This window comes from Leuresthes tenuis, unplaced genomic scaffold (genome assembly GCF_036924035.1).
Source record: "Leuresthes tenuis unplaced genomic scaffold, fLeuTen1.0.hap1 SCAF_17, whole genome shotgun sequence".
NCBI lineage: Eukaryota > Metazoa > Chordata > Actinopteri > Atheriniformes > Atherinopsidae > Leuresthes > Leuresthes tenuis.
Window position 1 is genome coordinate 11,688,843 of NW_027325371.1, and position 61,739 is coordinate 11,750,581.

Here is a 61,739-nt window from a genome sequence, read left to right on the forward strand (position 1 = left end):
CAGTCTACGCACAGCTGAGCACCGTCCAATAGTCTGCAGTTTAATCAGTGAGAAACTTAGCCTATTTTACTGCTTACCTATTTACAGGCTGGTTCGCCTGAGAGATGAGGTGTCTTTGTCAATAATGTATTGCACTGACAGCAATAACCTCCAGCTGAGTTACAGCACCTTCTCTTGCGGCATGAACAGCTCTCTGTCTTTACTCCTCTGAGACAAGTTTGGGTCACTCTAAAAACAAATGACAGCCTGCAAAACAAATGTGGCATTACAACTAAGTTTTAAAAGGCTTGACATTTACCAAGGCTCATTTATATGGCTGTTCACACTGAGCTTATTGGCAGTCCCAATTACATTGTTATAGGACCAGGACCTGCTGCATGGGGTACGAGTGAGAAGGCCGCGGCTTGGCTGTGCAAACACAGTGGGGTGTGCCGTTAGGGGCCTGTAGAAGAATGGTCCTGTAGATGAATGAACACCTGGATTAATGGGGTCAGTGAGCACCAAGCTGCTGAGGAAGGAGAATCCTAGCCAAGGCAGCCATTTTATGTTTTACTTTTACTGCATGTCTCATGGACCGTTTTCCTCTGCTGGTTTTAGAGGGGGCAGCAGGAGGGTCCAATGGGAGCACAGGAGAGCAAATAAAGGACATTTTTGTATCTGTGTACTCTATGTAGGACATGAGACGAAAGGCTACTAGTTATACAAATATAATTTCATGAAAACTCGTCTGCTTCAAGGACACAACTATACAGAGAAAATTGTTTTATGCTGATTAAATTTTTTCCCGAAAAATTAAAGCTCAGACTTTGCAAAAGAATGATCTCACTTGAATTTGTAAACTCACATTTCTGATGTACTTTCCCCCTAAAAAGATGCTTTTTCTTACCATTAAGAACAGACTTTTCAGGGGTTACGCAAATGCCTTTTCTCAAATCTAAAACATTTTCACCTGCCACAAGATAGTCTTATCTCTCCCCTGAAAGTGCTTTATAATGCAGGCGAAACAGAGAGGGTGCTGGCCCTTTAAATGTAGCTTTTAGTGCATGGCAGTCTAATAGATGCAGTCCAAAGGTGCTAATGGATGGCAACCTGAAAAATGGTCTTTTCTGAAAAGGTCCAGGACAGTTATAAATTAAATAATCATGCTGGGCACATTAATCCATGTCCATGCCCTGAAAGGGCAGACCTCAGCTCACCATTTGATCTGTGTGAGACTGCATTAGTGAATACATGTGCGCACATGCATGTTTGTTTGTGAGCAACCTCTTTCACTAATTATTTCTTATCAAACTGTTTTACCGTTTTTTTCCCTCTGGTTAGCGTTTATCCACAAAGCCTATCAGGGATATGGCAACACTGAAGAGTGGCGAATGAGAAACTGCACAATAAAAGAGAAATTATACAAAGACAAGAAGATGACCATAAAAGAGAAACACGTAGAAAAAAAATGACATTTATGTCTACGATTTATCATCACCAATGGACCACCAACATTTAAATGGCAGTTATTGCTCATGAGATACTTGGAATGCCAAGCCATCTGGACATGCATGGAGGTAGGGGCATCCAAAGGACAGTTCAAATACTATTTATATCAGCAGAAACTCATGACATCTCACTGACAGTTTCTCCTCACAAAATGCCTCTTTGTTTTGTGCTTTGAAAGAGAAAACAAGAATGGATTAATTACATTTCTGAGAACAAGGTCACTCCTTCATATACATCAAATGAATTTACAGAATTTTGAAAGTTTTCAGTCTTTATGATTTATGTTCAACCGACCAGTCAACTCCTATTTCACAGTGAAACTATTTCAGTGTAACCGAGCTGAACACAGAATCCAAACAATGAAGGAAAACAAACTAGTTACGATCTGCAGACAACACTGCCATCTACTGGAAATTAATCAATTGCACAGCAATGGAGGCGCTGTAGATTCAAAGGCACAACTGCAAGCTAATTGAAAATAGTGATATTTTGTGATGGGTAAAATTGTATTTTGCAACCAAAAGCAATAATTTTGACATTTTATATTTCCCCCTACATATAGGGAATTATTTCATGCTGTATCCAGATTGCCATATTCTGTTATTATTTACAGCAACTGTACAAAAATATGTGACACAATTATTAGTTATCAACACCTTAATTCTCACAGTCTCATTGTGGAAGTGAACAAATGTGTACAAACAGCATTTAAGATCCTAATCAAGAATACCACACAGTTTTATTCTCTGTAAATATTGGGTAATAATCGCAGGCAAGATTATGGTGTCATTTCTTGTAATTTATCTGGCAATGATGCCATCATTAAGTTCTGGTACAAGGCAATGCTGCCACCTACTGGATATAGGTTGAAGATACATGACAAATAATGTACGCCGTGTTTGTGAGTAATGGTTGTGGTAAATGTTAAGGTCTGAAATCTTATTCAAGGCAAAGGAAAATGTGTCAGCGTTCCACAATAATGTAGGGTTGTAAAAATAAGAATTTCCTGCTGTATTTCATTTGTACTGAATATTTCTGCATGTTCAACCATTTCTGTCCGAGAGCCCACAAAGGAAGGGACTAGAAGCTAATGTCATCACAGAAAATTTGCCTGTTTATCTCTGTTTCTTAAATTAATACTGTGTGTCAAGATAACAGCTGCAATCTGTAGTTGAGATCTTTAATTACAGTGCCCAATTTAAACGACAATCAGAATTACCAGCCGATAGCCATATATCTCCTCCAAAAATTTAATTGCAAATTACAACCGTGTCTGTCTAAACAGAAATAATGTGATGCGATCAACTTTTACAGAATTTGATAAGGAGTATTGAGTGTACTGTGGGAAAACAAAACTGTAACCATGTCAGCAGACGAGGCTTCTGGATGTTTCTGCAAAGAAACTACAAATGCTAAAATTTGGATTATGAACATTTTCGACACTGCAGCAATGAATACAGCAAATGATACATTAATACAGTTTCAAGGTGATTACCTAAGATTTGTGCCACCAGTTCAATTTTTAACCCTCACACCCTCCTGAGGTATGCTGTTGAATAAAAACTAGGAAAAGTGTTTTTGCGGCACATTATGAAGCTATTTGAAGATAAATGTTTAGATACGTCATTTTCACTTGTGTGAATTATTTGTAAAAAAAAAGTTAATTTCAGACAATACAATTCAATTCATCCATCTATTTTTGTGGTTCGGCGGCTTACATGTCATGGTGAAGACCCTCACAAATACTGGGGGATTCTGACTCTCTCTGGGGAAGGTATTGGAAAACTTCCATCGAGGTGTTTGGCAGATGAGGAAGAGGTGTTTGGGATCCAGTTAATGACTAAAGTACAGTCGACACCACAATGCTGTGTATTGTATGAGAAAACATTCAAGACATTCAACCATGACTAATTTTCTCTTTGGGAGAATATTGTACATGTATGGACTGTCACAGATGTTGTTTTTAAGTTACTTGAATGATGATTTTGTCAGATGTTGATGCTGCAGTTATGAATTCAGAATTTTATTAAAAGAGAGAGACAGTCTGGAAATGCTTTAAGCGACCACTAGTAGACGTGTTGGTTTAAATTATTGATTTTTTTATTTACACAAATGCATCAAATTGCAGGCCAGCAGAGTTATGGAGACCAACCAAAGATGTTGCACCAGCCATATCTAAATATCCTGGTCAAACACAGCTCAGTTTCTCTTGTTTTCCAGCTGTTTAATGTTTTCATATCACCAGTTGTGTTTGTGAACACTGCCCAATGCACCGCTTAGAGCTGCATCACCATTTTCATTGTGACATCAAGTATAAATTTCAAAGTAATACATTTCAATAGGATGTCCGGTTTGTGCGTCTAGCATGTTTTGTGTGTTCAGCCAAAGGGGCAGGACTTAGTGGCTGGTAATTCAGGAAAAAGATGTTTTGATGGAATACGTTATTACACAGTTTTAATGCGTGCCATGACTTCTTTCCTAACCTTAACCACCTTGTTTTTGCTTTTAAAAGCTAACTTTTACCAAGCACTTTTTGATGCCTAACCATACCCACATAAATGTTCATATCTAACCATAGCCATCCTGTGTGTAGAAAAGCGATGACACAGCATGTGAAAGCACAAAAAACGCAATTGAATACGAAAACAATATTTAAAAGTAAAGTAAATTGAAGGCAGGTCAGGATAGGACTTGATCCCATTTGCTGTGCCGTTCATGAATACTGTTAAACACTGTATATGAGTTGATGTAATTATGTGTGTGTTGTCTATAAACAGTGTCCATTTGATTCACCAACCTTTGCTCCTAGAATTGCATTGCATGCCATCCCCCAATAGTGGACTGGGATCACCATGCTAATCACTCTTAACTGTCAACACTAATATGTGAGACCACCAAACAACCACCCAAGGATATTAAGTACAACTAATAGCATTTGTAGAATTAGTATTAATGAATAACACCCTTTTTTGGAGTTGGTATACAGTGTGCAGTTTTCGTTAGCTTGACTTAAAATCCTTGGGAACTTGTGAAAGGGGGGTAGTAATGCTCTTACAAAGGTTGATCTTCGCGTGTACTGTGACAAAGGTCAAGGTGGGATATGAGTTTCCTCCTTGCCCCTTGCCTATGTTCAACTTTGGAAGAGAATAAAAAATAAGAGTGTAAAGATCAAAGAGAATAAGGTTCAGAATGAGGCAAGGTGAAAGTGGAGAAAATGCAAATTAATCTACATTCAAATCTATGCCATTCAAATTCTTCTTGGCTCACAGGCTTCACAAATACAAATATCTCTTAGAGCTTGAAGCAAATGTGTACCTGCACATAAGTCACTGTTTACCTGCATGGGGCAAACTGGTGTAATAAGTTAACTTCCATAAATAAACAGTTGTACTGGTTTAGCATGCTCCTGAAGCAGTTAATCTCTATATCAAGTTCTAAAACAAAGCATAATGTTTCAATGTGAATATGACATGTTTATCTAAAATACATTGACATAAACTGCCTCACGGAAAGCATGAGTAATCTTGGTTAAAAATTTGTTTGAATCGAAAAGCAGTGGGGTGCAAACAAAAGCACCTTTACTCTCTAAACATTCTGCAATTAGACTGTGGTGTGCCAGCAGATCAAAGCTAGGATTATCCTTGGGCAAGATAGCGTGGCCACAAGTATGTGGACCCGAGAAAGACAACCAATGGAAGGCTAGCAGACAAACGAGCATGTCAGTGTTGGTTACAGTGAAAGGATAACATGAGTAGAAAGAAAAGCAGAAGAGATGCCAGAAAGGGGAAGATGTGGTAAAGATAGGGAATGAAGTCTAGTGGAGAAGGAGAGGGAGGAGGGGAGGTTTGCGGTTGGTACACTGGTATGTGACGTCAGCGGCTTGTTGGATTGAGGTGCTGTGTCCTGCTGATTTTAATCCTAACTCATTAAGGAACCGAGAGCAAATGCCTGTGCAAGCCCTCTGGGGAAGGAGAGAAAGTGACAGGAGAAGGAAGGAACACTCCATCCATAAAGGAGATAAGCAGGGTTGCTTCACAGCTTGAGAGATAGAAAAGGGAAGAAATCTTTTGTTTGAACTTTTCAATCTCATGCCTGCTTTCCCAGATTTCCCTTTTTCTTGTTTGTCCTAAACCTCTCAGATCGCAATCTTAACGTGCAGACTGTTCAAGCATGCCCACAAACGGACTTAGCAGGGCTCTGAAGCTGCAGTTTGGCCTAATCAACTACGAGAACCGCTACCTTACAGCTGAGGCCTTCGGCTTTAAGGTGAACGCCTCAGGCATCAGCATGAAGAAGAAACAAATCTGGACCTTAGAGCAAGATGAGCAAGATGGTCAAGTTGTGTTCCTCCGCAGCCACCTGGGACGCTACCTGGCTTCTGACAAAGATGGAAAGATCATATGTGGGGCAGAGAAGCCTGACCCCGAATGCCGCTTCCTGATAGTGCCCCAGTCTGATGGTCGCTGGGCACTGCAATCAGAGCCTTATCTGCGTTATTTTGGGGGCTCAGCTGACTATCTGTCCTGCTTTGCCCAAGCCATTGGGGAACAAGAGCTATGGGCCGTTCATTTGGCTTTACACCCACAAGCCAGCCTGCTAAGTGTGGCACGTAAACGTTATGCCCATCTGTCTTCCTCCGATGGAGAGATCTCAGTGGACAGCAACATTCCCTGGGGAGTGGACTCTCTGGTCACCTTGGCATACCTGGACGGCAAGTACAGCTTGAAGACCTGCGACAGCCGTTTCCTCAGAAATGATGGTAAACTGGTGAAGGAGAACACCAACACAACAAGTTTCACACTGGAGCTGAAATCTGGAAAGCTGGCCTTTAAGGACTGTGATGGGAAATATCTGACCCCAGTGGGCCCCACAGGTACACTGCGTTCTGGCCGATGTTCAAAGCCTGGAAAAGACGAGCTTTTTGATCTCGAGGAGAGTCATCCACAAGTTGTTTTTCAAGCTGCCAATAAACGATTTGTTTCAGTCAAGCAAGGTAATCCATCAACTTACAATGCTTGTAAATTTTTCATGTAATTACAACTCCTTCTTAAGTATTATTAAGAAACAAGAGTGAGAAATTTACTCAAATAGTTTCATACTGAGCACTGACCGAAAATTGACTCAGCAATAATTAGGGGTAAACAACGATTTGATGACTGTAAAGGGAATTATCTGTAATACACGGACATAACAGACTCAATTTAAAGTGAACATTTTCACTAAATGCTGAACTCTCTGAGTTCACACTAAATAACAACGGAAATTATGAATACAAGTAATTAAACCAAAGTGACAAACAATAATCCTGCAGTCAGTTTGCAGCTGTTGTAAATCCTTGTGCACTTTACTGCAAATGACAGAGAGGCTATTTTTTAAATCCTTCACTGCTAAAAAAAAAAAAAAGGCTATATATATAAGGCTATATTTTCATAAACACACAAAATAGAATTTTGTATTGGCAGGATGTGTGATTCTCACTATTTTTGTTTTATCAACTTGCAGGTTTTGGTGCTGAAGCTAGCTTAGAGTTGGGCCTACTTTAAGGAAAGTAGCCAAACAACATTACATTGAAGCAGAAACTAGTGTATTCTGAAGAGTAGCAGTAAAACTGCAGGGTATTGTTAATACAAATTGAGTTTGAATATCATACCGCTTACAGTCGAGGCCTTGGTTTATTAAATTTAATAGTTACATTCAGTTACATTTAACAGCTAAGGCAGAGAAGTTTGCCATTTTTGTCTACATGTCACAATCATAATGGTTAACAGCCATATTGTGGAGGTCATTGTAGTAATGGGCTTTGTCATTTCCACTGTGCATCCATTGAAGATTAAGCAGGGTCCGAATGACTCCAGATCTTAGCCACAGGGTGTCAATTACTATCAATGGGCTAAAAGCCTTGCAGCAACCCGTTCATTACAATCATCCATCAAGTGAACTTTTTCAAAATTAGGGGAATCTTGTCTGTTGGTGTGACAGGAACGTGGCAGCAGCAACACGTAAGGTCTAACCAGACAGATCAGTTACATAGTCTCTATTTAGCCTGCGTGGTGTGATCATCTCATTTGAGTATAATTATGCTGTGTTGTAGAGTAAGTGAGATAACTTTGCTCTGTTGGAGCTAACATACTTTTAAGATTCAGTTAAAACAATTATTCCAATAAATGTTATGACAGAGCCTCTTCAGTGTAGCTCAATAAGGCATATGCACTAAAGGGGATTCTCGGGCTAACTTTTGTCTAATGATATATTAAGCTGATACATAAATAAAATTCAGTGTTAAAAAGAATACTGAGATGGCAAAATTTCAGCATACAGGCATATCCATCTTTAATAAACAGGACAAAAACGTTTATTTTGAACTCAAGAGTTTAGCCTTGTGGCAGCTCCATGTTTTTTAAGGAACAAGGCACTGAAAGCTGCTTAGTGGGCCCTGCAGCGCAGATTTGCATTTCACCACTCAGGGAATTACAGCATACGAATGAACAGGAAGGGTGGAGGGGTGACTGAGGAGGATTAGGGTTGTAACAGGATTAAGAGAAAGGTTGAAGGATATTTCTGTGGCACCTAATTTGAACTACAGCAGACAACATTGAATTATAGGCTATTTGTCTGTGTACACACCCCCTCCTGACACACCTGACCAGTCAGTTTATACATGAGGATTAAGTAAGCAACACTAGATTGGCTGCAAGTGAAGCATTTGTGTTTATAGAGCAGGAACTAAATCACTGAAAAGCACAGTTGCTTTACCTGTGCGACTGTTTAAGAGTTGATGAAACTGTGTGCTTTAGAGTTAAAGGTCAAAAAGCAAGGAAACGGGACATGGATTGCTTGCAAAGGACTACTTAAACATTTTTTTTCAAACTTGAACTCTATCCAAATCTATTTGTCCTGTCAACTCCTATGAGAAATGAAAGGTGAAACAGACATTGCTGTTTCTTGATAAGGAATCAAGAATAAGATCATCCAAACATCAAATCAGTGCTGTGGCAGAATCAAGTTCTTCAAAGCAACCTGATTGTTTATTCCTATAATCAAGAAAGAAAAAAGCCAGGTGAGAATGAGGGGCATTTATTGGCAGATATGAAGTACAGCATAACATTTCTATAACTATTATTTAAATTTTTAAATAGTATTTTATATCCAGTGACATCACAAATGATCACATTTTCCCCCCTCTGCTGGGCTACTAAAGTAGCCCAGAATGGACAAATCAGAACTCTGGCTTTAATGTGAGTCTTTTAGGTTTTTGGAAGCCACAGCACTCTAGCTTGGGGATAGGTCAGGAGTATTCATTTGGTTAAAATTTGCAAGCTCAAGAAGTAGATCACTACACACCAGTTCACACAGTGGATATCTGATGGATTTAATCTGTAAAACAAAATGTTTTAAAAGAACACCTGAGTTAACATTATATCCACTTATTTTTAGCTTAGGCTACTTTTCACAAACTACCATCTTCTTAGATGCTAAAGATGGTAAAGCACAAAATTAAGATGGACAATAATGCATGAAAGTAACATTAAGAACTGAGTAAAGTATGTCACTGCATTTTAACTGTTACAGAGTTAAGAGGCTAACTGGCTCAGAAGGAGTCTGTAAATAACACAGTGTCAAGGTGCCATACATTAGGGTGGGGCACATTAGGTCTCTTTCAGGTAATGAAATGCAAAAGGATTGCCGACACATTGTAGAAGAATGTAAGAAAAAAAAAAGAATAAAGCAATATGGCAATGACAATAATTCAAGAAAGGGCTCAATAAATTGATAATGTTGCGGTTTTTGTGTAACTAACTACAGTTACTTTTAGTTCACATTCTCATAGCATTTAGACATAATCGGACAAATTAAAGCATTTCAGTTCTTATCCTCTCTGCCACCCATAAGGAAAGAAATCTTGAATTAGTCATTACGGATAGCAAAATATGTGGCGCACAACCATGGCTATAATTAATGTTGGGTCACCATGATGTGCTTATCTCTTTGGCAACACTTGGGATGAGATGCAAATAGCATCCAGGAGGATGCAGTACTGTAGTCCACGAATCTACTAAAAAAAGCACCATTATCATACATGTCTTTTCCTCCTTTATAACCAGGAGTGAGTATTTCAGCCAATCAAGATGTGGAGACAGACATGGAGACCTTTCAGATGGAGATAGATAAGGAGAGCAAAAAGTCTATGTTCAGGACCAATGGTGGATCCTACTGGACATTAGTGAGTCATGGAGAGATCCAGTCCACTGCCACAGAAGTGTAAGTAAGATTGCTTGTTTATTTTGTTAACTACAGGAAGATGGCACCACTCTGGAGACCACATGCTATTCAACTAACTTGCACCATTGTACAATGTATTCTCAGCCCAAACTGCACATATCTATAGTTATATTGTAAGCTTTCATTTTCTGTCTCTACTTGTGTCCATCCATCTTTGTTTATCCCAGTGAGGTCAACACAATGTTTGACATTGAGTGGCTGGGACACAGGGTAGCACTCAAAGCAAGTAATGGAAAGTATGTGTGTACAAAGAAGAATGGGCAGCTCTCAGCGGTCAGCGATACAGTGGGTAAGTGCTTTCAAGCAACTCACTTGAGATTCAGCATTGTTTTTGTTTGAGATTCTTACCGCGGGTATTACTCTGTCAGCCCATACACACAAAATGAGCAGTACGTATCCTTCATTGCAGGTGATGATGAATTATTTCTGATGAAACTCATCAACCGCCCAATGCTGATCCTCCGTGGAGAAAATGGTTTTGTGTGTCACCACAAAAACTCCAACACTCTGGATGCAAATCGATCTGTATATGACATCTTCCCGTTGATCTTCAATAATGGCACCTACTATATAAAAAGTCTGTATTTGTATGCACACGTCAAATTTGAGCTTGACAATCAATATATACTCCCATATTGTTTGAATATATCTCAGTGGAGGATACATCTATCACAATACTTAAGCAAATGACAGAAACACAATCAATTCTTGTTTCTCCTCAGGTGCAAATGGAAAGTTCTGGTACGTCTCAAGCAGTGGGCTAGTGTGCTCAGACGGAGAAAAGTCAGAGGACTTTTTTCTTGAGTTCCCAGAACACGGACGCATCGCCATTAAGGGCTCTAATGGCAAATATCTTCGCGGAGACCAGGGAGGCACACTTATGGGTGACGGCGCATCTGTCGACGCATCTTCTCTCTGGGAGTACTGATCCTTTCAAACCAGATCCTCAAAGAAGGCCTAAGATCCAGGTGCAAGACCCGCTTTGATCAGGTCAACTCAAGCGGACTGACGGCATAACCTGCCTGTTTTTTACTAGGTACTTGATCCCATGTTTTGATGTTCATTTTGCTGTTTTTTAACTGGGAAGAAATGAACACTTTAGGAAGCTGTGTTGGTCTTTTTTTTTTTTGTGAAGGTTAGATGTTTAGTCTTTCAAATGACAACAAATGCCAACATCAAACGACATACACTGTGTGGAAATTTGCAATTTCATAAATGGGTAGAAGTGAATGGAAGCACCAATTATTTCAGAAGCATTTAGTTAGAATGCAGAAAATGGCAACAAAATACTCTAATCAGTCACTGAACAGGGAAACAGGTTCAAATGAAGACGTGATCTTTTTGCTTTTTGGACAGAAAACAATAAAATCCTTAATGAAAAGGTGACTTAAATCGCAATAAGCAACATTTACAGACTAATAATGAGAAAATAAAGAAAGAAGAAAAAAAGATCATCACAATTCAGTGTGGCGTCATTTTTGTGTTTCCTTACAAAAACAAGGTTGGTCATTTATAGACAGAGATTTAACTTCATCTGGTGTAGTTGCTAGACTACTAGGCAGCTAAATGTATCTGCAACTCTATGCGCAACTTGTTGACATATGTTTGAAGCTCATAAATCAATTCTTTACTTTGACATGTTCTGGGAAGAACAGCATGATCATTCAGGAACGTTAGGTGAAGAGAATACACCATTGTCTTGAAAAGTAGCAATTGGCAGTGCGAGTGGTGCTTTACTTTATCTCAATGGATCATTTACAGCTTGCATTAAAGAGCAATATTAAGCTAATGAAGTGGACATGAAGAAATGACTCGTGCATCTCAACAATGCTGAGAATGTGAATCTACAAATGAATTAGGTCAGCCTAACTGCAAATACTGAGATCAAACATAGTGAGAAAAAAAAAAAAACATTACCTGGTGTGAACTCAGAAAGTGCTTCTCTCGTGTTGTCTGGGGGCCTTAGTCCACACTGCCCTCCATATCCCTTTACACTTCATTCTCGTGTTGAGAGGTGGGTAAGATAAGTAAATATAATGGATTTTTCCAACCCAGATATTTTTCCAAAAACACTGCAGAGAGACTGTGCTATGCTTGGCATCATTTTAGGCTTAAAAACAGACTAAATATGAAATCATCATGCTGGATCCGTTTGAAGACAAATTTAGTTTTTTCTATCTCTTTGCTCACAAATAAACGAGAGAACTCTATTGATTGCAACAGTGGAGTGCGCACTTACAATCTCGCATGGCTGGTGGTTAAACACAGCAACACATCTCTAATGTTTCATTAACATTGTTTATCAGACATATTTAGAACTGTTAGAAAACACATTGGTGGAACTGAGTTGTCTTGGATTATGTAAGCCAAAAATATCTAACAGATAGAAATCTTCTTAACTATCTATGGATATGAATGGAAGAGCCATCTTTCACAAAATGGTTCAGCAATCCAACACTTGCAAATGTAATAATTGGCCTCCTGTTGCCCTTAACCAACAGAGGACCTTTGAAGGGAAATCTTCACATTTTGACTCTTCAGTTAAGCTTTAAGCTGATTATTTATTCCTAAGAACCCATCTAATAATGAGGGCTAGAAGCAGCCCAGTCTTTATTTGCACATATGTTGGTGCGCAGGACACAGGACAACCTGAAACTGAATACAATAAATTTAGTGGATTTTTGTTTATTATCTTAGGATGAGTAAAACAATCTGCAGTGATTCATACATAATGTCTAGTCCAGTGGTTTTGTTATGTGTGCAGACTACAAATGATAGACGCAGCAAGTTGCTGCTAAAAATGCTTGGTTAATCCTTCAACCTGTATCGGCCATAGAGAACACTACATGCCATATATTAGAATATAACCAACATATGCATACATTTTTTGTTTTACCATGTTTTCTGATTGACTTTTGAAAATGCTGTTAACAATAAAAACTTGATGATGTATTTGTTGCCTTTGGTACTAGATTGATGGGTCCAAGTTAGAAAAAGTATTCCTGAAATTGTTACAGCTGTGTTTTTTTTTTTTTTTTCTGTAACCAAACAGGTAAAATGTATACTCATAGCAGCTATCTGGCAGGTGATCTGGAAACTTTTAGCTCAGTGTGGTGCTGAAGATTTTTTTTTTCCCATTCAACACACTAGGTGGCAATGTCTACCTCTGTTCTGTTACAGAAGTGACTGTGAAAAACACTATACCCTGCTGATGTCATGATAACCATAGAAACATAAAAAAACACTACAACTGATTTCCTAACATTTGTTACCATTTTTAAGTTTTAATATGTACTCAGCTGTCACTTACAGAACATAATCATATACCCCTATAAATAGGCTTGCCAGGTTACCTTGACATCGTTGTCTCCAGTGGTTATATAGTGATGATAAATATTTAATGCCAACAACAATCTTTTTTTTTTTTTACTTTGTTGAGAATATGGACTGTGTCAAGTAAAATAAAACCCAAATAGACATGCACATCTCCACATTTTCCAACGACCCAACACATTTTCCGCTGGCACTGTGCTTCCACTACTTTAATTCTATAATCACAATCTATAATCACAGAAAACGTCTTCGAGAAGTACGACCTTTTAATTTAAACTACTCTGTGAACTGAAAATGTTCCAAGGGAAATCTCTGCTGTTACATTGACCTTGCCTTTGGCATAAGTATATTAATTGTGCACTGTTGACCTGCTATTAGAATTAAAGTGCGAAAGATCTTAACATTTGAAAGAAAAGCCCCCAAGAATCCTGAAGAACAAGGTTTTCTAGCTCTGAGAAAAGATTGCTAGAGGTGAATATGCATCACTACCATTGTTTTGTAACTCCGTGTGCTTAAACTCCTACTAGATTTGCCTGCAGACAGTGTTGTTCTAGACAAAAATATTATAGTGAAATAAGATTATTTGTACAGCTCTTTCTGTGGGCAGCTATTTTTCCCTAAAACACACAAAACAAACACATATGTGTGTGGGGTTATCTCAAGTAAAATTCAAGAACCGTGATGGTTAAAACACTGACATATACATTTAAAAAAAATATTTAACTAAAAAGATCATTCCAGAAATGTAACATTTCTTATAGCAAGACTCTAAATGAACCGTTACATTACATGAACCTTAACATTACTAATGATTCCATTAGTCTACACTGCAATGTTATTTAATGCACACTTTATGTTGCTCTGAAATAGAGCAATTTCCATCTTTAATTAAACTCCTTTGAAAGAAAGCAACAGTAAAACTCTATAAACTCTTTAAAGCCAATGAGGCAAACCTGAACCATTATCACGCAACAAAAAGGAAAAGATAAAAACAAGTCATTTCAGCTACAGGGCCCATAAAACCTAAAATCAGCCTTTTTAAAGCCCTGGACAGACATAGCAGAGTGGAAGATTATCTGGATTCCATAAACAGCCAGAAACTGAAAAAGACACGAGTGACAACAAGTTGAGAATAGAGACTAGTAACCACAAAAAAAACCTGGCAGAATCATTCAAATAGATTAACTCCAGACAGACAATCTGAGGCAGTAGAGTACAAAGATGGGTATATTGATTTCCGGTGTTACAAGAAAAGAGTGGACTGCAGAGGAAAAAAGGGTGTTTGTGTTATCAGAACCAAGTAACAGTTCATTTTTGTTCTCTACTTTCCCCACTTTTTGTCACTCCCTTGGTGAACCATGCTGCTGTCATCTCTTTTTACTGTCTTCCACAGTTTGAATATTACATGGATGACTCTTTCTCAAACAAATCCTTTTAACGAATCTGTAGAGACGGAAAATCCTTGAAGAGGGCTGCTATTTTCTGGAAAGTCAGCAATGCTAGACTGATTATAGGGTCAGTGCAGGTAGAGCTGTCTGTAGCAAAACATCCAAACAGAAGCAAATAATAATTTCAGCAAGACTTATTTAAAAAAAAGCCACTGGTTCATCTGTTCTGTACACGTGTGTTGGTGAAATGTGTGTGAGTTTTACTCTATGTGCCAATGGATGATGTGGACTGTAAAAGGAAGGTCAAACTCTTGGACACTTGAAAAGGTTTTAACTGGATGATGTAACATCTGACCACCTACCAGACCTATGCCTTGCCTCACACTATGCCAGGGGGCAAATGAAATTGTTCAGCGAATACAAATCGATAGTGTTCTGAACTTCTTGTACAGAGCATGAAGACTTTAAACTAGTACATCCTATCCAAACCTGGTCGCATAACAGAACATATAAGATGTTGATCCACAGTAGTTTCACAAATACAGCCTCTGAAATTCTACCATGGCTACACTTTCCACAACCATTTGACTTCGTCTGTATGGAGACGCAGCTTACATAATGAAGTTTCTGTTCAACATCTACCCATGACCTTGCTAAGACGTGTTGTTCAGCTACTGTTGCTGTTGCTGTACAATGACGATCATAGTTTAAGATTTGTTATCCATGTTGCTACGTCACATCTCACAAGCAACTCATTTTCTACTTTGCTCTTATCTAACCCTAAAAAATCTGAACTCTCAAAGTGAAAATGTTTGTTGAGATTTTAAAAAAAGTAGTTACGGGTATCACATTTTCATACTCATGCATTTCGGTTCCTGGCACTGAATCTGCTCCATACAAACTTACTGATTACTGATCTATTATTATCATCTAAAAAAATTTAAAGCATGAACTGTGTCACTACTAAATTTTAGATGTGTGGATGAATCAATAGATTACACCATTGGGGATAATACTGGGCTGAACAATATTCTGATGATCTCAAGCAGAGATGTTTTTAACAGCATAAAAATCAATAGCAGATATTGGAAATTTGTCATTTAACTTTAATTTAAAATAAAAATTGTGTTGAATTTTTGCTGTGAGCAGGAATGACCTTCTGTAATGTTCTGTGTTGCAGCAAAGCTGAGGGAGCCTCTGATGAACACACATCACTGTTTCATGAGGATGTGTGGTATTCCTCATTATGTTTGGTAACCTTTGCAGCATTTTTCTTTGATTAATCAGTTGCAGAGGCTCCAGAATAGTCCCCAGTTTTAATCAGTTTTTATCAGTTTGTTCAGCTAATCCAACTCTATTTTCTGGAGCTTTTCACCAAACAGTACAGGCTGAACTGAATTAAAATCTCCAGAGAAATTGAAATGATCCTCACAGTGTTTTCTGTGGGCTCACTTAAGCAGGTAGATGATGACATTTTCATCTCTAACTCAAAGACAAAAAGGAAACTGTAATGGGTCTTAAAAGGCATTCACTTGCTTATTGAAGTGAGCCAACAGTTTCTCCAGGACTTTCATGCATGGATGTTAGGTTAGGGCAACTGGTCTGCAGTCATTGAGCAAAGATGGATAAGACAGAAGAGGTCTCATTGTGCTTTGGCGTGCGGGGAGACGTTAGTGAGTCTTTGTTAAGATCCAGGACTGAGATAACATTGACGTGACATTATCGAGATATAGCAGGTAAATCGTATGGGATACATTTTTGTTAAGATAAAATAAGGTAAGCTCTTTTAAATCAGCTTTTCATAAGGTGATGCAAAAGTTTTCAGATCATCTCTGAAAAGTCTGAACGGTACGATGAAAAGCTACAGAGGACCTTAAAGGGACAGAAACACACTGAGTAAACCACAGCCTTTGTTAATTGTGCAGACTAACATTTCAACGCTATGTGTTTGCATCAGATTGTTGCTGAGAGGAACCTAATTCAGCTGCTTATTACTGAATGATGCAACTAGAGCATATCATGACTGCTTCCAACCCAATATAGAATTTGCAAATGACCTCTGTGATTCTTTGTTGCCCTGTGATAGACTGGCAACCTGTCCAGGGTGTTTCCCGCCTCTCACCCACTGACAGCTGGGATAGGCTCCAGGCACCCCCAAAAGACCCTGAGTTGGAAAATGGATGGATGGATGGAAATTACCTCTGCTTAACTGTGCAGTGAGGATGCCAAGCCCACCTATTTTGAACAGTTACATTAATTTGTTTGGAAGTGCACTTGTAGAGCTGCTTTACTGAAACCTGCCTGCCATATAATCAGCGTAGGACATAGTATGTGAAGCAGTTTTGTTCAGATGGTGTCTGCAATATGCTCGAGTTCTAGCAGATGGGTTTGATCGTTAATTAGTTCTACAGTTTAAGGAGGCAAACGGAGGCGTCCAAACTGCACAAAGCATTGGTGCAGAACACAAATTGTCTGCATTTTTTAAATTCTAAATGATCTTTGGTTAATCAACACTAAGCACCAGAAATTATGTTTAATTCAAGTGATCATATTAATAAGATTGTTTTAATTTCTTTTACATAAGATATACGTATTTACTTATTACATATACTAGATATGTAAAATTATTTAAAAAAAATATAAGAATGATTAGAATGTTACAATATAATCTGCATGTCACAGAGAGATTGACTCTACAGAAAGATAAACTAATAGTAGCAGTTTTCACAAGAATAGACAATGGCATTGTTTGCCTCTCACACAAGCATTTGTCTATTTGCTCTAAACTCACAGAAATTTAAATATTTTAGTGCATTATTTATCAATCGGAATGCATACTTCTGATTACCCTACATGTTACAGTGGATGTATTTATTGGTGCAGACTTGAAAGGCAATTCAGCTGCAAACAAGCTGCATAGATTTTGTGCCTATTAAGACCTTCATTCCTCAGCCTATACCTGAAAAATGAATATGTACTCTTCCCTCTTTGCCATCCTCCATACACAGTTCTCTATAAACGCGATATCCATTTCAGGGTGGCAGGGGGATGGGAGCGGGGTAAGCACCCTCAACATGTCACCTGTCCATCACAGGGCTAAAAAGACACAAACAACCACTTTGCTCACACTCATTGGAATTAACACTCATTCATCAATTTTATAGACCGGCTTAATCCAATTCAAGGTTGGGGTGGGGGCAGGAGCTTATCTGAATCAACATTTAACCTGAAATACATATATCTTTGGATTGTAGCAGCAATTGCAGAAAAACCCACACAGGTTCAGGGAAAACATGCCTACTCCCCATAGAAAGGTGCCTGCTGCAGTGCGAACCAAGAAATGTGGTTTGTTGATACATGTGAATACATGATCCTGTTTAAAACTGTGTCATATGAATATATGACCAATACAATTGCCATTTTTTTTAATCATTCACCACTATTTCAAATCCATAAAATTAAAAATGCATAGATTATGCATAAATGGAGCATAGGATGGTGAAAGATGGTGAAATTATTTCAACTATACCATACTGGTGTAAGGAAAATCCTCTACAAGTAGTGTAGATTTCTAAACAACTGCCAGATTGTTCAAGATGGGCCAACTTGATCAATTCAGTCCAGGAACAGATTGCTAAAAGATCTGCAAGTATGCCAAAATGTCCTCAAGGATTTGCAGAAAATTATTTTGCCTGTACAATGAGAAAGACATTGCTTGAATTTGATGTACATAGGCAGCATGCCAGGAAAAAGACTTTTCTGTCCAAAATGAGCATGAGAGCAAACATAATAGATTGACAAAGCTTGAACAGTAACATAGGCTGGACGGATTAGTCAAAGATAGTGTGATTATTTTGTACTTGTATTTTATGGCTCTGATGCTCTCTTTTTAATCGTAGCAGTTGTTTTGTTTTTCTACACGCCTATGGACAGTAGTAAATTCATTTCTAGCTACAACGAAACACAGTTATTAATTTAAGAGAGAAGCCTCATAACAGCTGTGGGGCTTCATGGTGGAAATGTTATGGCTGGTCAAGGATGCTGCAGTCATTGATTCAACCATAAATCCTTCATCATCAAGTGTGCTTGAAAGATAAGGCAATCTGTCCACCAGCTGAAGCTGAACTGGAATGTGGACATTTTATAACAGGAAAAGTGAACATCAGCACAAAAGCAAATCCAAAAAGAAATTGAGGTGAAATTTAGGATCATGGCCAAGCAAGAGCCATAACTGCCTTCCAGTCTTTGAACTAGCATGGCCAAGCAAGATATTTTGATCTTATTCTTGTGAGGGCAATTATGCAAAACAGAAAAGGAGATTTATTAAGTTTCCCCACAGCTGTTATTGAATAAATGACTGAAACCTTGTTTTTCTTTGTGGGTATATTGTAGTATACAACCTTTGATATCATCTTATGTCTTAGAGAGGATCAATTGTTGTTGACGTATGACTATAAAACAGTGAAGCGTGGTAACATTTTAATATAATCTGCATGTATAATCTCTAGAGCTCAATCAGCCAACTAAACCAATCATGTTAAATTAGGACTGATAAGAATCAGTACCACTTGTAACACATGCTGCAGACACTCTAGCTGGTTCTCAGCACTCCTCTGCAGTTGTGAGATTTACTCATTAAAATGACAATAGCTTTATATTGTCCCTCCAGGCATGATGACTTAATAGCTAGTTTCAAACCAGCTCTGAAATAAGCTTTTGCACGTAACCTTTCTGATCAGAATTGTAAATATGTTCACTTGACTCAGTCCCAAACAAAAATTGAAAAACAAAATTCACCCAATAGTGTACAATTACTCTAAACGTCATCATTCAAATGTTAGATATTGATATCTGCAGATTACTGCAGGAATGTACCCATAAAGAATATTGAAAATTACAGCTAGGTTTGCTTTTTAATATAGCGAGGTGTGGGGAAACTGCAGTCTGCGAGAAAACCTACTGAAATATTTATTTTCTGTAAAACAACAGCAGCAACAAAAAGCCATGATCGGAATAGACTTCAAATATCCTGCAGAGGGCATTCCACATTCCAACTGGGAATTGAGACAAGATTTTTAAATTGCATTTTACTCACCTTCCCCACGTAAGTTAACATACCTTTTTACACGTGAGAGTGGGGTGTCCAGTGTGCAAGGCTGACCTACATAGAGAGCACAGGCAGACATGAATAGGTTATTCCTCCTCCTAACCTTTAAGCTAAAAAGATTTGATTGCAATTCTTTTTTTTTTTTCTTTGATTACATTTCACGAGACGTTACAAACCTGTACTGCTGTTCACGAAGCTACCAACATGTCGGAAGTCAGATGGGCTTGATTTTGGACTATTGCTTTCTGAGCTGCACCGGGACCCTCTGGTGTCACATGACGTTACCTGACCTGTGCTTGCTCACTATTTTAAAATACTTTTAATTTACATCGCAGGCAATCAAACCAACACAAGGCAGACATCAAATATTAATGAGCCCACATCCAAGTTTGGTCGTTTCCTCGTAGTCGACAGGCAGTGATTTATTTAGCACTAACAATGCATCTCTCTGCAGATGTAGTCATTGATTGTCTTGAAAAAGTAGGGTAGTGAGGCGGATGTCTTTTATTTTGCTTTAAAAATTAAATACAAATAATCAAGCTCCCTCCCGTCACATTTCCCTTGAAGGGTTTTATTTTGGAAGGGAGTGCTAGAAGTGTAGCATTTTGTTCCCCTAACTTGACTATAAGGATTAGTGTAAGAGCGCCACTGGAACTCAACAGACAAGCAGTTGCCACCTGACAGTGTTATGAGATGTTACCAACCAAGACGCACATCTCTTTTAATTTACAGCTTTATGTCTTTGTCCAATGTTCAGATACTGGGAATAATTGATGGACGGCTTTTGTTTGTTTGTTTGTTTTTAGTTTTTGCGTTATCACTTCCCCCTCCTGAACTGCATTTTAGGATGGAGAACCAGCACTTTGCAGGAAAGGGTCCTGCTGGAGAGCTTTTCTGCATCGCAAATCAAGGAGCTTCTCTACAGATTATAGTGTTGGAGAATATTTAATCGGTTACTGCGCTGTGGACCGTGGGCTAAAATGAAGTACGGACCTGTGGTTCTTGCGGCTGGATTCACCGGTTTGCTCAGCTTCAGTCTCCTCGCTGTGGCAATTGGGACTGATTACTGGTACATAATCGATGTAAATAAACCCAACTACACAGGTCCAGATGACCTGAGTTCACATTCTGGATTGTGGAGAATCATTGAAGGTTTGTCAGTTTGTCTTCACTCTAAATAAACATGAGCTATATACTTATGTAGATTATATACTGTGAGCTAAAATTGCACGCTTTTATTTTTTTCCATAATATCTTTAGCCCTGATTTACTGAAATCGTATAAGGTTAAATTAGGTGCTCATTATTTTCTAATTAACCTTTGCAATTCAGAAACCAATTTCTTCAAGATAGCTGTATAGCTAGAATATTTGTTCAAGGATCTTTTCTCTGCTGTTGCCGATTTATTGTGTTAATTATCAGTCCACAGCAGTCCGTGATTAGATCCTCGTCAGCCTACTGTGAAGAACGCATAAGGTAGATTTTAGAATGAGAATCACGGTAACAGATGCCGATGCTTTTATTTTGGAGAAGTATTTGTCAAATATATGCTGAATTATCTCCTTTTAATTTCAGGTCTTTGTGGGGGGTGGTGGGGGGAAGAGTTCATACAATGAATACAAAGCACCCCCGAGCTTGCAAACATGCCCAATATTAAAGGTTAACTTATTATAGCGGTAAAATTCTACCCTTTAAATCTCTATCAACCTCCGCAGGTGAACATGAACGAGGCATTGTGGCAGACAGATAGATGTTTTGATAGAGTTGTAATGTATACTGCTTATAGACAACATGAGGCTTTTCATCCCACCAGCTGTGTAACATGCAGCAAGACAAAATTCTGCTGCAACACACGCAGACCTGATAATGTGTGTTAAACATAGATTGTTGTTGGATTAGGTGACATTTAAAACAACTAGTCTTTAAATATGAAGTTTTTAGTTTTTTTCTTGCTAGTCCAAGACTGGTAGGGACTGGTATGGTATCTGATAGAATAATTTTTATCCTTTATGCTCACATAATCATAATCATAATCATTTCTACTTCTGTATAACTGCTTTAGCTGCAACTATTGTACTCATGGATCAGAATATTAGCTTCACTCTGAGAGGTCACCACAGTCTGCTGTCAGAAGGGAATGTCCCACAGCCTTGGTGGTATCAGTCTGCTCCGAGAAGACAATATTCCACAGTCTCGGCATAATCAACCCCACTGTCTCCACCCAGAAGGGCACAAAGGAATTTCTCGTGACTTGTTTAAACAAAATGCAAGCCTCCGTCTGTTTACCCTTTAAAAAAGCTTGTTTAGAACTTAGTGTCTTTGAACATGTGCATCACAGCCTCTGTTTGTAGATGTTCCCTTGTTGCAACATGATTAAATGTCCTATGCTTTTGAATTTCGGACCGTATTCCTGAGTATTTTTATTCATTTCCCTATCAGTATCTAAAAGCAATTTTGCAAAGTAGTTGAGCCCAATCGCAGGTCCTGTCATGTGTAACCTTTTCCTTTGACATTTTCAGGAGCAAAAAGCAGATCAGTCATTCCGTCTTTCACAGCAAATATGTCCAGCCTGTCTGAAGCAGAAAGGAACCTTCTTGGTGAGTGGTTTTGGTTTTTCAACTGGCAATCGCCTGAAAATTGAAATGTTTGCAATCGCATCCAAGTGACTAGCAATGAGCCATCTTGAACATTTTGTTAAAGGCTGGTATATATTTGGTATATATTGTGCTTCACATAAGTCGTAGAGACTGTCCAATGGAGTTTCAAGAACAGTCCTTGCTCAGGACTTGGATTATAAGATATAGAAAGAAAGCATTTGCTGAGACACAGGCTATCTCAAGCAGGTCTGCAAGTTGATTGTACTCTGTGAATGAAATCCAATGGCTCCCCAGATGGTAGAAATCAGTTTGGAAATCTCAGTTGCTTTTCGAAATGATTACACTCAGAGGTATTGTGAAACACAGATCATTTGTTGTTCAGACCCTTGAACAAGTTCACAAATGGAATCTGTGAATAAGCATATGCGTATTTGCAGGTTTGCACAAAGTGGTGGTCATCGTGCTTCCCCTCAGCCTGGTTCTGCTGGTGTTGGGCTGGATCTTTGGACTTGTCAGTTCGTTGGCCTGCAGTCCCAAGCTGTTGGATGCAACAGCAACATACTTTCTCCTCTGCAGTAAGTCCATGCACATCTGTTACTGTTTTGCTAAGCCTGTAGTCATGCTGTGTGATTTGCATGAGAGCTGGACTGAAGCAACATTTTTTGTTTGTTAATTTTAGCGTTGACAACAGAACACATGCAGGTGCATTTATGTGTTTGAGGAAACCCTGAAAATTTCATTTCAGCTTCCCATACTCACAACTGCCTCACTTCTGACTAAATATCTAGTGATAATTTGCCTTTGTGGAGGTGAGCAGTAGACGTGAGCAGGCAGATGGCTAACTGGAAGACATTGATTGTAGTTGTGTTAGTCTGCAACAGAATATGGGGGAATATGATTAAATACATTTTTAGTAAATCTGAGCGAACTTGTTTACTGCATAAAAAATACCAATTCGACAAACTGATAAAGCACAAACATTGACTGTCTGACTTTTAAGACAGACTTAGTACAACATTTGTTTGTGTAAGTATATGGTAGACATTTGTCAGTTAGTTAAGTAATTGCAGGTAATTCTATACTGCGTGCACAGACATGTACCCAAATTAGATTAAGATATATGTACAACTGATTAAATCAATAAATATGAATAAACAGAAAACTTGTCTTTCTCAATTAAATTAGCAGATGTTAGATTAGAGATGATTGGCAAATGGTACAGTAGTTTCATACAAGAGTTTATTGTTAAGCTGCTCTGATTTTTCCAGTTTAAAGAGCTGCAAAGAGGAAAAATTGATCACCACATTTGTGCATTAACATCCACTGTTCAGCACAGTAAAGAAAACACAGTTCATGTATATGTTCCGATTGGTATTCATGGTACGTCACTTTTTAGTCATGGTGGCACTTCTGTGATTTATTAACCTGGGGCCTATCCCAGCTATCAATCGGTGAGAGGCAGGATACTCCATATCCAAGATTTGAACGTGGAGCCTTTCTTGAGAGGCGACAATACTTATCACCACATCACCGTGCAACCTCTGGAGATATACATTCAGCCAAAATTCTAAATGAACACAGGTGTGTTGTTTTTTTATATTAGGGAAGGATGGAGCATAAGAAAATATGTCTGGCCTCCTAAGAGTACTTTTACAACCTTAGATAATCTTGGGGACCAATCAGTCCTGAATGGTCCTTTGTCCAGCAGGTCTTCGAGAGCAGCTCTTTATTACATCCATTTGATGCTTTTTAATCTCTCTGATTTTACTCTGTTTTGACAATACCGTGAAGATTAGAGTATCTATGCTCTCGGAATGCTCGGAAGGCACAACACTCCCAAAAGAAAGAGAGGTTCTTGTGTGAAATTATAAATATGTTAATGAAGCTTGTCATTTATCAAACCGCCACGGGTTCTTCTTCAAGTGACTGAATCATGGGGTGAGCAGAGGTTTTGTATTTTGGCTCAGTATTTGTTCAACAGATAATGCCACTGTGTGTGAAATGTTCATGTTGTTCATATGAGGTTGTATTTATCAAATTGTAAGATCTGGTGAGGACCAGATGCTTTTTGCATTCTTTTTAACATGACTGTATATGGCATAACAGTGCGATTGTAGCAGGGATTTACCAACAGGGCATTTTTTTCTTTGCACTTTTCAGATAGATTTTCAGAAAATGGATTGAGATTGCAAGCCTAGTCTTGATGAGCCTGGTCTGTATTTTAGACACAATACCGCCAAACTTTCACAGTATGGATAATCACATAATTGACGCTATTGATAGCAGAATCTTGGCTGATTGCAGATCGCAGTGTAGTGGCACAAAACTTCACAAGAGCTTTGTTGATTGAGGGACTCAGACTTCGCCCTGTAATCACTGATGGGATCTTTCTTATGACATTTAAAATATTTCACTTAAATTTTTTTTGGGAATTTATGTTCTATGTAGGTAAGTCGTAAATAAACATTGCATCAAGATGTCATTGTGATGTCATAGTCCCCTTGAAATAATTTACATACTGATGCTCAGTAAAGTATGAGGTGAATGCTCAACACAACAGAGGCTGTGTCCTCTGAAGAGAAAGACCCTCATACACAGAAAAGATGCTTGATCTGCTGGTTCCTTACATAGCTGTGTAAGAGCATGATTTCACCAGAATACTGTAACAGAGACATAGCTATTTTCCCCCTCTGTGTGAGAGGTTCAACTCTTGAACAATATCAAGCAAGGAATAAATTTGATTGAGTCTGAACTCAATGTAAATGAGTTCAAGGCTCCATTTGATTGAGGGAAAATGTATCAATCTGTCCCAGAAATAGGTCTTTATTTATATTACCAACTCTACAAACACGCGCAACCTCCCATTTCACACAGAGTTGACAGCTAATTTCATGCCTTGCATCAGATGTTCTGCTCACATCTAAATGTCAAAAGATCGGCAAGCACTGAGATCTGCCACTTTCAAAACCATGGTAAACAGAAAAGGGATAATGGATGTCAGTGTTTTGTTCTGCTTTTACCCATCTTCTTTAATGCATTGGTACCTTTTCTCTCTATCTCTCTCTCTCTCTCTCTTTTCAGTTTGATATTGCATGTAGGATCAGAAATTAGAGTTCATGTTTCAGTTTATAATCCCACTCTTAGCCCTCATATCATTGTTTTAATGATTAATCTATCATTTTAAATTTTACACCCATCTCTGTGAGTGTGAGATCTGTCAGAATGGCTTTTGAATCATATTGAATCAATTCCCAGTTTTTGACTTTTTGGCAACTGAAGGTTGTTTCAATAAGATATCTTCAAGCCGCTAAAATATTAGTATTTACAACAGATGTTTCTCTTGTGTGATGTTAGTGAAGAACAATGTAGACAAAAAGTAAAGGTGAAATCTTGGCTTTGGGTAGTAGTGATTTGCCATATAAGAGGCTGCATTTGTGAATATTTGTACATATTAACTGGAGCAGACTACAGTTGCCAGCTGTAATTTCACAAGTATTAGTCTTGATGAAAATTGTGGATTGCAGATTTTAAATGGTCATTAATTAACAAAAGTTAATGGCAGATGAAGATTATGCCGAGTGAAGTGGTTCTGTTTTCCACCGTGCCACACTAAAGGTCAATTTGAATTGCTGGTTTAATGGCTCAATATTTTTGTTGTTTTGATGATGACATTTAATGATGTTCTTGCTGGCCTGCCTCAGACGTAATTGTTAAGCGAGACGTTTCATCTGTCTGACGGGAAACGCAAGAAATAAAGAAATAATTCAAATGCATTAGAAGCTTTACACACTTGGTTCCTCCTGTGGAGTTAATTATCAGATTCAAATTTGGAGGCACCTTACTGTGATAATTTGCATCTGAAAGAGAAAAAGTTAAGATACGGGAAACTGCTTTAGTGTCCATGAATTGCTGTGGTCATTGTGATTTCACATCACAAGGAGTCTTGTTTTGTATGTTTGGCAGCTCATTGCCAGGCATCTTTGTGCCCATCCCTTTTAAATTGTGAAGCAGTTTGTTGTATCGTAGCTTATTTCTGTACACACAGAAAACAGGTCCCAAAGATGAGAGCATCTCATGGATTTTAACTGGACTGGGTGTGATCATGAATTTGTTTCTATCTCTCTGTTTGCTCTCCCTGTCTGTCACACAGTAAATGCTTGGATAGGCTCCAGTTCATCCCAAGCAAAAGCAAAGCAACATTTATGGGTAGCTACATCATAGGGATAACAGTGCGAGATTACGTACAACAGGGGTCAACTGTCTAGAGAATGTGTTACAATTCTACAAGATGGATGCATTTCTGCATCACAGGTGCAAGAGAATGAGTTCAAATGTAAATATTCAAATGGAGCTGTCTTTGTGTTTGTATGTCAACAGGTGTTTTCACCCTGACTGGGGCCAGCATCTATATCAAATACTCCAATCAGGCCATGGAGGAGTTCCAGAGAGTTGTGTCTCCTGAGAATCTCGCCTACGTGCACGTGTCGTTTGGCTGGTCTTTAGCCATGGCATGGCTCTCCTACAGCCTGGAGGTGGCAACTGGCCTGCTGCTTAGTCTGGCAGCCAGAATAACTCAAATGAAGGGACATTATGACTCTGGCGTAGCCATTGCCATGTTATAGTAAAACTAAAAACTCACATTTAGAATTTTGGTTTTTTATCTTAGTTATTATTTACTGATTAAAATGAAACAACTTAAAAAAGGCCAAGCAGGTCAAGAGCCAAGACCACCGAATGTACTGCAAAATGAGACGCAGAGAAGCTGATCAAATTATGTTGCTGAATGTGGGTTTCTTCATTGTTGTCGCTGGTTCACTATAATGCCTGTTGCCTTTTATCTTCTCAGTATTATTTTCTGTTCATTGTCCCTGTTCACAGTAATGTTATACATGTGGTCACACAAACGGTAAATTGGAGCTAAACATTCACAGTGTAATTATTGCAGAGCAGCATTATTTTTTCTATATTTAGTTTTTTGCCATGTTCTTTTTCTCCCTGCCCTGCAATATGAACATGATTTTTGTTGTTTTTTTGCGTGTGTAAGCTCTTAGCCTTGAAGAGGACTCTGGTATATCCTCTACAATGTTATGCTATGTTTGAATATAGCTTGCCTAAATGCTGTATTGAATGTTGTTCAAGTGAAAATGTTGCTGACCCTGCTAGAGAAAACTATCACATAGGATATTAGATTATCAGTGAGAAATGACGTAATTTCTCATGTGTCCCAGGAGAACAGCCGCTACACTGCTGCTCCATGTTCCAGAGGAAATTTGCAATTCACAACTTTTGAAAAGCATTCAGCATTCAATCGATACAGGAACTGAGACAGTGTTGAGCATTTTAGAGCATCTAGTTTGTTTATACTTCTTGCTTGGAAATTCCTGTACCCAAGAAAACCATATTAATCATGAAATAAGAGTGGACGATACAGTAAGTGCACTCTTAGAGATGCTGCAAGCTGTTTCATCAGTACAGAATATGAGCATGTGCTGCATGTCTGCTTTGCCGTTGTTAATGACTCAATATTGTGATATTCTGTGTGCTAGCGATAAGACAGCTTCTCTCACATGCTTCAAGTGAATAGAGTACTACTAACATACATCACTTGAATTAGGATTTGTTATGTTCTTCTGTCGTTGCGTAAGTTTTCATGATGAAATAGCATAATGTTTGATATTACATGTGACAGAAATGCAGTAAATCAATAATAAAGCTGAGTAGGAAAAAACAGGAAGCTCATAATGTGTGATTCTGTACAATGTACTGTATTTTTGGGACACGGACATTCTCTGAAGCATCATATTTACATGCTCTCTCATGTTCCATGTACTTGTTTCCAATCTGTTTACAATACAGATCTTTGGCAACAATTATTATAGTGTACATGTAGTTTTTTCCTTTGTTTAAATTGGGAGTTTGGGAGAAAAATCGGTCTCCGAAGAATTCAGAAATGTTTTATTAATATGTTTCTCTATTGACAAATCCAGTGACTGATTTGTGTGTTCCACTATCTGCTGGCACCACTATTACTGTGGTGGCGATTTGTGGTCACTCGGCATCTGCTGGCACCACTATTACTGTGGTGGCGATTTGTGGTCACTCGGCATCTGCTGCTGGCTAAAATTAAAGGGAAAAGAAAGACATAAGTATTTGGCTAAGGTGACAGAGATGAACTCAACAGGATTAAAATGTGTGCTTTGCCTAAATGAGATTTTCAAGATGATTTAACATGCTTCAGCTAGTTAATCAAAGCCCAAACCTTGAAACATTGTGTCCACTCAGCGGTTTGTGTCTCAGCTACAGTGCCAGGCATCCGGTTTCAGATTGTACAGAGAGGAGAAAGCAATAAAAAAAAAAAAAAGGGAGCAAACGGCAGTGGCTCAATCTCACAGCCCCCCTTTAGAAACTTAGACCTGCTGAAGTCCCATTAAACTTTTATGGAAGATAGTAATTCAATCGGCTCTGGCAGAAGATGGTACTCAGCCATTACTCTGTGTTGGTTTGTGTCCTTGCCCTTGAGTGCAAGAATTTTGACTCCAAGAACCTCCAGGTTCCCTTTAAGAATCTGTTAAGTTTTCTCTCAACTCCTTTCCTTAATCTGAATCTCTTCATGTGAAGATGGTTTTTAAACCTTTGAAATATATGGCCAATTGGCACATTTACAAATCATTCCTTTGCTGTCTGTTATTTTAGTAAATTTTAGTAAATTTAGTCACATTTTAATGCAGATTTGGGAGTAGTGCAGCACATGCTGTGGTCTCTGGTTAACTGCAGGTTCTGTATATCTTGAGTGGACATAAAGCTCACAGAGAGCTCATAATGTTGATGTAACTGTAAATTCTCATTTCTACAACTGAACTGATTAATCTGAGGTAGAAACCATGAGAATACAGATTTTCAGACATTAGGTGTCAACCAAAAAGCTTTATCTATAGATTTTCTGTGCTGTATAAAACAAATGTGTTGCACCTCTAGTCATAGCTTCTGGTAATTGCCTTCCTTCTGCAGTCTATCATTATAATGGACAAGGCAATATTATTTGAGAAAAGTGAATATGTCAATGCCACAAGGGCAAAGATTTTACTTGCTGAATGTAAGAGTGATTAACACATTTCTGAGATGGATTTTGCCTCTGTAAAGAACAATGTTGAGGCATTGCCCTTGAGTCAAAAACAGCACTATGAAAAAGCTACGGTTGAGGTATCAAAATGAATTGGGCCATTCTTGCATCGTCTTGAAATTTGGAGGTAAATATGACTTCATATGTTTTGTTATCACATTGACAAATTTTCAACATGTTGAAAAAAGAAGCTTGTGCTATTTCTTTGTGTTAATAGCAATATATGATAGCATTCAGGTGTCTGAGACAAGAAACATCAAGAAACATCAAACTCAAATGCAGTAGACACTTGGGTAATACATGTGGTGGGAACTGGTCAGGAGGCTTGAGCGCAAAGAAGATGGAGGCAGAAAAAAAAAAATAACCTGCAAAAACAGTTATTAGAAAATTATTGTATGAGGCTCAATGTTACTACTGCAATGGGAGGCAGACCTATCTTAGGTACATTAGGTGATTGCATGATTGAAGTGCAAGGTGTGCCACATCTCCACAAGTACACACAAAGAGAACATAGAGGACCAAACCACAAACATGGGGAGATGGGAAACATGGAGAGAAGAGGGCAAGGTACAGCCAGGGCCATGGCAGACATTATGTGTGTATTTAAAAACTTCTAAAAGTTTTAATTCATGTACAGCCTTTAGTTTTTAATAAATGCTCTCATCAGGTGCACCAAACACTTTGATTATCAGAAAGGTGGAAATTATCCCTCATATCCCTAATTGCGGGCTGCACAGTGGTGTGGTGGTTAGCACCATCACCTCACAGCAAGAGGGTTCCATGTTCAATCGCCACCTGGGGCCTTTCTATGTGGAGTTTGCATGTTCTCCCTGTGTATGCGTGGGTTCTCTCCAGGTACTCCAGCTTCCTCCTACCACCTAAAAACATGCATGTTAGGTTAATTAGTGACTCTAAAATTGTCCTTAGGAGTGAATGTGAGTGAGCATGGTTGTTTGTCTAATTTGTCTCTGTGTCACCCTGTGATGGACTGCCAATCTGTCTAGGGTGTACCCTGCCTCTTGCCTGATGACTGCTGGGATAGGCTCCAGCCAGCCAGCGGCTGCTGCTTTAATCTGTAACCTGTTTGGACACCTCCTTCACTTCACGCTGCTTCATTCTACCACTGCTACGAAGAGGTGTGTAGCGCTGAAGTGTCAAGATTGAGTGGTCTCATAAACCAAGGAGGGACCCTGTCCCTGGAGGAACACGGATGAGATGTGATTTTCCTTACATAGGAACCACTTGAAAAGTTAATTAAACTGCCTTCTTTTGGTAAGCACAAATAGTAATTGCAACGTTCTCTAAACTAATTATGCCATGGATCTAATTTTCTCTTGTTTCTTCTATTACAAATGTACTGTATTCAGGCCAGTTATGAAATAAGGGGGGTATTAACCACTGACAAGGCTGAAGACTATTCTTCAGGAAGTGTGACTGAAGTCAGGGACTTTTTAATTTCAAATCTTGATGCAGTGGAAATGGCATAGCTGTACAGAAATATTATGGCCTTGCCACACATCATCCATGTTACATTATTGATGAATTCAACCAAATTCATTTCGAGTCAAATCATGAAGAGCTGAATGCACAAACTTTTTTATAGTAAGAAGGAATGTCTGAATGATCACTTTAACCACACATTCTTCTTGTTTTGTTGTTTTCTTCCACCTTGTACTTTTAGTGTATTGATAACATTTTATTCACGTTTATTCATTCCTTCTATGAATGTAAAAGGTCTGTAGAGTTACTAATTAGTAAAATATCTAGGCCTAAAGTCCACACCAAATGGATATATTATCTGCAGCTTTAAAAACTAAGTCCAGACTTTCCTCTTTACTTATCAATGTCATATTTGCAATATGCCTGCCAGGTGAATAGTTTAGAACACCCTCAGAGAATGAGCAGCTGCCTCTCAGTCATGTCTTTTTTCACCAAAGCACACTGCCTTTTGAGACAGACACCCTCAGGAGACCAGAGCTGTAACTAAGTATAGCAGATGTCGCAGCAATGCACAGTATGAGAAAAACATGGTAATTTTGAATATCAACGCATGAAAACCCTTTGTCGTAGACCCTCAGAATAAGAGTAGAAACCTGTAGATGTCTATTGTATGGAATCTTTAAGCATAAGCACTCTTTAAGTTTTTGTGACCCCTGAAGCAAAGTCAAACTAAATCATACATAATGAAAGACTCCATAGTTTTTGTGAAGATAGTCTTCTTAACACAAAAGGAGCTAGTTATTAATAATGAATAAGTCTTTTATTAGGAAAGATCAATCATGTTCTTATGGTATGTCAATTTGTAATTCGTCATCTGTATCATTCCTAAATTGTTCTGTAGCTGTGTTTTTATAACACCCTTAATAATTTTATACCATAACTTTGCTTCTCCTTAGTGAAATACACATCACTCAGACTGACGACACATTCAAGTGGCTACTTAATACTTACCTCATTTTAATATAATTTATAAATAATATATAAAGTATAGATAAATCCTTTGCATCGTGTTATTATTGTTATGTTATTGTTTTTACATCTTATTCTTATACTTTATCATCTTGTATTGCCCTGTTGCTTTGGCTGTAAGCTGTGTTCAAATATAAAGTACTGGGGGGAAAAAAACAAAACAAATTCAAAGTACTGGTCAACTCTTGTTGGTTTGAAATGTTCTCTTCATATAAATTTGACCCTTTACCTTGATGAGATCAAAGGTTGTATTGAAATACTTTGAAAAAAACACTTGGTGGCAGATAAAAGACGGTCAGGCTGATAAGGCTATGTCTCATAATAATCATCATTCAGAGGACCAAATGATGTGCATGTTGTGACCTGGACTGTAAAACTAAAATTCAATCCTATATCTCTCTTTTTTTTTATCTATTCCCTAGGAGGAATGACAGCTGGAAATCCTTTGTAATCTCTAATGCATCTAAACAGAAGCAGATCAAAACAAAAAGAATACAAGGGACAGTACAATGAATAATACTCCCTCTCTCTGAATTGAATTGTCCCACATCCTAATAATGAAGGATAGTGAACCTCTATCCAACAAAATGAATGTGCTGCCAATGTTACACTTTCTGGCGAGAGGGGACGGGGATGCACAGGACAAATGGGTTTATTTTTCTTCCACCTTCGCCACCCTTTCTATTTGCATTCTCTGCCTCACTGGGTTTAGTCCAATGAACAAAGACATATTCTTGCTGCTGAAGTCAAATGTAAGCTTATCTCCATCGTGCAGCTTCTTTCAGAGCCCTACCAAACTGCAAGCAAACACAGTCCGTGTACAGCTAAAACGGTTAAATGATGCCTGCTAATAATGGACAAAGGGCATGAGCTAAATTCTGTGTGAGAAACAGGCTTCATGTCCTCCACTGATTTGATATATTCTGTAGTTTGGCCGAGGCAGGTTAAATGATGCCTGCTAATAATGGACAAAGGGCATGAGCTAAATTCTGTGTGAGAAACAGGCTTCATGTCCTCCACTGATTTGATATATTCTGTAGTTTGGCTAAGGCAGCCGTAATGGAATCATACCTTCCAGAGACATGTAAACACAATAAACTAGGACCTATATAGACTCATTTGATTGAACACCACCTGCCATTTTCTGCCAAAACGTATATAGACTGAAAAAGTTAAAATGACTTCTTCATGAATCTGGACAGCCTCTGGTTGGTCTCCGTGGAAACATTCTCAGTAGCCCCTGGAAAAAAACAGAAGTCAGTGCAACTGATGCAACCATTAAATCCTGCTGTATTGCAAAGGATGCAGGGAGGGCTGCCCAGGAAATCCTCCTTACGGGCTTACAAATAACAGTAAATTGAAAAGGAATTTTTGCTTTATGATTTGTCTCAATACAAGTAATTGGTGCTCAAAGCCACAAAAATAGGCTCTACAATTAGCTTTGTGACTAATTCTGTGAAGGACTTATTTTCTTTTTACTAAACTAAAACCATCATCCATATCACTGTTGAGAGGAAAGAGTATATCCTCATGATGTGGAGCTTAATCTGTGACAGCATGACTGGATATAAACAATCAATTGTTGATAGCTTTATAGACAATTGTGATGCTTTTTCCTGCTTACCAAAATGAGAAGATAGTGGATACTCTAGCAACCAGAGTAGAATTATACATTTTGAATTTATCGGTGAATCTTAGTTTTAATGTAAATAATCAACTGAGGATGTAGGGAATGAAACAAGAGATATACAAACCTGTGTGAAAAAAAGCAATCTATTTTGTCAAGAAAATTAAACAAAAACTTTGCATCTGACTTTATTTCATGTGCTTATTTTTCCTGTAATACCAACACAGCATTTTGATAGTGGACCCCTCGTTCAAATATTCAAGCATAGAAATTCTGTTCTTCCTACAAGTAATCAAGTGGAGAGGTTTCATCATGATATACAGCATGTGGTTTAAACATCTCACCTGAAGTGTCTGATCTCAACAACCACAGCATGTTCATTAACTGTAAAATAAATAAAACACATACCTGACAGTGACGTTGCATACATATGCCTGTAGCAAACCTGTGTTTACATATCCAGTCAATGAAAGCAATATGAGCGCTGATTTTACATTGTGTCTATGGCAAATGCAATACACTCAATAGTTTTTCTATTTTTTAGTTCTTTACAAGATCTGGAGGTAAAATTCTGACTTTTCAGGGGATCCTTCTCAACCACATTTATCCCCAGAAACTATGCTAGTCATGAACTTGGTTTATTAAGTTTATCAAGTTATTACAGTCTTTAATTGGTGTCTTATCTATTTGGGATTCATCTTCCAGGGAATCTGAATGTCTAATAGATTTGACCACAATCCATCAAGAGCTGACTTCGGTCTCTGAGGACAAAAATGGTGGACTGACACAGTGACATTGCTATTCCTAACATGGCTTGAATGTGGAGGAGAACATCAAAACAACCCAAGGTTATGTTGAAATGTACAGCCATTATTTCCTTTTTGTTTGTACATAATCATTTATCAAAATACAATTAAGTAATTTCTCATAAACAAACACCTCAAACACTTAAAAAACATATTAAACTTGGCACAGCTGTGAATGTGATCCTTGAGTGATACACAGGCTTCCTTGAGCTTTATCACAAACTCATTACGAATGCAGTGAGCCTGCAGGTGAGCAATTAATCATCAAGATGAACACAAGATGTCCGCTACAGCCATCAAACTGCTACAGCCCTGCTCTAGACTGTTGTGAGGAGAAATCCCACAATCCACTAGGTGTCACCATTTCACCACTTTCTGTTCATGTTCTAGTATACCTAGCATTTGTAACGGGCTGCTAAATGATGTTTTCCTCATATACTTTCTTTTTTCCCTTGATGATGTACACTGTTCAACACTGTGGTACAGTTCTGCTGTTTAAGATGCCGCAACTGTCCGAATAAAGCACCATAACAGTAACATATAAATTGGATGACATCATGAGACCAATCATACTTTTTTCTCATCTCACATATCCCCCCAAAAAAATGTAAGTGTAAGATATTCACAGGGTGATGGTAGAGTTATGACATGAAGAACCACTAATTAAAGGTGACCGAGTGCACCACACTATGCAAGCATGTTCATATCAGTTTGTAAAGGCATCTTTTCTCAGACTGTTGTTGTCTGTGTGTCAATCACTAAATTACTACTGACTGGTTTGTGCTGGCACATGTGTCATGTGAGGAAATTTAAATAGCTCAGTATTTCCAAGAAGTCCCAACTGCGTAAGGCACAGCATGTGTTTTGGTATCATTTCCTGCTATTCTTTTCCAATACAGTAGGTCATGTGCCTTATCTGATGAGAGTTCTTCCCACAAAAATATGCAAATACCTATTATCTTTGTGTTGTGGTAACTTCCTCACACATGCAAAAAAAAAAAAAAAAAAAAAAAATCACAATAGCACAACAATAGAAAAATACATTGCCAAGGAGAATTTAGCATGATCTGAACTTTCTTTCACATTGCAAGTCTGTTCATAGCTTTTTTCTTCTTCAAAAATTCGAAATTTTCTAAATTAGAATTACTATGAAATCTATGACTCTTAAGCAAGAACCTATTCTATCACAGATCCAGGTTTTCTCAGTTTCTGTGTAGAATTGCCTGACAAAGAGAGTGAAAAGAAAAAGTCTGACTCTCTTTTGCAGGATGTTGATGCCCATTTCCTTTGTTTAGTGTTTGGAAAGTCGGATCATCACATAATCATCTCGTCATGTTTTGACATAACAAAGACCCATATTATGATCCTTTTGATATGATCAGGGTCTGACTCTCAAACTCTAACTCTCAAAACTGCATCACTGAGTCACATATGGTAAACAAACAAAAGCGTATGCAGTGTTCCCAAAATTATGTTTTCATCAACTCAGCTAACATTTGCAAAAACTGTCTAAACCAGATCTAACACGATTGATATCTGTTCATAGACATAGACCTGGCTCTTCAGAGACAAAAACAGTACTAGCCCTTTTCCATTTGAATCCAACCTACTCACGGTGATTGCACTCAAAGGAACCAAAGCAGTGAATCTTGTCACACTGCATGTCCATCAGACACAAAGCAAGCAAAGATGGGAAGAGCCAAAATTAACTTACTGGTCAAGCTCTGCCAAGCCTTCTGCCCTCCATAGACACCAGATTTTTCCCCTTCAGTGGGTTATGACAGGCTTTAGGTCCCCTCCACATCACTGAGACAGCCCTGATCAAGGTTACAAACAATATTCACCTGAACACAGACAGGCGAAGTCTCAGTCTTAGTTCTGCTGGACTGCAGGAGTGCTGCCTTTTACACAGTTGACCATGCAATCTTATTACAGAGGTTAGAAGACTGGGTGGAAATCTCTGGTAGCACTTTAAACTGGTTCAAGTCCTATCTCAAAGACAGGAAATATTTTGTTGAAATTGGTAACTGTGTCTAAGACCAAATGGCTATGACCTGTGGAGTTCCCCAGGGGTCAATCCTGGGACCCCTATTGTTCAATATGTACATGCTTCCATTAGGCCAGCTAATACGCAGCTGTGATGTGTCCTACCACAACTATGCAGATGACACTCAGATCTACTTGTCACTGACGACAAGAAAACATGGGCCTGTAGATGCATTGTGTCACTGCATCGAACAGATCAATGTGTGGATGCAAAACAATTTTCTTCAGTTCAAATCAGACAAAATTTAAATCATTGTCTGTGGCCCACAGAAACAAAGAAAGTGTTAACAGCCACCTTAAGACTCACTCTCTAAAACTTAATAATCAGGTTAGAAATCTAGTCTCAGACTTGAATTTTAATGGCCACATTAAATCAATAACATCAGCAGCTTTCTTCCATCTAAAAAACATTGCCAGAATCAAAGGAATAGTGTCTAAACCAGACTTAGAAAGACTAATCCATGCATTTGTCTCCAGGTTAGACTACTGTATCAGCCTGCTCACTGGGCTCTCTAAACGGGCAGTAAGACAGCTGCAGTACTAGAATGCTGCTGCTCGAGTCCTGACTAGATCCAGGAAATAAGACCACATTAATTCAGTTCTCGGGTGTCTGAACTGGCTTCCTGTCGCTCAGAGAATTGACTTTAAAACAGCTCTGCTCATGTACAAGTCTCTTCATGGTCTAGTGCCAAAGTACATCTCTGACATGTTAGAGCCATTTGAACCAACTTGAACTCTGAGAACCTCAGAAAGGGGTGTCCTGCTGGTGCCCAGAGTCAGAAGATGTGAGACAGGCCTCAACTCTGACAATGTTTAAATCCAGACTGAAAACAGTTCTATTTAGCTGTGCATATGACAACTGAAAGTATTTTATCTGCACTCCTTGCTTTTAATTGAATTAATGATTATTTTTTATGTTTTATGGAATGATTTTATTTGCCTACTTGTCATTTTATGTAGCTGTAAAGCCCTTTGAATTGCCTTTTGCACAAATTGTGCTCTACAAATAAACTTGCCTTGCCTTGCAATGATTTGAAGATCTCACAATTGTTTTCACAATAGAACATAGAAAAAATATCAGATGTTGAAAGTGAGACATTTTACAGTTTCATTAAAAATATTAGCTCATCTTGATTTTGATAGCAGTAAATGTAATGATTAGCCATGTGACTGTCTGTTGGATTCACAACCTGGGAACTTGACACCAGACCTGCTTACCTCTGGTTACTGAGAAAGAGGAAACAGTTGAGCCAGTCATTGATATTGTATTATTGACAAAGTTCCACGGTATAGCTCCTAATAAAGCAGATGGTTGACTCCAAATGCAAATCATATTAGACAAACTACAAGGAACAGCTCTGTGCAAACTTGTTGATTTTGAATTAAATGGAAAAGGCGTTGGGAAATCTTTCTAACTAGTTCCAAAGTAAAGAGATTTCTGGTGAAGCCGGTAAGCAAGAACACAACCCATCTCCACCCTTTAATTCAATTACAAAGTCCTTATTTATCAACCTTTGATGCATGATTAATAATCACAGAAATGTTGGACTCTAAAGGTAAAGGACATTTCTTTTGCACAGAAACTTTTGACCTTGGTACATTTTGCTGAAAATATTTCTGTAATTTTATCTATTTTCAGATGAAATGCTTGTAATGAAGGAGTTTTTGGGGGCTATGCTGTTACTTTTGCTGAACCCTTTCACTTTCAACCAAAAAAAAAAAAAAAATAATAATAATTTTGTACCACTTCCCCTATCTACTTAAGAACTATATATAGAAATACAACTATTTGAGAATGAACATTTATAAGTCTATTGATACATAACATGTTTCAGTAAAGATTTTTATATATGGGATATAGTCCTACAACTTCCTTCTGATATCTTTGGACTAAACTGTGTCCATGAAACATAATTCAAGATAAAATTAAAGCAAGCTGTGTAGATACAAAAATCCTTGTTTTGAATCATAATTACACATTCTAAAGCAAGATCGAAATGTAATTGTCCGCTGAAATTTTTAGTCACATCACCTTTAGCAGCAAAAAATGCAGCCAAAGGCCTCTTATAGCTTGAAGCAGCCTCTGGCGTCACTGTGGTGGAATTTTGGCCCACTCAGAACAGTGGAGCTGCCTCAGTGCAGACACATTCTTAGGCTGTACAAGAATTAAGCGCTCTTTTCAGGTCCTGCCATGGCAATTTAACGTGCTCCGGGTCCAGATTTACTGACCCATGCATTCCTAAGCTTTAAATTCATCCCATTTGAGTGGATGATCTCTTACACATACATTTCATCTCACAGGGAGACGATCTGATGTCAGACATCAAAATGTATGCTTTTGTCAGTTATGCCTGCATAACAATACGCTATATATGTATATATCCATATATATAGATATATTTTTAGATATAAATATATATTTTGAGCTATACTTACTCTGCATCTACTTTGTGTCTTTGGGACTGTGGAGTGAGGAACAGAGAACACTAGGGTTTCCCCAGATCTTTTGGGTCTATGTGGATGACATGTTATTTGAGGAACTTGGACAGTCTTCCATTTCTGGTAAGATTTGCCACTGTTCCAAAATTCCTCTATTTGTAACTATTGTTTCTCACTGTGGAGTCCCAGAGCTGTAATAACTTCCCAAGAATTAAGAATGAATTCTAATCCCGTTCTCGTATCTTCTGGGAAAATACTTTAAAAAAGTGACTTATGTAGGTTACAAAGAAAGTTTCATTAAAAAGTACATAGAAAACTATAATAAATCAGAAAAGTGGATTAAATCATATCTCACAGCACTTTAAGGAGTGATTTTTTTTATAAAAGACACAAAAACCTTACATATAATAACAAGAAAAGATGCGAATTTTTTCTTAGCCAAACAAATGTATGCTGAAAGATCTTACATTCAGATTATTGTCACGTTGAGTGGGGTTGGGTGGGGTTGCGTGGCGTGGTGAAGGTAGGACCTGGATGCAGATGTTTCAAAAGAAACACTAAGAAACACTCAAATTACAACAAAAAGCGCAGCTGAGTCGGAATACAAAAAAAAACAAAAAACCTAAACCATGGAAAAACATTTTTTGGCAAAAACAAAACCTCACTGTGACTATGGAAAACATGAGAAAAACACTGACAATACCAAAACTGACTTGACATGAGTAGAGGACTTCAGTGACAGTGAGGATCTGGCAAAGTGCATGAGGAAACCTGGAAACTAAATACTGAGGAGGGTGATTGGTGATGGAGTGCAGCTGAGGGCAAAAGCACAGATGAAGTGAGTGAACCTGATGGCGAAACTAAGGAAAATATGGCAAAAAGTGAAGACTAAACAGGAACTTAAAACATAACAAAACTAACAGATGTGACAATTATACTCAAAGTACCTTGTCATTAAACGTTTTTACAAGGGTCACACTTCACTTTCTTTTCAATTTAAGGTCTCCTCAGACTCTTAGCAGCATCAGACAATCATACTAATGCAAAAGAGGGGTTAAAAGAAGGCATAATTATGTATTGTGCTTGAAAGGACCTGGGTTATATATCTAATTGACAGTGAAATCTACCAATCACTTTGATGATAAGCCTCATTTAAACAGTTCATACAGCTGCTTGGAATGTTTATATTGTATCAAAGCTCCATTCAAACAGATTACTCATGTTGTAACTCATATCTTTACTACAAGAATATTGCTAAAAAAATTCCAACAGTATTGTTCATAACTCAAAAACTGCAATATCATCATGACAGTAGAAAGAAATATCCAATGAAAACAGATAACACATAACCACATACACACACAGGCACTCAAATTTCCCTTTAATTTCTCTTCAACATTCTGTGGAAAAAATCCACCCTTTGAGCTCCATTCAAATGAATACAGTCAGACTTTGATCGCTGGGCTGTACTTTTATGGCAACATTTTAATCACACACTTTAATAGTGTCCATAGTTATTTAGTGACAAACTCAAGTAAGTGTGTGCTGAAGAGATCCGCCCTCAATTTTCAGAAGTGTTTATAGTCAACCATTTTGGGAGAGTTACATCAAGTATTCTCATAGATCATTCAAACGTATTTCAGCATGCTTTGCTACTAGATGTGCCGAAAACATTCTCAGTAAGTCTGAGGTTTGCAGGTGAATCACATTTACCATAAAGTGGAATTTTTGTGCATCTTTATTCTATCACAACTGTGTTTCTCACCCATAAATTCAGTTCTGTTTTTTTTTCACTTCCTAAATTTGTTATTAAAGAACTCAAGGTAAACCACTCTTTCTTGGCAGCAAAATTACTTTGACATCTGATAGGTGACAAAAGTGGTACTAATTCTAAAAGATTATTCATTTGTGAGATTGTGCTATCCTGACAAAACAATCTGCTTGATATATATCCAGGACCTCGTTTGTTGGGATTTCTATTTTCAACTCTAAGAGGGTACAAGACAAATGTTTTAACATAAGAGAGAGAAAGAACTAGAGGGAGGAAGGATGTACGTGTCAGTGAGTGAGTTGATTAAAAATGGAAGCATCTCTCCCTGGCCTTGGTGTTGTCATTCGATCCACTCATGGAGCCGTCTGCACACACCACAGCATTACCTCAGACTGGAGGGGCTTGGGTTACTCCTGAGTGGACACCAGGCAGGACAAATGGAGTCTGAACCATTCATAGTACAGCTCTTTCTTTCCCATTCGTATTTGCTTTATTGAGAACAGCCTTAACATAATCATTTAAGCTGATGCTGAAGAAAAGCGTCTGGTTCTCTATTCCCTGAAATTCAGAAATGCCTATGGAAGTGAAATAATTGCAGTTATGATAACCTTATGATTTACTTTCCAAAAATGTATTGCTGTAGTATGAAATCAACTTGCAGACTTAGACATTGCTGACAAGATATTCCACTGAGTATTGCATTGTCATGCAGGAGAAAATAAAGGCTGATTAAAAAACAAACTACTATTCTTAATTAGTATTTTGCGATAGATATACTATTTTATTTTAAATTGATGGGAAGAAATAATAAGAAAGCTTTGTTGTTCACTGTAGTAGACGACGTACTGTATATCCACCAAGTCTCAGCTGGTGTATTTTCATTCTGTCGACAAGCGAACCTTGTGTGAAGAAAATAATTACTTTGAAAAATGGTGAACACAACGTAATGTGCAACTAATTTTGCTTTAATCCAGAAGGCGTTACAAACAGCAGAAAAACTATTTGCACGGTTCAGTTGTAAAATTGCACTTTCAAGTACAGAAAAGGAAACCTGAATGAGCTTACAAATGGACAATTGATTTCCTGTTGGCTGAACCACACATCAGTCTCTCCAGGCTTCATGTCAGTATGGCTCAAATCTCTAATGTTGCAAAATAGCACTAAATTTGGTTTATTCAAGCTGTAGATTTTCACCCCTCCCTTCCAATTGTACACCAGGGTATCTGCTGGTGGGCATGTGTTTGCTTGTTTTTCTGTTTGGGCACGTATGTGTGTGATTGTATCTGTGCCTGACACAATGATAGACATAGGTGCACGAATGTCTCCGTAGTGCTTGCTGGATAAGCGCTGGGCTTCCGCTGGCATCATTACTGATCTGCTTTGATCACATTCAAGAGCTGTGGTGTCCATATCCGCCAGGCTGCCTGACCAAAGCATCTGTTTGCTCAAGGGTTAAGCTGCATACCATGTCACCTGGTTGCCGAGGCAACAGTGTGTAAAGAGATCCAGCTTCTGTGTTATGAAGAGCCCTAGTGGATTTGGCTTTAAGGACAATTACCCTTTTCATGTGCCTGTGCTCAGTCTGTTTTTCTCTCTTTTCTCTTACAGCTACATTTTTTTCCTCTTATGTCTCTACCATTGTACGTTTTTAGCTCCAGTCAGCAAGCTCATGTCGATGAATAAGTCTAACACCAGGGACAGTTTGTTAGTTATTGACCTGGTAAGTGTTCACATATGACATCCGTTTCCTGATTCATTGATATCATCCTAAAAAAGTATATCTGTAATCCACGTCAATAGCTTGACCTTTTGTGGCATTTGGGGAAAAAGGAAAAAAATACTGCTAAACTTTCATTTAACTCTTGATCAATGCATTTTTCTGGCCTAAAACAGACAATGTTATACTGAGGTAGTTGCCATTTACTTCCTTATTGTAAAATTCATAGCAATTCTTTTGTGGTACATTATCATTCATAAGAAGCTCAAGGTAATACTTTGTCATCTCAAGCAAATGAAAGTCAAGGGAAGTGATAGTAACGATGACTTCTTAGAAAAAAGAAGCTTCCTCTTGATAATAACTATGTTAAAAGATATGACCACTTTGCTGTCGGTTCCACAGAAGATTTCTAAACTTCCGGTGTAACTCTGTGTGCACACATAGCGTTAGCATGCATGCACTTTTTCTGTCACTGATTCAGACCTATTCCAGAGCTGACTTTGGTAAACCTTTCGAGTGTCTTTTATCAGATAAAATGATTAAAAGAAAGATTTATTCAAAGACAAACATGCTACTACAGAGTAATAATTTTTTTAGACTGTTTGCAACAAATTAGTGAAACATTAGCAGCTCAATACTCATTGAGGGGGGATTCCTCATGAGCGTCTTGTAATGTGCTGCAGCTGCTTTGTATATTTAGCCCTGTCTGTGTCACTGCTAATAGACAGAGCTAATGGAAACTCTTGTGAATTAAAATTCCTAAGTGTTGTTCAGACTACTTTTCTGTGCACGTGGTATGAAAACAGTTGAAGATACTTCTTGTCTTTGGCTACAATTGGTGGTAATATGACTCCTTTCATCTTGTGCTTTTTCCAGTTGACTTATTTCTCTTTACCAACTAAAAAATTGACCCACATTTTACCCACAGTGGTAACTTTCCCGGGTGTGTTAGTTTGAGTCGAACACAAAAATATTCTGATTTGTACTATTTTAGTCGGACTAACTTTTTTGTAATACCAGGAAAATGTATTATCTTGGTTTCTGTCACCACAGAGTGTGTAACAAAAAAATCAGCAATAAGCTGCAGGTTACAAACTAGTAACTGTGTGGAGGTGGATGTATGGCTTCTTGAAAGGTCCAAGTACTAAACATGATCAGACAACTGGGAAGTTACTGTTGAATTGTCAGAAACTGATGAGTTGATTTCAACCTTGCACTGCCCATGGTGCCACATATTATAACAGCTGGGGCTGGTCAAAGACAGTAAGCAGCAGCTAGCAGTGACACATCCAGTTACAGACTCAATAAGGCAGGTGCTACTGCCTTTGGCTGCTATCAAAGCCTTGCTGTTGGTTTTGTTCTTAGCTTCTGTTAACATTTCCTGCTGTTTCTGGGCCTACTCCACTCATTATTGAACACAGATTCAAACAGTATGGAGCGATCTCTTTTTTCCTGATTAATGCAGTCAGCTGATCCAGAAATCTAAATCTACATTCATTTGCTTTATCCGCAATAACTATATGTGGTTCCCACTGAGATTCATCATCCCTCATAACTGACAGTGAGTAAGGGATACACATAATTTATTATCTTTGTACAAATTCCTTTTTTAAATATTTCTTTGAAGATGCACATGAAATAAATGAGAGTTAAGGCATGCCGGTGGTGGGAAAGTTTCAAATATCAAAACTAATGACAGGAAATACTGCATACAGGAGTCTTAAGGTGATGCGCAGTGGAGTGTAATGAGGCATTTGCTTGTGTCACATCTGAATTACTGGAATAAAATCACATTTGAATGGCAGTCGTGTTATTTGGTTTCCAAATAAGGTTATCAATGTAATTTCCAGGAAGGTAACATTAGGAAAAGCAGCACTTTTAAGATAAAACACAAAGACCTATTCTGAATTTCTCTGATAAAAGAACTTTTTTTCAAACAATTTTTTGTTAATCCAAACAGTTTATGGGAAGCTCAGGTTTTCTAAAGCACAAGAAAGAAAGAAAAAAAGAAACCTCAGTTTTGCTACACTGTTCCAGGAAGTAGCGAGAGGGGCTCTTTGACAGAACTCACCTGCGTCTAATTAACATAAAAACATGAGGTTGCCGTCTTTGATGTCCACACCCTCAAACGTTTCAGTCTCACTTCCCACATTTTGCCTTGCAAATTCAACATTTTGCCTTCCCCTTTCCACGTGAGGATAAAGACTTACACCAAACCTATGACAGATTCTACTTAGTATGACATGCTTCTTAAACATGTTGTGTCTGATATGAATCATGTATAGGTGTCACCTCATGGTTAATGTGTGATAAAATCATCAACTATGAAATGAAAATGATCACAAAGATTAAAAGAAGGTCTTGACAGGAATAAAATGAGAAAGATTCCATAAGGGTCATAAATGTATTCTCAGTATTTGTCACAGAATGTGCATCTGTATTTAGTGAATTAGTGATTGAGTCATGGAAAGAATCTATGTTTGATCACAAAAATCTAAAATTAGTCAAACTCTCTTTGGTGGGCAACTTACTACCTGAGCTCCTGCATACATCATACATGAAATCGTTATGGTCTTCCAGGAACTGTGAGAACTCAGTCACTTTGCCCACCATAAAAGCAGTGGAATCTAGTCTGACTCGATGCTGTGTTTGTTTTTATCTGAGCAAACATGACAATTTGTGGTAATAGAAGCAGAGTTTAGAGGAAGCTCATCACGAGTGGGCCTGGGGTGGTGGTAGAGTATCATGACCACATCTAAAACACCGGGGTCCCAGCTGTATCACTTCCAATCACTGCTATGGGGTAATATGGGAAGGGGAGGGGGTGGATTGTATTCTCTCACACCATGAAAGAGAGACTGAGACATGAACTTTTGTACATTTCAACACCACAGTTTATTAGAAATAGCCACAGGTTTCAAGAATTCCATGTGACGAAAGGACATCAGTTTGCTGAAACAAATAAATTCCATATTGATGACTCAGAAGTTTGTCCGAGTTTCATGATTCATCTTTACCAAACCTTTTTCTTGTTGCGAGAAAAACTATTTTTATAGATTTTCATAAATTTGAGAGATTATCTATTACTTGTAAATGATTTACAGTTGCTCAGGCTGACAATAGGACAGTGTGTACTTTATCAGGGGAAGTGGGTGTGAGGTTTGAGCAGTTGGCAGTTTTCTGTCTTTGCTAAAACCTGAAATCACAAATGTGTCAGTAACCTGTATGAGCTTTTAGAGTGAACTCAAACTTGAGTGGGGAAACAGAACAGATTGAGTGGGGGCAGAAAGAGGGGGCTGCCATGCCCACACATATAGCTGGTGTAAGTGTTGAGAATTTAAAAAGGGAACAAGACAGAGAGGTTAAGAAGAGGTAGGACCATTTTACATAAATTGTGGTTGTATTTGCTCAAGTCACACAGGTTGTGACCAACATCTAAAGGGTTTCCTGATACGGCACTGGATGAGTCACACTTCTCAGAGACTACAATCAGTTCCTTGAATCGTTACTAAGAGAGCAACTCCCCACCCCTCCCTTTTCTCCTCCCATTCTTCTATCTATGGTAGTCATTTTCTCATTCATATGACAGCTTTGTCTCATTCACCACAAGCTGTTCTAATAGCTGCTCAGCCTTCATGTTAGAAAGAAAGTTTATGCAGCTCTTTTATACAACTTTTAACAAACTCACTTGTTCGTTGCCTTTCCCTAAAGTCACGTGTGTACAGTTTTCTTTGCACTGATTTATAAAAAAGATTTTGAGCCAAATGTGGGTTGATTTCAGAAAAGTCTATTTTGTAGTCTATCTCATGGACCAGCTCATACTACGAAAAAAGAGTCATTAGAGTGTAATGATAAAAGTGAGGTACTATTGCACGAAGGCACCCAACTTCATGGTAAGATATCCATAAACACCTGGTTTACATTCTGCTTCATAAGAAATAGTTCAACCTCCACAGAATCCCTTTTTGGCAGAATGGCTGAATTTCATCAGAACTGAAGTGATGTACGGCAAGTTCAGCATAACACAATTGTCTATTTCCAATTAACTGTAGCTTCAGCAATTCTGTGTGACTCTTGCAAAATGTTTAGCCACCTTTCAACACATCAACTTTCATGTGAAAAAGCTCTAAAAAACTAAACCTCACAATGCATGCAGCACATGATCATTGATAGCATATCCATCAGTAATAATAGTTGATGATTACCCCTCCTGTAGCTGCAGTGATCCATTCACTTCTATACTCAAGCTACATCACTCAGTGCGGTTACATGCGAGCCATCGGATCAGATTAATGGTTAAATTACAATAAAATTGAGTTATTCAGCTCATGTAGACAGCTTAATCTGACAAGATATGGAATCGGATCGGGTTTTGGTATTGTAATTTAGCCATTAATCCGATCCAATGGCCCGCGTGTAACTGCACTGACTGTCTCATACTCAGTAGATAGAACTATTTCAGCACTTCCTTGCATGTAAATTGAGCAACTGTGTATTTCTCGTCAGAGATATTTTGCAAATATGTGCTGCACAATATAACATCTTGACTATGACTAATCAGTTTGAAGCAATTTTTTCAATACTTTTTTAGCCAGTGTTGCAGCCATTAGTGCTCATCTCCCTGTATTTGTACTTCCCAGATGGAGAGTCAGTATAGCCAAAGGGTAAGATATAAGAAACCACAACTAACCCAGGAAACCACAAAGTTACCTTTGGGTATAAAGACAAACTATTACATAACAATTTTTACATAAAATGCATCAAGGCAGGATATGAGTCTGTATGTGTGTGGATGATGGGAACAGTGATCTATCCCAGATTACAGTAACTAGAGTGTACATAGTGACTCAACCTGCATGAACAAACCCTAGAGTCACCCTTAATCATTCAAAGGTTTTATGAGGTATTCCACTGCACTGGATGATACTTTTTTATTTTCCATTTATGGCTATATTGCCAGCCTGGTGATAAAAGTATTCTTACTAACTCATAAACTCATGCTGGTGTTTCAAGTCAGTTGATTTCTGATGAATGCCCCACAAAAAAGTGGTTATGTGCCCAAGGGTAGATCTGATTAAAAAACTGTAACTTCTCCAAGCAAACATCCCACTATCTCTAAAGAAGCTGAAGATCATAAAATGACAATGTCTACAACAGAGTAGTAATCCTCAACATACCTCAAAATTAACAACAGGTTTAACCATCCATCACTGCCCAAAACCTAAATGTAATTGAAACTCAATAGACTGTCAGCGCATGCAAAGGCAGCCGAGAAATTCACAAAACTGGAGGGCTTTTGTCAGAAGAATGAGAAAAAATCCCCTAAACAAGAACTGGAAAACTGTCAGCTGGCAACAGAAAGCAAGGAGGGTGTGACTATGTTTGAAACCTTTTAAAACATGGAAATTAAGATTAAGATTAGTAATTTGAATTAAATATATTAAAACAATGTATGATTTTTAATGTTATACCATCAGGAAATCAGGTCAACTTTTCACTTCTCTATGAAGTAACATAATTTTTACACCAGGGGTGTTCTAACTTCTGCACATCTCTGTACTTCCTGGAACATACTGGCAAAACCAGCTGGGATAACCACAAACACCCCTTTAAAAGCCAGCAGCAGGATTAGAAACTCTGTTGGGCTGTTATGATAGTGTTGAATTTAAATATAGATATTATGATAGCTTCCCCTGAAAAGACCTCCAAATAACCAAGTCAGACAGACAGGGAAAGTTGTGAAATTCAAGTTTCTGCCTCTTCAAATCTTAGTATTCTAAACTTGTGAGTCAGCCCTGTAAAAATGAGTCTGTCTGCATGTTTCCTATCCTCTGTTAACCTGTGAGCTCATTTTGCTTGACTTTGTGTTTACTTACCATTACAGACATGAAGAGAGTATTCAGCAAAGTTTGGGAATCCAATACACATCGCTGTAGCTCCATGAGTTCATTTTCTTTTCTCTCAGTCTGTTACTTAGCAACATTTTGGACTGTCATAGTGCAGGACCTTACTATTTCCAGCACGATGAGTCAGATAAGTTTCACTGGGATTTGTATTTTTTTAGAGGAGTCACAGGACCAGTATTCTCATCTAAACTTCTCTTTTCTTCTTCAACTCTGCTCTCACAATCTACGTATTTTCAAATAAGTCACATCTCATTTCTTTGGGGCCCCCTCTCCCTCCTCAGAGGAGGATAAAACCTTGGAGGCTAGCATTCATCGTGAACTTAAATTGTTCCAAAAAATTCCTGTCCGTGCTCCTTTATTAATTTCATATGAACATTTCAACAGAAAACATCTCATTCTGTATCAGACATAAGGTTTATTACATGGCAAGATTAAAATCCACAACAAATGAATTTGCCAATGATTTGACAACATTTGGCCAAGATGTAAAAAATGTAGCCGCACTATTATCAGCTGTACATAAAAAGTCTCAATCCAGCAGATATTGATGTCTTAAAAACTTATCTGTTCCTCTAAATTGCATAAGTTGAAGTTTTTGCCATTGAAAACTCTCAAGGCTTTCAGAAGGCTAGGGTATACGTTTGTCCTATGCAGATATTTCTCTCCCCACATTTTTCCCAGAAGCAAATGTCCGTCAGGCTTGCTCAGGTTTGGGCAGATACAGTGCCACAGATATGTGAGAGCAAAGAAGTGAAGCGGCAGCCACCACACAGCATGTGATACACATCCATAACTTAGAGCAAACATTCAAGACATTCTGTCAATTCTAACTTTCTCTCTGAATGATCAGTGTACTCATAAAAAAAAGCTGAAATCACCCCACAGACATTGTCTGTAACTTAAGGGGGTGGTGCTTATAAAAACAAGATTTTATTGGAGCAAATCAGAGGGCTTGCAGTGCTTTTTAAATAGGCCATGGCTTAAAACTTAGCCTTTATTGGCTGAGTATCAGTCACAAGTTGACAACAAAACAGGAAAAATGTAAATAAGAGCAATTTTATTAGAAATTTGGCCGTGTTATGAGAAATTGGATGTAAAGGGCCAGCACAAAACAGAATGCAAATATGGCACGTTGCCATCATTGACAGCTATTTTGGTTTTAACATGAGCTCTACATAGGCAAGCACCAACAGCACTTTATGACTTTTAATTTGAAATTTGAAATTTGAGCTACACAGATCAAATTTCACTATCATGCCATAAAACACATGAACTAATTTTGCAACTCTTATGGCAGACCTTAGCTCCAGGCTGCCAGGCTGAGTTTCCTGCAAGCCCTTGCTTGATCTAGCTGGGCCATTTATTAGATCCTCAAAGCAAATTAAAAATAACTTTTCAGTTCCACCCAGCAGTTAGTCAGGATTGGTTCCTTCGGTCTTCTACTTGAAACATCATAAGAGCTTGAATAAGGGTAACTAGACTTCTTCTTGGACCTTGAAGACATTTCAACTCACCTCGAACAGAGGAGGTGCTCTCAGGTATCACCTTCCCAGCAACTACAATGTAGCACTGCCTCTCCTCCCCGGGAAGTTTCACAATCATTCACACCTTGAAAAAATGTGCCAAACCAGTACATCTCCAAACAAAGCCTTGCACTATTGCTTGGAAAGAGTTTTAACATTCATTTCAAACTGAGAAACAAGAGTGTGTTTTTCCACTTAGTCAGATTTAATTGTAACCAAATGTTCTTGCATCTACGCTTTTACACAAAGATATGACTTAATCCCAAAATAAAATAGCCCAGTTTAGTTTAATATGTTGTCGCATGTACAAACTAATCCAAAGGTTTCCATTTTTTGCACACATTTTGACTATTTGACCATTTTGAGTATTAATACTATTAAACTCCTGTCAGGGCTTTGTTTTCTAAATAGTTTTAACCTCCCGAGCCACAGGAATCAGAGATTTTTACTCCATTTACATGCACATGGGAGACATTCTCTCTCCTCAGGTTTTCTAACAGAAGACCTCCAAAAACTTGTTACTGTAGGGAAAAAGTCTGTTTTAAGCCAAACAAAAACCTCTTTCTAAATGTAACCTAACAATAGCAGAAATACTAAAAAAAGGAAACAAAATGACAATATATCCAGATAAGATATATTCAGATTTGAATCAAACAACAGCCCATAAATAACAGTCCTGCATTGATTACATTAATCTGCTGCAGCCTGTTAGTAAGGTGTACTTTTTGTCTTTTAAGGTCACTTTTTAGCTCACTTGAAACCCTCTTTGACAGAAAGCCCTAAAAGCAAACTTCTCCTGATAGCATTTGTTGTAGAGAACAACAAATTGAAAATACATGTTTCCTTTTCTCCCCATTTATCACATAATAGAGACCTTGACCATCATGGCTTTTAAATTTGAGCTGTGAGAGCCAGTAAACAGTAGGACACTTTGAAATCTGAGTGTGAGTTGTTTGTGCCCTGCTGCGACACTACAAACAGTATGCAGTGTCTGGCTGTTCCATGTGCTCTATGGCTACATTTCTGTGGAAGTGACCGGAGTTGTTTCTGGAACATTCTTCGTACTGTGTGGTTTGTTTTGACTCGAGACATCTGTGACCACAGCATGCATCTCCATGGAAGAATTATTCCAAGGATTACAAGTAAACACTACAGTATTTTTTCATACATACAGCATTTTTCAATTTTTCATTCATTCATGCAAATGCCTTTATTGTGACTTATTGTACTTGTCCAAAATTACCATGGCATAGTCCTTGAGACATTTTTGAAAAGTGGGCCTGCCATCAACAAAGCATGCCAAGATGGGAAAAATGGAAAGCACAATTTAACACTCATATTCCCAATAAACAGCAGATTGAAAACCTGTCGGATCAGAGAAGAGTATCAATAGCCTGACACAATAGTTAAATAAAATTTTTGACAAAACTGTCTCTCTTTAAATTCCAGCGATTTAAGCACAGCTTAGTAACAAAGTACAAGCAAAAGAAGGAAAGGATTGAAATTTTTCTATCAAAAAACAGAAGTCCCCTGTGACAGGACTTCCATTGTTTCTATTTGTGCAACCCCATTTCCTTAGTTTCCATGTTTTGTTCAGTTTTCTTGTTATACACATTAACTTTTGGAAAGATCTCTCAATCAATCATACTGTTTGATGTCAAAGCAGTGACAATCTGTCCAGTTAGGGTTTGCAAAGTACTTTCTGTTCACACACTAACAGTTCACTCCCATTATTTGCTGTTTTCTCTACTTCATTTTGTTGTTTTTTTCAGTTTGAAATCCAGTAACTCATTGTACTTTTTGCTGACGCACCATCCTGGTACTTATCAGGGTCACAAAGGATCATCCCGAGTCACACGATAAGCTCAGTTACAGGAAAGACTTTTTGACTGAGATCACATTTCAGCTTTTTGATCTCATACCATGAAAACTCTTTGTCTACTATCTAGAACACATGCACACGCACGCACACACACACACACACATGCACACACAGAAACACCTACTAGCTGCCTTATTCTTTATTTCTCTGATCAAAACAGATTATATGTCAAAATAATGCTAAAGATCTTCAGTTTTAAGAGCTTGACTGTATGCTACATGTAGTCTGGGATTTAAAGATTTTTTTTGGGGAGGAGGGGTTGTTTTTTTCATGTTAGTCATGATTTTTTGTGACAGATATGCAGAGATATGGCCAGTCATTGAATGAACAGTCACTTCTGATAGGAAGCTTGAGAGTCAGATATTTTTAGCAGGAAGACTTTGCAAGTACATCAGGGTGTTATCAATGCGTTTCCAGACAAGAATTACATAAAGCACAAGTCACCTGATAAGAACATAGTTAAGCAAGAGGAGGCTAATTGATAGGAAAATTCACTCTGAATACTGTTGCGTTTATTACATGTCACACACAGAGATGGCGTTAACTGTGCCATGGTGTGCCAGGAGAGAGAAAGTGTTCTGCCAGGTCACCAGAGCTTGAAAGCTAGCAGCCAGATATATACAGTGGCTTGTAAAATTATTCATCCCAGTTTCTTTAGTTTACATGTAAATTTAATGTTTTTTTGTGATTATATGTATAAAAAAAAAAAGTCACCTTCCAAAGTCACAGAATTAGCTAAAATGGTCCACTTGTGTGCAATCTAACAGTCCTATGATCTTATTATGTATAAACCTGTTCTGAAAGGCCCTAGCATCTGTCACACCACTAAGCCACTGACACCATGAAGTCCAAGGAGCTCTCCAAACATGTAAGGGACAAAGTTGTGTAGAAGTACAAATCAGGGTTTAGCTACTTTAAAACTCTAAAAGAGTAACATCAGATTCATCACCACAAAATGGAAAGACTATGGCAACATTTGGCTGAAATTCAGCTTGATGACGGACAAGTTTAAAAAAGCTTGTGCCGTTTCGCTTTGAATAAAAGGCTAAACTCCCAGTTGCTAGCTCATGGAGACAAAAGGTTTATAGTGAAAACAATTCCCGCTGTAATTTCTGGGAAAAGTGGAGCACTTTTTATCTTTATCAAGTTTAAAAAAAAATAAAAAATTGAACTTTCTTTTTTTTTCACTCTTTATATTTTGATAATTTCTGGTAGATTTCTTTGATCCAAAATCCTTCCAAAACATCCACTTATATTACAGGTTGTAACACAAAAAACAGACAAGACGTAAGTTGCTGTTCAAATGAAGCATATCTCAACTTACTGATCAGAACAGCACATTCAGGCACGTTGAAAGGATGCAGATAAATCTATCTGTAAATCTTATACAAGCAACAGCATGAGTAAACCTCAGAGTATACTTCTGAGGAACAAGCCTGGGTGGCTGCCAGCTGCTGCTTTCATTTTGGTGGTACAGTACTACCAGACAGACAGCTGTAGGTGTGTTAGATTCTCATTTAGGGTGGTGTGGGAGGTGTTGAATGTCAAGCAGCATGGAATCTGCTCTTTGAGTTTAGACTCATGAAAAATAAGAGGAAATTCTTGAACTATTCAGAAGAGTACTTAACTACTTCAGTGGAGGGAAAAGGCTTAGCGATTCTTGGGAAACAATCTAGTTTCTGAAGAAAATGAGAAGTGCTGAGTTCTCTGGCTCTGCTGTGCCAGTGTGTTGGTTTGAGATTTTGGGCGCACACTATGTCCTAACAAAGTGAATAATGAGAACTAGACCTCTTCTGTCTATAAATATTAAGATTTGATGACCATTTGATGTCAATGTCAGCAGTAGCTATGCTGAACTTTTGTTGTATAAATTGATACATCTATATCCACAGTACGCATTTTCTTGTTGTGACAACTAGTTCTGTTTATTTCAATTAAGTGGGAGTGCAAGCAACGGCTTACTGCATTTACCAACACAGTGCAATACAGTTCAAGCTTCCTGATACAACAAAGACACACCCTGTTCCAATAAGAGTGGCATACAAACCCTCTCAGTGTTGTTATGTAACTGTCTGAGAGGCAGTATGTCATAAAAATATGTAGAACATTTACATTACGAACATGACCTTTTTCAAAGCCATCCCCAAATGTCTCACCCTATCAAAATTTCATTTTCAGTCTTTCCTGACACAGATGTTACAGAAGAGCGAGATGAACTGCAGTGACTTTATCATAGTGAAATAGTTTGAATGTATGATACTTGTTTGAAGCATTTCCCCATCAGATAAGATGATCAGGAAGTGAGTCAGGGTATCACCAGAGCAGACAACAGCAACAAACTCATTAGAAACCACACAGTTTTCCATCTTACTTTCTCTCTTTGCTTTTGCTTGATCACTGATTACATTTCTTCATGTAGCTTGTAAGGTGGTACCGTGTAAGCAGGTTTTTTTCTTTTTTTTCTGCACTGTTACAACTAATAACTGTGTTTGCACAGTGTATCAAAGTATATTGTGCACTACTAGTCCACCTGTCAAACGTCATTTCGCTTTGGGGCAGCCTTCTGCCACAATAGGTTGATTCACGTGGCAGTGAATCAGAGGGTGTTTCCCAGTAGTGCAAGAGAGCTGTTTGGGATTTCTTTGCAGCTGACATTGTTTATATTTAGCACATGCCTGGTAATGACAACTAACTGCAAATTGGTTTCTGTATATGTAGAAGAGAAAGAAAAAATATCTGATTTCTGTGAACTGGGAGTAATTTTGTAACCATTGGACTTTTATTAGATTAATTCAAAACTAGAGGGGCAAAACGTTTTTATCGTAAATGATCTTACCATGTAACACACACTGTTTTTAAACTTCTTTTAACACCCGCAGATTAGCAGGGATAGCTGCAGAGTTCCCACAGAGAGGCATATCTAATTGTTGCCTTTGTGCAAGTTAGAATAGTCATATGTAATAAAAGGTTTGGAACATGGGTTGAATTACAAAGAAACTCTATTTCAAAGTGGCTTCTTGTATTTGTGTGACTGGTTTTCACTAAATTGCAGGCAGATGTTCACCCAGAAGTATAAATGCAATTCATTGCAAATTAAAGGCATACTTCTACAAAGTCATCATTGTTCAGTCTTGCTTAACAAGCTGGGTATAACAGGTTGTACTGAAAATAGTGATTTCTAATATTTGTGGATTTCACAACAAACTTCTACCATTCGTTCAACCATAATCTATGAAGCTAACTTTAGAGTTAAGCTGGTTGTGTTCTTCCTTGTGCATTTGTCCTTAAATGAATTGCTGAAAAAGTTGTTGCCATTCTGAGAACTGCAGGCGATGTTCATGCACAATTCCATTCATCACTGCCAGTGGCTTATAAACAAGATCTCATTTTGCAGTATTCTCACATCGTACTTCATCTGTTTCTTTTTTCCCGCTCTACTTCTAAAAAACATCCTTCTTAGAAGAAAAGGAGACCAGGGATGAAAACATTCTGCCAAAAAGCCGTTGAAGTAAAGGGAGGGGGGTTCAGGATCAAAGAATAACGCAAAGATAGTGGTGCAGGTTTATAGTATTGTAACTACCAGGCAGCGAAGTAGAGCACAGGGAAGTGGATTGCTGACAGTAAATCTGGAGATTTGGAGGAATAACAGAGTGAGTGAGTTCGAGAAGAGACTCAGTAGGAGGGATTTGCGGTTTGTGATGACTCACAGCTTCTCCCTGGTTGGCTTAGGCATCTGGAACTCATTGAGTACAGCTCCATGGCAACCAGCAGTTGCGGAATTGTAAACAGATTAAGACACTGGAAAGAAGAGCAGGAATCAGGCTTTCACTGTGTCTCCACAATGTAGCCAAGGGCTCTAAACCAGCAAACATCTTTGTGCGTGTGCTGAGGTCAAAGAGAACAAATTAGGTTGAATATTTCTCCCTCCCACGCACAAACATAGTATTCAGAAGTAAATAAGGATCTTTTTATGGTTACATTATCAGAATAGCCTTGTAAAAGTTTATTTAGCTTTTGACTATGAGATAATTATATGGTGTGCTAAGGCTAGAGGATCCTAATGCAAGAAAAAACAAGACTTTAACGGCGTTAAAGCAAAGTAGAAGCAACTTAATCACATAGAACAACCAAAGTAGGCAGATAGACTGTTTACATCTAAACGGGTTTAGATCCAAATAGCTAACAAAAACTGGAGAGATGATCACAGGCAATGGCATGGCATGTGAACACAAGTAGGGAAATTAGTATGGGCAACAGGCGAACAAAGGGTGGAGAGGCCCTCCACCTTCCCATAGGCAGCAACAAGGCACTACTTAATAACTGAGGATGATTGTGATTCACAATCCTTTACCTTTTACCTCTTTCAGGACAAAAAGGAACCATCTGTACATACTGTAACTGTGACTGGTTCAGACGGCTTAAACTATTAGGTGACTGGAGTGGTTAACTTTTTAAGTATTCTGTTGAATCATTGGCAAGTCAATGACATTTCAGTGATTGCATGTTAAAAAAAATGTCAATTTTGTGTATGTACATATGGTCAGTCTCAGGTTCAAGTTTGATAAACACAAACAGGACACAACAGATTGATGCTGCCCAATGCTAGCCTTTTTGCCAGTAGGCAGATGGCGGTTAACAAACTAAATATTGACCATTTGTTACAGCTAGATTACCTACATCAGTTATCAAAATTGACCAACACAGTAGGAAGTACAGAGAGATTTTTTTTCTCCCTTTTCAGTAGTTGTTTTCACTTATCACCTCTTATAACTTATTAAATTAAATTAACTTTCACTCAGACCCACTCAGGAGAGTACAAACTGTGCTTGAAAGAAAAAAAAACCAACAAAGTATTCATTATTAACTATTAAAAGCAGATCAACTGGAGGTAAATGACCTATGCATGCTGCACCTAAAACTGTGAAATACAAAATAATACAGCAAACATGTCGCAGCTTGCTATCCTGATTTAATTTGTACTTCAGTGGAAGTGCTCATTACACCTGGTACATTAGAGCTTAAGACTCTGAAGTTGTCAAAATTCCGTCTTCATCTTGTAATTACAAAGTTCCTCGTGTGGCTGGATTTTCCCAGCAGAGGGTTATGTTTATCATCAATCTAACACGACTATAAACACATTATTGCGTCATAATAAATTAGCCTGGCTGAACTTTGGGACTTTGCGCTAAGCTATCATATTTCCCACTTTTAAAAAAAATCCTAATCTTTTTACAGAAGTAATTAAACAATTATAAATATACTTTCAACATTTTTTTAATGGAAAAGTCGTTTTGAAAAACTCCCTTGTGTCACTTGAAATGTAAAAAAAACTGTTCTTAACACAACAAATTGACATATTCTTCAGGCATACGTCAAAAATACCCCCGCTTGTTGCAAAAGGGCTCATATATATTTTATTTTTCAACTATACAACAGGTTTGATTGCAGCTACTTCCTCAGAGCTTGTTCTGTAGAATCACATGACCAGAGACTACCAGAGAATTTCTCCTGAAAGACATGTTAAGTCAGCATACTACCACAGAAGAGCAGACTGATTTCAAATACTAAAATAGCAATGACTTTTTCAAGGTTGATTTATACCTCTCTGATATTATATTAAAACATGACCGGAGTTGAGATCAAATACGATTCCTTTTTTAAGACAGAACACAATCATGTAAAATGGTGCACATCTAATTAACTAGACAGATCAATTCCGGTTGTTTGTTGTTGCTTTCCCTTTGACGCTGATTCTGTCATACAGTGTGTGTACACGGTTCTCAGACTTACTGAGTAATAAAGATAATCTGTTGCAGTTTTGTAGCAGCCTGCACTTATTTGGTAATGTGTGTGTATTCCACTGTACACAACCAACTTCAATATAAACTTTGAAGTTAACCAGAAAAGCGATTTAGAACATGTCGAGTGAATGCATTCTGAGGAAGAAAAAAAATTCGGGAGTATCATATTTACAGGGAGAGAAATCGTTTTCAAAATTAGTCTCTGAAAAATGAACTGCTATTTATGAAGGGGCATGCATGTGGTATTCGTTACAACCACTGTATGTTACCAGGACTTTACTGTTAAAAATGACATTGCTCTGTCTTACACTTCACACAGCTAATAGCGCCTCAGAGACCCTTTTACGCTTCTGAAGCCTCTTCACTGAGCCCCATTTGTGGAGGAATATGTTTAGAGCACTGTGGGAGCAGGTGAACGAGGAGCTCTTTCCTGTAATTGTGTAGTATACATAGTTTATGGCAGATTCCCGTTCATCCAGCGTTTTAGACCCTGGCTGTAAAAGTGCACGTGTTCCTGGCCGCAGTCTTGTGATGTTGCTTTACAGATATTGTAGCGATGGGGAGCATGTGCTTCCACTGTGGTTGTGATACAGATGGGGGGAAAAAAAGCTATTGCAGATATCAAAATGATCAAACTGAGACTAGTCTAGCTTTGTCTTTCCTCAGTGTTGTTTTGAGACTAACAGATGATCCATATATGAAAAAATATACTTTTTTTACTGATGAAGGGAAAAAGGAACAGAATGCATATGTGCTACACAATGACAAAACATTTTTTAGGTTCATTACACCACTCGCAGGTCTCACTAAACTGTTTTAAGACCATTCTGGCAATGTAGAAAAGACAGTGTTGTGTATTTGATGAGAGCGCCATCAGTTTGAAGTCACCAAATCAAAAGAAGAACAAAAAAATATTTAGATATCCACACACTCACTCTTACAGTTAAAGACTTTAAAACTAGGAAGCTTTCACAAACAAAAGACTTAGAGCACAGGATGTGCTGCTCCAAAAATAACCTGAGGCACATGAGATCATAACTACACAAAGTTCCAGGGAGCTTGCACGAGAAGGTGCAACACATAAAAATAGTACAGCATGTACCATGTGTCCTAATTCCTACGTAGTCAGGTGCTTTTGTTTATATTTTTTTTTCCCTTGAATGACGGTTAGGTGCTGCAGGGAACATTTCTGAGAATCTGAACACTCGTAACAGGCCATTCATGTCAAAAGTCAGACTGCCGCATCATTGTGTTCGTTCATGTGTGAGCCTGTTAGGTCACACCAACACCCACAAAGAATCCAGTGAGTCACACAAGAACAAAGGACTCTGCTTGTACTTCTCTTGAAAGCTAGATCATTACAGTAAAATTCTGGTGTATTTTGTCTGAAGAGGCTCCTTTTTAAGAGGAAGACTTTTTTTCTTTTGAGGGAACAACAATGGGACATAATCTAGCTTGTCTGAAGCTTTTCTGTAAGATTGTAATGTCTTCAGCGAAAACCTATCATTGAAACAGAAAGTTCACAGCTCTTGATATCTTATAGTGAATAAAAGGCATGTTTGTCTTGAATCTGTAAAACTGTAGAGTCACACATTGCTGTGGTTTCCCATCTGGGTATAAGGTGGCGCTTAGTAAAATTTAGGGGAAATCACAAACTCAAAACGGTGAACTTGTGGCCCGATGTCTGTAACAAGATAACGGACGCTACAGATGCTTCCATGTATGTGTTCGAAATACCACAAAATAACTTGTTCATCTTGAAAGAAAAACATGAAAAAAATTAGATGTTGTTTCATAGAAAAATAGCACTTTTTATTATAAATTAACAAAATGCTTATACAAATATAAATAAGTGTACGGTTGAATCAGTTTACTTGCTTCGTCAAATTTCTCTGATATCTTCAAGCATCCAAAGCCAGAGGTTTAGTTGGCAAAAATACATCTTTATAAAAGATAGCACAACAACAATATTTCCCTTTTCAGTATGTAAACATGTTTTAAAGAGAGTAAGACACATTTTCATGACTCTCCTTGTTGGGAAAAGACAGATACCAAATGTAATACATTCATTGGAGGGCACTGATGAGCCTGTCTCTGCCACAAATACTTCTACATATCTTGGATTTTAGTTCCTCACCACTGAAGCCACACAGGGGCTGACTCTATTGGCATAACTGGTACAATTTTCTCAAGCAAGGCCCTTAAGGATTCAGTCATGTTGGTCCTCCAACACAGTTGTCTAGTTATGGCACATTTGGCATAAAAAAAACCTTTCCTCCAAAGCAACATATCAGTGACACATCTTTCTTTCTTTCTGTACTTAAACAATCTTACAACCTTCAGATTATAAAGTCCACTCGGTGTCTATGCTGGCTGTTGAGCAAATATAACCAGAAAGCCCACTGTGTCCACTTATTTGTTCTCTGAAGTTTCCACTGTCTGTGAATTTCCGGGAAAAGATTAGCTGGATATTCCAGGATGTGTGAAGCATTTGTCCAATACAGCCCAGATTATCACACAGGAAATAAAGCCAGTCTGTTACTAAGAGCCAGTCCAGCTCTAATTCATGAATAGTTGTCTAAGGCTTTGTGCGTGTGAGCGTGATGGCCTCGAGCATGTTGGTTAGCAGCAGCAGCAAAGGGAACTGTGTGTCATCACACTGCAGACAGCTGTTTTTAGTGTACGTCATCAGAGAGGCAGTGGAGGACTGCAGGGTTGACCCTGTTTGCATATCCCAGATCACAGTACTGCTTTCTTTATCTGGCTGTTCACATCAGCAATATAAGTCTGCTCCTTTTCACAAGCTCGGTACTGGGTTTCATTCTGTCACCTCTGCTGCTTCCTTACTCCGATGACACAGTGCATGTCCTCGGGTAGCTGCACTGGTACCATCCAGTTTCTTTGTTGCTCTCATCAGTCCTTGCTCCTTCGAGAGCATCAGTTCAGTACATCTAGATAGAAGCATCATACTCCTGGAGTAACTCCCTGACAGAATGAGGAAGTTGATCTCTTTTAGAAGAAATGTCCACATGGCCGTTGACTGTTTTCCTGCTCAGGTGCTGCAGGGTAGACAAGCAATGGTAGAGGGGTTTGATTAGCTCAAGAGGGATCTTCTCGCCTCCAGAGTTAATGTAGTAGTCTGTGTTCTCCTTGCTGTGAGGCATGTAGTGTTGAACCAGCTTTAGGACACAATCAAAATGGGGAACAGAGTTAATATTTTTAGGGTCTGTCTGCAGGTAAAAGGAATTTGCATCACACTGGATGCGAAGGTTCTTTGTGCCTGACGCTGTCTTGACGCAGAGGGTGAACAGGTGTCGGTTGTCTGAGCTGTCTCGTATGAGAAATGTGCCGGTGGGCTGGGCTACCAGCAGAGCATTAGCCTCCTTGCCAGTGATGGTGTTCCAGTAGAAGTCACTTTGCTGGAGCCTGTGAAGTGTGTCGAGGACCATTTTGTACTGCAACTTTGAAGTAAAAGTCTTGTAATGATAGGGCAGCCGCATTTTGGAGTCCAAGGGGCTGCTGCTCATTGCGGAGTCAAACTTGCTGTGAGTTACCATGGCCCGCTCTTTGGGCAGCCTGGGGAGCACTGGGTACTACACAGGCCAGAGAAGAACAGAGGAGGTGAAAGAGAGGTGCAGAAAAGGAGCTCAGCTCTCTTTCTGTGAGGAGATGAAAACACCTGAAAAAGGAAAAAAAGAGGAAAGGTAAGTTTAAAAGTCTAATCACAAAGTTTTATTTAAAAAAATGAAAAGAATACATAATTAAACATCTCTGGTGATAATAAAAGCATACATTTTTATAATCAAGAAAAAAAAAACGCTCCTATCCTTGATGGTTCAAGTCTATTGTCGGACAAAGGTCTTGGTTTTCACTGCGTGTTTAACTACCATCTGAGTTGCAGCCATTTCGGGGAAACTTTTTTGTGTAATCTGCCCTCGGGAATGAGCCACCACGGTCAGTTCCAGTAATGGCAGCGTAATCATTGCACAATTTGCATGTCACGAACGGGTACTCTAAACAATTTACCTCAGTGAGGCAAACATTCAAGACATGATTTACGCGTGTTTAAACTCCCGTTACACACTAGTGATAAACCACATATGAACAAAAAGAGCGATCCTCACCTCCAAAGGCTCCCCAAGCAAAGTTTTAAATCCAAGTATTCTGTCAGACAGAGGCCACTTAACAGTTGTCCTGCGTCTGATGAGACTGGAGAAAGTTTTTCCTCTAGAAGTTCTCTTACAATAAGCTTCAGAGTTGCAGTGTTGCAGCTCAGTTGGTAACACCCTGTGTGCCGCTCTACAGAGGAGAGAAATTTGAGTGAACTCTGAGGCGGAGTGGACTCCTCTTATTTATCAGGCTCCTCCTCCCCTTTCCAGTAAAGTCTTTTTTTCCTCTCTCTCTTTTAGGATTCCTGCTATGAGAAGTGCCCCCTCCCCC

General features: G+C 38.3%; 3 protein-coding genes across 3 annotated transcripts; 2 read left to right on the top strand and 1 right to left on the bottom strand.

Moving 5' to 3' along the window:
• The first annotated feature begins 5,445 nt into the window (after positions 1-5,445).
• On the top strand, positions 5,446-12,720 carry fscn2a (fascin actin-bundling protein 2a, retinal). The gene is made up of 5 exons (XM_072368600.1): positions 5,446-6,481; positions 9,591-9,747; positions 9,936-10,057; positions 10,178-10,345; positions 10,491-12,720. Exons 1-5 carry the CDS (start codon positions 5,659-5,661, stop codon positions 10,694-10,696), a joined length of 1,476 nt encoding a protein of 491 aa, XP_072224701.1. The 5' UTR covers positions 5,446-5,658; the 3' UTR covers positions 10,697-12,720.
• A 7,554-nt stretch (positions 12,721-20,274) lies between these two features.
• On the top strand, positions 20,275-27,978 carry LOC140273284 (transmembrane protein 235-like). Its single transcript, XM_072368804.1, has 4 exons — positions 20,275-20,748; positions 22,115-22,192; positions 22,630-22,767; positions 26,570-27,978. The coding sequence occupies exons 1-4, from the start codon at positions 20,577-20,579 to the stop codon at positions 26,812-26,814; spliced, it is 633 nt and encodes a 210-aa protein (XP_072224905.1). The 5' UTR covers positions 20,275-20,576; the 3' UTR covers positions 26,815-27,978.
• A 31,106-nt stretch (positions 27,979-59,084) lies between these two features.
• socs3a (suppressor of cytokine signaling 3a) lies at positions 59,085-61,632 on the bottom strand. The gene is made up of 2 exons (XM_072368763.1): positions 61,424-61,632; positions 59,085-60,978 (listed from the first exon to the last, which is right to left on the bottom strand). The coding sequence occupies exon 2, from the start codon at positions 60,854-60,856 to the stop codon at positions 60,251-60,253; it is 606 nt and encodes a 201-aa protein (XP_072224864.1). The 5' UTR covers positions 60,857-60,978; positions 61,424-61,632; the 3' UTR covers positions 59,085-60,250.
• Between the last annotated feature and the right edge of the window lie 107 nt (positions 61,633-61,739).

Coding starts and splice junctions, on each gene's coding strand:
- LOC140273284 (XM_072368804.1), top strand. CDS start 20,577: ATGAAGTACGGACCTGTGGTTCTTGCGGCTGGATTCACCGGTTTGCTC. Junction 20,749..22,114: donor ATTGTGGAGAATCATTGAAG/GTTTGTCAGTTT, acceptor TGACATTTTCAG/GAGCAAAAAGCAGATCAGTC. Junction 22,193..22,629: donor AGCAGAAAGGAACCTTCTTG/GTGAGTGGTTTT, acceptor GCGTATTTGCAG/GTTTGCACAAAGTGGTGGTC.
- socs3a (XM_072368763.1), bottom strand. CDS start 60,856: ATGGTAACTCACAGCAAGTTTGACTCCGCAATGAGCAGCAGCCCCTTG.
- fscn2a (XM_072368600.1), top strand. CDS start 5,659: ATGCCCACAAACGGACTTAGCAGGGCTCTGAAGCTGCAGTTTGGCCTA. Junction 9,748..9,935: donor CAGTCCACTGCCACAGAAGT/GTAAGTAAGATT, acceptor TGTTTATCCCAG/TGAGGTCAACACAATGTTTG. Junction 10,058..10,177: donor AGCGGTCAGCGATACAGTGG/GTAAGTGCTTTC, acceptor CCTTCATTGCAG/GTGATGATGAATTATTTCTG.